This window comes from Toxorhynchites rutilus, chromosome 3, assembly GCF_029784135.1.
Source record: "Toxorhynchites rutilus septentrionalis strain SRP chromosome 3, ASM2978413v1, whole genome shotgun sequence".
NCBI classification, from domain to species: domain Eukaryota; kingdom Metazoa; phylum Arthropoda; class Insecta; order Diptera; family Culicidae; genus Toxorhynchites; species Toxorhynchites rutilus.
The window spans coordinates 290,873,126-290,945,214 of record NC_073746.1 but is presented as its reverse complement, the minus strand read 5'-3'; the positions used below and the strand labels follow the sequence as shown (position 1 = coordinate 290,945,214).

Genomic DNA, 72,089 nt, shown 5'->3' with positions numbered 1-72,089 from the left:
GAAATTAAATTAAATTAAACAGAGTTATAGCGTTTCAAAAATCACTCAAAATTTTCGATGTTGCATTTTGCTCCTCTATTTTTGACGTAGGACTACGTCTAACCGGAAGATATAGGGGGTGAAACGAAAATCTAGGCACTGAACAAGTAGGAAAAAAATGCAAGATTTGGAACGCTTATAACTCGAGCATTTCTCAATAGATCGCAAAGATTTTTGCATCAATTGATAGGAAATATATCTACGCATCTATCATAACGAATAACATTTCATTTTTCTTGAGATAAATAATTGAATAATTGTGAAATATCAAGCATTGTCAAAATGCACTATGTGCCCATTTTTGATTGGTCCATTTTGTGCTCCTCAAATCGCCCCGCTCCGCTGCCGTAACGATCATTCTCATTCAAACCGTACACCACATCGGTTCGCATCACCACACATCAACAAACCAACCCAAGCAGCCATGTCTGGTCATGGTAAAGGAGGAAAAGTGAAGGGAAAGGCAAAATCCCGCTCGAACCGTGTTGATCTGGAGTTCCTCGCGAGGGTAGCAGTGTACCAGTCCACCTAGCCGGCGTTATATAGTTTCGGCCGCCGAAGTGATCGAGCTGGCAAAGCTGCTCGCGACGATAAGAAAACCCGCATTCGGAACAGAACACATTCGGTTCGGTGGACATCAAGACAACAGGCAGTTGCAGCGAGTGGCGAGTGGCAAACGCAATCGCAAAACGGCATCAGGTAGCACAAGAAAAAAGTTTGTTCTTTATACAAACTGCTTTGGTGGCAAATCCAGAACAAGGCGGCATCGAGGGCGTTCGAAATGGTTTTTTTCAAAACCACGAGTACTAAGTTTTCTAAATTGGAACCATTCCATAAAACAAGGCGCTTTTCAGGGCCATTAAACCTTCCCAAAAAAAAGTTTAGGAAATACAGTGCAATGCTTTCTAAAACATTATCCAAAATAATAATAAAACACAAATTGATTTTTTCATAATTTGTTTGCCAGGATCTGATGAGTATGTGAATTTGGCAGTTGTTCTGAGCTTATTGATTTTCACCAATTCTTAAATTGTTTCCAGATTGAAAGTACAGTAATTTACAATTAGATGGACATTTAGCTAATTGGACGGACATGTAATGCGACATATTTAGTTGGACATTTTTGTAAACATAGAGTTCGGGGTCCAAATTATGACCCCACATTGAAAGTTGACACTGTACCACTGTCATCGCAAATGTTCAATTACAGGATAAAATTACCTCCAATCCGATACAGAGTGGTGGTAATGCGACGTGCCATTGAATGTAATTTACTGTAAAATATGTCACAAGCTGGATGGGAAGAAATTTTCCAACTGTGAAAGCTGTGCCGAGTGGCAAACGCAATAGCTAAACAGGAAGGTTTAACCGAACAAGATGGGAATATCGAGTGATAACAAAAACACAACACCAAAGGTTCTTTTCAGAACCATCAACATATTCATAAATAGTAAACAGTAAACTAATCCATGTTTCAGGTAGATAGGTAGGTATTCACGTAGGAGAAGAAAATAAAACAATATATTTAAAATATATATTTAACAAAAGCCTTTGTATAGTCCTACGTCACTCCGGTTATGTCCCCGACATTACTCACCCGTCTTTTATTTTTTGTCGAGTGTAGTTCTTCGCCCACTTCGGAATACGATCGGGCACAGGAAATGTCGGTTCACTTACACACTCGATTCACTTTTAGTCGTCAGCGCAATACGAAACTGCTGATCCGAAATATTTAGGTGATAGAGGATCATAAGAAATCTTCCACGCCTATGGTCAAATCTCAACAACGAAAGAATTATTGAACTTTACCTCGAGACCGGTTTTTACCTTAAACTGACTTTAATTCGAGAAGTACGCTGCTTATCACAATTCATTTGCTTCTATTTGAGGAAATTTTGCATAAAATTCTGTTGTGAAACATTCAAATTAGTGGAAGATAACAAGAATGATAACAGTGTGGTGTCAAGGAAGGAATTGTAGAGTAACCACTCTACAATTAATTTAGCTTTAATTTAGTTGATAGAACCAATCCAGTTTATCATGCACTTTAGGAAAATTACAGAAAACTCAATATTTTAAATTTGTTCTTTTCGCTACATCTAAGTTACTTGGTTTCATTAACTTAAATGTTCTACAACTGCATTCAACGTAAAATTTTTCAAATGAGCAACATAATTATTCTAAGAAGTGTACTTTCTAAATTTTAGTCAGTTTAAGACATAAAATTAGGCTCAAGAAAAGTTCAACAATGTCTTAGTGTCTAGTGATGCATGGACATCTCATGCAAATATAAATATTGATTCCTAGAAATTAAAATTTAATTTAATTAAATTAAATTAAAATACTTTATAAAACTGATTTCACACGCAATTCTGTAAGAGAAACTATACAGACATTATTAATGTATAGAAAATTATATTTGATGAAAAATAAATTACTCATATCATGAAATTTCAACTCATAATGGTTGAGATTTCATGATATGGATCGTTTAATTTTAATCAGTTTTGGACTATAAAGGTCTATGCATACCCCGTAACTACCAAAGTTTGATCATAGGAAATAGTTTGGTCTTTCACAGTTTACGTGAAATATTTTTATAATACAGATTTCACTGACGATCAATGATCAATGAAAAAATATATGAAAATTTGACCGGGCAGTTCTCTCATGTGGCTCAATCCGTTTTTCGATAAATAAGGAGTTTTGAAATTTATGAATATATGTTAATCAAATTCGTTTTGAATGTATAGGAGGTTGTATTTAAAAAAAAACCTGTCCACGTGGACCCAGTCTGTACCCCCTCCCCCCTCTCCTTGGACAAGCGTGCACATTTCCCTACCCCCTACCCCCCCTAAAGTTGTCCACGTGGTATCTGGACAGCCTCATGTTATAATTTACAATGCAGAACTTACTTCCAGAGCATATTTCAGTGGCTGAAAATGAGTGGACAGACAAATCACCGACAGTTTGAACGACTCGTTGAACCAATGAAAGCGAATTCAAACATTGCTCGAGGTATTTGAGGAGGCAGTTCAAATAGAATCCCGGTTAAGGAAAAGTGGTAGGAATTCATTGAGGAGCTTAATGCACTGCGACCATCAATGTGTCTTGGTTCAGAATGGCAGAAAGTAAGGGTTTCTTCTACGATCCATATACCTTCATAAGTAAATTTTAACATATTCTTTGAATTACTATCAACCGAATATCCTACCTAAAAATTGCTAATTCCTGCTAGCGTACATTAGTACGTGTTACTTTTGTCAGCAATTTTCTTTTTTATTGCTATACTGTACCGAACTTTCTATACCATATGCTAAACCTGAAATGCCTTGCAAAACAATAATGTTTTTTTAATTACAGATTTGGATTGACATGAGGTGAAAGGTAAAAAAACACTAGCACACAACAAGCGAGAATTTAGGGCCACAGGTGGTGGCCCAATACAACGCCGCTACAACAAGAAATCGACGCCAAAAGAGAATCACATGCAAGAAAAAATATTTTGTCAAGAAAGGTGGAATTCCATAGATTGCAGTTGTGAAAATACATGAAAAAGTTCATTTTCTAATAATTATATTTTTTGGAACGCGAATTGTTCCATGATGTCGTTTTTATTACCTATCCATGAATGCATTACGCCTATTAAGCTTCATTCGTTGAGGGAATACCAGTTTTCTCCAAAACATAACCATATTAACACTTTTGGAAATATAGATATTTATAATTGTCATAGCTGATGTTTCAAAAAAAGATTTGGCATCCTTTCTATAGTGCTTTGTGAAATATTTCAAACTCGTTTCAAAATATTTCAGCACGGCCACTGACATTCGAGCAGTAACGAATCGAGCGGTTTTCCTCGATTTCTATATCCCAGATTTTACTCGGTGTGATAGTGATAGTGATTGTATCGAATCCTCGATTCGATTTCTATAATAGGGCCCTATGACAGATTATCGCGCGATATCGCGCACCATTGTAAAGAGCTGTAGTAAAAAATATCGCGAGTAAGTATATCGCATGCGATTAAAAGCCTGCATTGTAAAGGAAGCATAAGCGGTTGTTTCTGTTGCAGTTGTTTTCCGGGGCGATTTTTTCGGGAATAATAAGGGTAGCCCTCGTATAAATTACAAAATATCGGATAAGCTGTGCATTATTTTCTGATCAGCATAGAGGTTCATTTCTTTCCTGAATTTATTCGCGAAGCCGTCAAAAGCTAACCATAAATTTTATTACGTTTCTTTTCAAACAAAGGATTTGGTTTAAATTACTCCGAAACTTAATTGCAGCTATGTACATCCAAAGTCCTAAACATTTGACGTTGCCGACCACGTGTACTGACGCATTCCAACATTGGAAGTATTGAGCTGGGCGGATAGTTATGTTCGATCTATCCGACCATACTCAATACTAGATAACTTTGTCGGATGCTGAGTACATCTGTCTGGCGTCCATGCTGTGTCGCTTGACCACATTGGTGACCTGACGTGCCATCGTGGACTTGGTGCTACGGTAATTAGTCGGCTGTGATGCTAGCAGATATGGCAGAGGTGGTCTGCTTGGTGGCAAAACTTCAGTGCACTGCATCCACGATGCCGTTTCGTTGATTGTGACCAGACTTTTCAGATGCATCCGTTGGCTTGTTTGCGAGTGTGAACCGTGATGGTTTGACAGAACTGGAAGACAAGTGGTTGCGCTGGATTGATTTGCCTGTTGGCTGGATAGTTCATTCTGTAAAAGATCATTCGCGATCAGCTTGGAAAAAACCTCCTTGTACTTGCGTTGATCGGAGACAGTGAGTAGCTTATTTCGGTTGAAATTGAGGTATATCTAAAAATAAACAAACTATGGAAATGTTTTTTTAAAATTATTTTGAGTAGCTAACGTTTTGCACCAAGCCACAGGTTCGGATGAGAAAATCTCTTTGCGCCAAGAGTGCCAGTCGTTCCCGTTCTTCATAGTCAGGTATATAGTCCGGACTGTAATCATCTTTCTTCGGGATAACCTTGGGTTTTCGTTTTTTCATCTGCTTCTTCGCTGTCGTCGGTGCCCCATCCTCGCCGGAACATAGTGGCTTTGAACCCGGCTGCCCTTTGGGATTGTTTTTGTTCAGCATTGCTTGATTGTGTTTGTATCGTTCCTCTAGTTCGATTCGTTGTTGTTTGGCACACTCTTCTCTCTTTTTACTCGCGGCAGTTTCATTGTATACCGAAGCTTGCGTTTGGGCTAGAAAGAGATGCGCGTACCGATCCGGATCCCCAGGGGCTGGTAGTATCCGTCGGAAACCCCCCAGATGTGTTTCCTCCCATGTGATCTGCTCAGCCCACGGTCCTGGACGTTCCTCCGAGTTTGGATCATCATCATCGCCATTCTTGCTGTCACTACTACTCTCCTTACTGTTTTCCTTGCACTTGGAATACTCTCTCAGTCTTTGGAGTAATCTGTTTTGGATACGTCGCTTGTCCTCGTCGAGCACACGTTTCTTGACTTCTCCGTTCAGGTTTAACATCACGAAAGTGTCGTGTATGAGAGCCTCTTTAATTTCCCTGTCAATGGCTTCATCTGTGTGAAATGAGGGAGAATGATTCACCTCCAAAATATACGGTTTCAGTCTGTGATCGATCAGAATGTCGAATCCCAAAATTTCGAAGCAAGCTTGAATGATATCATGCGTCGGGAAACTAGCCTGATACGTATGCCTTAACACTTGCCACGCGCTCAGGATAGTTTTGACAATTACATCATCAATATTGCTCCACAGCTCAGCAATATCGTACCCCTCCGAAGTTAGAATCCGATTCAGCGTGGCAAATCTTCGCTTACTGCCAGCTTCATCATCATTCGAGAAACAACGGCTATACTTGTTCACTGAGTAATTTGTGAGGTGCATGAAATTGTTGGAAGTATTAGTTATGCAAGGTTCCCGGTACTTATTCGTTGCGAACCGTGCTAAACCTTCCTTGTAAACGAATATCCTAAGCGGATCCGTTGAGGTGACCAAAGTGTATACACGTAGATCGAATTTGTAACCATCGATCAGCAGAGGCTGAAAAAGAAACGACTTATTCAAGTAACAGCACAAACATGACTAAACAACCAGTGTATTTACTCTGTGGATGTAAACCTGGCAAATCATTCTGTCCCTTGGGTTGATTTCCTTTAGGTTTTTCGTAAGAAATATACCTCTCCCTTGGGAGCCTTGATCGGGCTTCAGAATATACGTTTTGCTTCGGTGTGTCCTACTGTAGGCGATGGCCTCGCCCAGGCTAGAAAAAAAAAAGAAAAACGTTAATGCTTTTTATCCTCACGCATCGACGGGTCGTCTTAGCAACAAACTCAGCCGGAAACACCCAAGTTTTGGGGAAGATCTGGTACTCGGTTGGGAACATCTTCATCATTCGGCTCAGATTCCTCGCCAGTAAATCCTTCCGGCAGATTTCAAACATCCCGGGGAAGTGGTTGATTTTTTGGAAACGTCTCATGTCCCGACAGAAGTCCACTCCTACGAGCGAATCCGTCCAGCACACATTCCAGTGTTCGTTCTCCCCGACTAGCTTGTATCCCAGTCTTCTACAGATACGCGGTATGATGTCGTAGCGGCTGTTTAAAATGCAAATACTGATCGGTGGTCTGTAATGAGGGAAAACGAGACTAGAAGACGGCGCAAGCAACATCTGAACACATGCTTCTACTGCAAAATGTATGACGTTTGTGCGGAGAATTTTGATCGCACTCGATAATCAGCGCTTCCGTCGCGTATGAGCGGATATTTATCTTGTCACGATCAATATTCCAGCGAGAAATGGTTGACGATAAGGTGCGTGCAGTAGGGAAAAGGAGAAAAACATCTTACATTCTTCTTGATTTCTTGATTTTATGTACAACTTGCTCGTTTCTGGCGCGAGTTTTTCTATTGCGACTGCGGAAGAAATATCAACAAAATGAACGCACAGTAATATGTATGTTCGAGAAGAATTAAACAAACTAGTTCTAGTTTTCTACGGGATTCCACAGCAAAGACACACGATATAATAAGTTTCATTGACAGTATCAAATGAATTAAGAAATTATTTTGTGATTGTGTTGTTGCACTTTTTCCAAAGGTAGCTAGGCATTATCAGACTTTTTGCCAGTTTGATTTTATGTTGGCACTTGAAACACGAGAACTTGTGTTCACAGATTTTTCATTAACTGTATTAAATAGAATAACGTAATTACAGTAAATTTTGAAAATGTATTCGAAACTGAATTGATGATTCTGACAAAAATTCCCTGACCAGAACGGAAGTCGAACCCAAACCCCTTGTATGATAATGTGTGGGGTCCGATTCTGACTTTTGTTCTAGGCTAATAAAGAAAAAAAGTTAGTGCTCTCGGTATATCATGATAACAATTTTCACAAAATAACAACATTTGTTTTGGATGATCACCGTATCATTATCACAATGTACTACTCGACAGATTTCTCGTATTTTTTGGGGACGAGGTTCGATAAAAAACAGAGCTGAATGAATATTGTTCAGAAATTGTCTGGAGGAAAACGAACCGAGTTTGTTTTTGGCTATAGAAACACTTCCTTTCTACTACTGCGCGTATGCGTATCCTACCCTAACAAGCTTTTCGGGTTCCGGCATGCCGGCTGCCGCGGCAGTCTCTCCCTGAATAATGGAGACGAACAAAATGTTGGACAGAATAAAGTTTATTGAGGTGAACCTTCATCACGCCAAGGGAACAAGCAGCGTCCTATGTAGAAGGTTCATTTACGAAACTTTGGATGTGGCTCTTTTCAATTCAAGACCCTTTGTACTATAATTATAGGATTCGTGGAATATCTATGTAAGCTCCTCTATGACAGTACACAAACTGCACCAAGAGGAGCAATTCTTATACAGGATAACATTAGGTATGTACCGATCACAGAATTTTTTCTATATATATATATATATATATATATATATATATATATATATATATATATATATATATATATATATCTCACTTACAGCTTTTCTTGATATTGAGGGAGCATTTGATAATGAATCCCACAACTCTATAAATAAAGCTATGAAAAAGTGTAGTTTTGACATGTGCATCTCCAACTGGATACATGCCATGCTAACCAACCGATTAATAACAGCTATATTGGGAGGATCTACTCTAACAACGAAACCAACTTGAGGTTGCCCTCAAGGAGAAGTTCTGTCTCCATTGTTGTGGTCCCTAGTTGTTGACGATCTTCTTGATAACCTAGCTAATTTAGGATACGCAGTCACTTTAGTGAGAGGTAAATGTGAGTATACTACAGTGGTAGACATTCGTTTAGCCGCACCCTATTTTTCCTCAATATTTTTAAAAATAAGTCAATTCTTTGTACAATTTTGCTCATAAAAGACGATTATTGTTTATTTTAATCGAATTTATTCTAAAAAAAGTATAAATTCACTTTTTGTTTTGTAAGTAAATCAAATATGTGGAATCAGGGTGGACATTCGTTTAGCCGCATCCTAAAATTTCAATAAAAGAAAATTTGTGCGACAAATTTCGAGTCCAATCGGTAGCTAATATTAGGCTGTCAAAAAAGTCCTGCGGTATTTTTTTTTAAATTTTCATTTGTTCATAAAATTAGTTACAATCATCTGTTTTAATTCAAATATGCGCCGTTTTGTTCGATGACTTGTTCCCAACGAGATGCCAACTTCATAATACCCCTGTTACAGAAGCTCGCTTCCTTATTGGCAAAAAATTCGGATAGCCAATTTTCACAGGCCTCTTTTGTGGCTAACTTCTGACTACCTAGCTCGTTCGCCATGGACAAAAACAGGTGGTAGTCACTTGGTGCAAGTTCCGGACTATACGGCGGATGCAAAAGAACCTCCCATCCGAGCTCCCGGAGCTTCTGGCGCGTCACCAAAGAAGTGTGTGGCCTGGCGTTGTCCTGATGGAAGACAATGCGGCCTCTATTTATCAAAGATGGCCTCTTCTTCATGAGTGCTACCTTCAAGCGGTCCAGTTGTTGGCAATACAGGTTCGAATTGAGCGTTTGGCCATAGGGAAGCAGCTCATAATAGATTATTCCTTGACAATCCCACCAAACACACAGCAGAACCTTCCTGGTCGTTAATGAGGGCTTGGCCACCGTCTGAGCCGCTTCAGCGGGCTTCGACCACGACCGTTTGCGCTTCACGTTGTCGTAAGTGACCCACTTTTCATCGCCAGTCACCATCCGCTTCAGAAACGGGTCGATTTTGTTGCGATTCAGCAGCGATTCACATGCGTCGATACGGTCAAAGATGTTTTTTTGCGTCAACGTGTGTGGCACCCATACATCGAGCTTCTTTGTGAATCCAAGCTTCTTCAAATGGTTAATAACGGTTTGATGACTTATCCATAGCTCTTGGCCGATGCTACGGCTGCTACTATGCCGGTCTTTCTCGGCTAATTCAGCGATTTTGTCGCAATTTTCGACGACAGGCCTTCCGGAGCGTGGCGCATCTTCGACGACCTCTACACCAGAACGAAAACGTTGAAACTATCGTTGTGCGGTGGAAATGGAAACTGTATCGGGTCCATAAACTGCACAAATTTTATTGGCAGCTTGAGATGCATTTTTGCCTTTGTCATAGTAGTACTGTAAAATGTGTCGGATTTTCTCTTTATTTTGCTCCATATTTGCGACACTATAACTCACGAACGACTTAACCAAACAAAACACTGTCAAGGACTATATTATAGCGCAAAAATACCTTTCCAACAAGCTATAGTAGACCCGATACAATGAATACAACTAGAACTTCGCGCTTACAACGACACCTCGCGGAAATACCGCAGGACTTTGTTGACAGCCTGATATTTAGTATGTCCACCTCCATTTCGGATCACTTTGAAAACTCGCTTTTAAAGTGTTGCCATATTGATTATAGCCCAACATTCCTGAATTACTGCCTTGAGACTGGAAATGCTGTCAAATTGTCATCAGTTTGCATATACCATCTCGGCCAAGATTCTCCATAGGTTCTCTATGGGATTGCAATCGACTGCCAGCAGGTCATTCAAGAAGCGGAATGTCCTTCTCGGCAAATCATGCCTTCGATTGCTTGGAAACATGGATCTATGCATAATCCTGCTGAAAAAATGACATGCTCGGTAGCGGTATTCTCAATATGGCCAATCAAAACTTCATCCAGTAATTGAAGATACTTTTCGGAGTTCATTCGGGTGAAAATGAAACAAATGAGAAGCTTGCTGTGGTAGGAAACGGCTCCTACACTGTTAAACTTCCGCCCCCAAAGTTTAGCTTCGATCTCATGACATGCCGTTGACTTAAATTGTACCAATAGCAACTGTAACAGTCCAGACCATCCAAATTGAACTTTCTTCGCCCGAAAATACAACATTTCTCCATTCTAGTTTCCATTCCATGTATTGCCGGACGAAAATGAGATGGTTCTGCTTAAGGGTGGAGGTCAGTTTCGGCTTCCCTTGAGGTTTCTTCCACATGATGTTTGGTGACTCATTCAAGATGCGCGCAATATGACTCTTCGTTACTGGAACAACCGATTCTGCCTTAATGTATGAGCAGGACATCGTTTCCTGGTTACTTCGTGTCTTATTCGACCTTCAAGATGCAAAGTAACTTTGGTGTTCCCATTTGTTGGTCGTTTTATCCCATATTTCTGGCACTATTTAAAGAAATTCCGTACCACTTTCTCAGATAGACGAATTTTTGTTACGATCGAGCGATTAGAAAACTTTTGTTCACTGAATATCTTTATTCCGCCCCTCTTCCGTCAATAGAATACCTTTCGCCATTCCTTTAAATTCTACGTAAATCACTAATCTGACCAACTTCTTACGTTGCACATCTAAAATTTATCTTGTAAATTGAACATTCCCAAGTATTTTTTTCAAAAAACACAGATAAATGCTTGGTGATTATGCGAAAACTCGATTTTTATGCCCTGCGGCTAAACGTATGTCTCGAGAAAAAACGACGTTTGAATGTTTATATCCACCGATGCCGCTTTGTGTGTGTATGATTGTGACGCACGTCCTTTCAATAAAAGTGACTTAAATATACTATCACTACAGCAAATAAGTATCCCGATAAAAAAAACATTCCTAGTTGTTTTGTAAGTGTTTCAAGTTTTTTTTTCAAGTGCGGCTAAACGAATGTCTATCACTGTATTTCCAACAGAATGCAAACAGCCCTTAACTACACACTCAAATGGTGCAACTTGGAAGGACTTAGTGTTAATCCTTCAAAAACAGTCATAATTCCATTTACCAAAAAAAGAAAGTATAAGATTACACCTCTTAGATTGGGAGGTGTTATAATTGGAGCTTTCAAAACGAAGCAAATATTTAGGTGTCATGCTTGACCAAAAACTAAATTGGAACGACCAACTGGAGTATACAATATCTAAAGCCCAGACTGCGCTCTGAAGTTGTAGTAGTATATTCGGAAAAAAGTGGGGACTAAAACCGAGAATGATTCACTGGAATTACTCGGCAATTGTGAGACCCAGACTAACATATGCTTCGCTAGTGTGGTGGCCTAAAACTACACAAATATCAGCTCAGGAAAAGCTCGACAAACTACAACGTCTGGCATGCTTATCAAAAACTGAAGCAATGCTCAGCGCACCCTCCAAAGCCCTAGATGTTCTTTTATACCTTCTACCCTTGCACCAATATGTGCAACTTGAAGCGAAAAAAAGGTGATCTTAGGCTGAAACGTATACAACATTTTCTAGAAGGAGATTTCACAGGGCATTTACAAATCCTAAAAGATTAATAAGCATGAATGAAGGCTGGATGAAAACAAAGACTAACTTCAGTGTTCCCTTCAAAGTGATTGAATTCAATTGCAACGAATGGGAAGAAGGTGATCCCAAAACCCAGGATTGTGTTTTATACCGATGGATGAAAAATTGGTAAATTTACGGGAGCTGGGTTTACTGGACCAGGAATCGACATGTCAATTCCAATGGGACAGTGGCCTACAGTTTTTCAAGCAGAAATACGAGCTATTCTAACATGTACAAATATTTGTTTGGCTAGAAAATACAGGTATGCCAATATCTGTATCTTCTCAGATGGCCAAGCAGCTCTTAATATAGTAAAAGCATACACAGGTCAGTCAAAGCTAGTTTGGGAATGTATTCTATCCTTAAAACAACTAACTGTTACTAACGAAGTTAATCTACACTGGGTACCTGGTCACTGCGGTATAGAAGGTAATGAAAAAGCCGATCTCTTAGCAAGATTAGGATCTTCAGCTAAATTCGTCGGGCATGAGCCATTTTGTGGACTATCAACATCATGCATGAAATCTGAGCTCAAAACCTGGGAAATATCAATGGTTGAAGCCAACTGGAGGGCTCTATCAACACCAAGACAATCCAAACTATTCATTAAATTTGTAACAGAATAACACGTCACCTACTCTGCTTAAACAAGGCAGATTTGAGTACATTAACTGGACACTGTCCGAGCAGGTATCACCTCAAAAAACCGGAAACTGACAGATGATAACTGTCGTTTCTGAAATTTCGAAGTTGAAACTTCGGAACATTTACTGTGTCAATGCAGTACACTAATTCAGCGAAGACTGCGAATTCTTGGAAAGGGCATTCTTATGCCTAACAAGATTTGGTCTGCTGAACCAAAAAAGGTAAGGAACTTCATAAAAGAAGTCATACCTACATGGGGGGATATGCAAAGTTCTGGTGCGACTATCACTTATTCCCTGAGTGATGGAACGATCTGACACTGCATACATAGTAAACCATACTAGTACAGCATTTGTATAATATATGTACTGCGTTTCACAACTATAGAACCACTCATTTTTCCTAAGTTTCCAGAGATATGTAAGAAGTCGGCTGAATTGAAGTATATAGTGTAGGTTATAAAAACTATATTCATCTAAAAGACTGACCATTTGAACTTTATTGTCGTGTTCAGGCACGAAACATTGAAAAAAAAACTGAAATTTCATTGTTTCATAACTATAGAACCAGATGGAAAAACTTCCACCCCTTTACAAAATTAACGTCAATTTCACATGAATTACAATAAGTTTCTAATTCGTAGGTTATCTTTAGTTCTCGATCAGTTCAAATAACCCATTCGGGATGGTTTCGACCAAGCTGCGCCATGTTGTAGTGTGTCTCGCGTTCTACACAGAGGATACTCTCGTTTAAGCGCTTCAAATCACTCATACTGTTTGTAAGCTGCATCTACTATTCGTACGATCACTCCTCATAAGTTCTTGGCATGGTTTTCATTTGGTAAACAAGCTGACCAGTCCAGAATCTGAAGCCCCTATTCATTAAACCATGCCATGAGTTTCCGGATTTTACTAATTGATGCAAAATAACCCAATTATCACATTGTTCTTGATATAAAAACAGCAGTAAATGAGTCTGAAGTACTCCATTGCACTTCTGACTGTTTGAGAAAATTCTCCCCAAACTATAAAAATCACATCTACAAAGCTGCCGATCCAAAAACTAATGTGGAAGCTAATGCCATGGATTTCACTGTTTCAAGAAAACTTCTCTGATAAAACGAAATCCAACTTGAATAGAATTTTTTCATACTGGAAGGCATTACGGAACATGTAATTTTTCAACTCGTAACTTTGCAGGCGACAGTTTGATGGTTTGAGGGAAATATTTTCAAATCGGCCTAGTACAGATAACTTTTCATTAACACCAGTGTACTGTCAGAAGTGCAATGAAGAACTTCAGAATCATTTACTTCTGTTTTTGCATCAAAAATACCGTGATAATTGGGTTATTTGGCATCAATTCATAACTCCTTGGAAGTCAAGGCATGGTTTGATGAATAAAGGTTTCAGATTCTGGACTGGTCAGCTTGTTTACCAGATCAAAACTCTATCGAGAACTTATGAGGAGTGATCGTACGAATAGTAGATGCAGCTTACAAACAGTATGAGTGATTTGAAGAGCTTTAACGAGCAGTATCCTCTGTGTAGAACGAGTTACACACTACAAGATGGAGCAGCTTGGTCGAAACCATCCCGAATGGGTTATTTGAACTGATCGAGAACTGAAGATGACCTACGAATTAGAAACTTATTGTAAGTCATGTGAAATTGATGTTAATTATGTAAAGGGATGAGAGTTTTTCCATCTGGTTCTATAGTTATGAAACAATGGAATTTTAATTTTTTGAATGTTTCGTGCCTGAACGCGACAATAAAGTTCAGATGGTCAGTTTTTTAAATGAAGATGGTTATTATATCTTACACTATATACTTCAATTCAACCGACTTCTTACATATCTCTAGAAACTCAAAAAAAAGAGTGGTTCTAGAGTTGTGAAACGCAGTGTATTAGGGTGGTTTTTTTGATCCTCGCAAATTTTCCAAGAGGAGAGTACAGAAAATTTGGAAAATAGAAATTTTTTTCCGATGCCAAATGATTTAAAAATGAAACGTCGAGATCTGGTATCATCTCGAAAAAAGAATATTGGCCGAAAATCGATCTTTTGGGACTTGAGACGCAATGAAGGTATGGAAAAAAAATAATTATCGAATTAAAAAAAAAGAGTGGGTTATATCTATGAGATAACCGCAAGGTTCACGTGGAACTACCTTAGCTTAGCAATCATTCGTTTGTATTGATTAAATTCTTGATTGAATGAAACAGTTTCCAAATTCAATTGAGTTCAATATATTTGCTCTGTGAGTGAAAAAAATGAACAAATGCCGTGTAAAGTCAATTCATTTATTGTGATTGATTGTTCTTCGTTACAAGTAAATTTAATGACGGACCTTTTACGTTTGGTATGATGACTAGAACAAAATATATGTACGGAAGAATTATCAAACGTTTAATGAACCAGCCTAAGGCTGAAAATCTTTCCAATAAAGACAAAAAAAATTATCAAACGATTATTTTATTTTACATTTCCCTCTGAAGTTTACATCCCAAAAGTGTACATACTTCTCGAATCTCGAATTTGCTTGAAACTGGGAAGTTCATTCGCTTCTAGTGGCTGCACGATTTTCCCAGGTTCCTATGTTTAGAAGATCATGTTAGGACAGACATATTCCACTCTGCACAAAGGCAAGCGAGGACAAAAGTACTCGCAGTTTGCATTTATTTGCAGAGCCGATTTCCCCAGAAACCTCGGTTTTGAAGTCTGTGTTAGGGAAACACATTTCAATCGGAACAAAAATACCCCCGATTTGTATGAATTCGCAATGCCGATTTCCCCACGCTTCATGGATTTGAAGTCTGTGTTAGGGAAACACATTCCAGTCGGAACAAAAATACCCCCGACTTGCATGAATTTGAAATACCGATTTCTCCAGGCACCTTGGTTTAGAAATCTCTATTAGGGAACACATTTCGGTAGGAACAAAAGCTCCCCTTACTTTCGTGTGTTCTTTTTCTTCTTTTTGGCTTCAAGAGGGTTTAAACTTTTCAGTTCACTCGCCTCTAGGCTCTTTCGTGTGTTTGCAATGCCGATTTCACTGCTTGGTTTTAAAGTCTGTGTTAGGGAACATTTTTCGATGAGAACAAAAGTCCCCCTACTTTCAAGTATTTGCAATGCCGATTTCCCCAAGGCTGCTTGGTTTTGATGGCTGTGTTAGGGAAACCGTAAATCGGGCCAATCAAAACGATGCAGTTAGGGCGTTTAGATAACGCCTAATATTTTACAGTTATTCAATTGTTTATCTAATGAAAAACAACATTTTGTTAGTTGCGATAGATGCGTAGAAATATTCCCTATCAAATGATGCAAACATCTCTCCTATCCAGTACGAAATATTCGAGCTATAAGCATTCGAAATCTTTAATTTTTTCCTGCATGTTCTATGTTTAGGTTTTCATTTTACCCTCCATATATTCCGGTTAGACGTAGTCCCACGTCAAAAACCGACCATGTACAATTTGTTTATTGGCCCAAAAAATTACCTGTGCAAAATTTCAGGACATGATTTGGGGGTGCTTCAAAGCACTCAAAGTTTTGATTTTTTGTTCCTCGAAAATCTTCCAAGGAATCGGAAATGGTTAATGCATGCTTATTTGCAATGTGTCTCTCGATTCGCTCTCTCATATTGCTCTTATATTGCTATGGTATGTATATATTAGGGTGGCAGGGAAAATGGTCATGTCAAATTTCAGAAACCGACCATGTACATTTTGTTTATTGGCCCAAAAAAAATGACCTGTGCAATGTTTCAGCTAAATTGGACATGATTTAGGGGTGCTTTAAAGCGCTCAAAGTTTTGATTTTTTGGTACTAGAAAATCTTCCAAAGAGGAAGTAAAGGAAATTTGGAAAATCGTTCTTTTTCGATGCCAATTGACTTAAAAATGCATAAAACGTCAAGATCTGGTGTCATCTCGAAAAAAACTTTTTTGGCCGAAAATTGACCTTCTGGGCCACTATAACATGGGGCAGCTTGGTCGAAACCATGCCCAATGGGTTATTTGAACTGATTGAGAATTAAAGATGACTTATGAACTAAACACTTATTGTAATTCGTTCCATCTGGTTCTATAGTTATGAAACACTGGAATTTTAGTTGTTTGAATTATTCGCGCCTGAACACAACAATAAAGTTCAAATGGCCATTCTTCTAAATGAAGATAGATATTGTATTCTACACTATATACTTCAATTCAACCGACTTCTAACATATCTCTGGAAACTCAGAAAAAATGAGTGGTTCTATAGTTTTTAAACGCAATGTATCTTTTTGGATGGACCTCACGTTCCAGTGGAACTTTTGGCTTCTCAACGTAGTATTACTTGTTTAATTTTTATTAGTAGTACTTGATTGAGATTTCTATGCCGAATAACACGTCTTGTATGTACTCTGGAGTGGTAAGCTCTAGAATACGCATGACCACTGTGCAAGTCGGATAATTTTTTTGACGAAAATCCCCCGGCCAGAACAGGAATCGAACCCGAACCCCCGGCATGATGATGAGGGACGCTCAACAAAACGCAGTGTATGAAGTTTTGGAAAGCATTCGGAAAGTAGGAAAATTGGAAAGCCATTTTTTAGTAAATCTTGTACATCTATATAAATAAAAATGATTTGGTGTCCGTTCCTCACGATTCAACTAAAGAACGGAGCAACGGAATCAAACAGTCAGTATAAGGTTCGTAGCATTGCGTTACTGTATGGTCTATTTTCAAAGAAATTGTTATATTTTGTTAACTCAGAAAGACCTACGTTCAATAACATTACATTTATCGAAGAGTCATGCCAACCGAAATGTGCTATTCTCACATTTCAATTTTAGAAGTAGGACTACGTTTTCCAGTAATGTGATGTGCCAAATCAGAAAACAGATAACGTTTTTACAAAATAATGTTAGCATTAATAACTATTGTTGCTGCGAATTAATTTAAGTTATTTTTTAAAATAGGCACTTTTCAAGGCTGAAAACGAATGAACTGCAAAAGTTTAAAGCCTCTGTAATCCAAAATTCTCTGTCTCTTTCTCTCTTTTATATCTCTCAATCTTGTCCCTCCCAATGAGCATTAATACTTCAAATCCAAGGTGGAATTCGATTAACACGTTAACCCTCGACCGAGCGGGGGTCTAAGAATGCATTTACTGTCTGGCCCCACGTTGGTCCCTGTGGACTAACAGAGATCTTTTCTAAAAATGATTTACTACCGTTCCTTATTTGTACTAAATAGTTCATTTTTAAGTTTTCTGTGATGTTTGTTCTCGCCGATAATAACTTCGTAGTCCTACGTTAACAACGCGCTCGTGTCCGATCGATCGATTACGATTTATGATTTACAATTTACGATTTACGATTTGGTACTGAGGTACACGAGTGTACTTAAGCTTGCCACTTAGAATACTAGGTGTACAAGTTTAAAACCGATGTTTTAGGAAAACGCGTTTATTGCATTGAACTGGAAAACTACTTTATTGAGAATTTTGAAAACCGAAAAATCACCTAAGGAAGGAGAACATGAAATCGGGGTTTTTTTTAAAAAATTACGTAAGACTACATCTGACCGGAATATAATGGGGGTAAAATGAAAATCTGAACACTGAGTATGTAAGAAAAAATGAAGGATTTCGAATGCTTATAACTTGAGCATTTTTTAATGTATCATTAAGATGATTGCAGAAACGCCGATGTCAACGTTTAATGATGTTTCATCCGTTGTATTCCTGTATCATATCACTCCTATCCGATCGATAAATTTCTACTTAGTCGCGGCAATACATACACATACTCTTTACAGATACACGGGCCGAAGGTTGTGCAGTCCACTGATCATTCACCAAGAGCTGAGGATTGTACCGCTCATGACAACTCTACACTGGGCGCTGAAGCAAAATCTGGTGGCCAAAAGACGCGAAAGTTGTATAACAAAGTTTTTACGAAGAACGAAGGATGCATGCTGATGGATGACGAATCGTACGTAAAGATGGATTTTGGACAGCTTCCAGGCCTAAAATTCTATATGGCCATTACCAAAGGAGATGTTCAATTAGCCAGAAACTTCATGAATTGGCAAGGGATTGACAGTTGTGAACAGAAAACCAAGGTTCTCATCACAAACAAGACAATGGACTCGTATAGGGAAGAAACGCAGGCTAACAAAGGTCCGGTGAAGTCTTGGACAGATTTGGCAAGCCACCACTACAGTCGAGAGGTTCTTCAGAAGTGACAATGAGAAATAGTGTAACGAATGATTGTGAAGAAAGTGCAAAAAACTAACAAACAACTGTAAACTTTCCTGCAGTATAGAGTTTATTTTTCAAAGTGAGATATCGAGGGTAAGCAAGGGTTAAGAAGAATTTCGATTGTATCTTTGGAAACTCATGTTTCCCAAAACATAGATGCAGTTTCTTGCAGTTCAATATACTTTTTAATCGGTCGAATGTTTCACAAAAAAGTACTTTCCGAGGTTTGTTTTACTTAAATTAAAACAGACAGAAAAGTAGATAAATTTTTGTGACACGGGTAAGACGAACAGGTTTGTAATATACAAAACCAAAGATGCCAAACTTCCTGATTTTCCTGAATTCCACATTTCGCAAATTAACTCCCGCTTATAGACGCGATAAATTTGGTAGGAGTAGAATAAACAGACTCCTTACTAACGTTTGCATAAAAAAATAGACAAAAAATGCCGTTTATCAAAGATTTTTCACGCACTGACGAAACAACCCATGAAGCATCAATAACAGTAACCCATGAGTCAGCAGAAAAAATTTGACAGCTCTATCAATCGAACTCTAACCTTGATGGCGAAAACAGTGAAGCTACTCCGTTCAGAAGTGTACGCGTTCAAAGAACGGAACCCCGCCGCGTCGAAAACGGACATCGAGTGGCACTTCGTGGACGCCGGATGCGACCGTTCCGGCATCAACAACATCTTGGCACTATTGGACAACAATCAGCACATCGAGAGAAAGCCCGGTTCCGGATGGCCGACGACCCTGAGCGACAAGAAGCTCCAAAGGATGCTGAAGAGGAAGTTCGAGGGAAAACTGATTACATCGCTGCGCTTAGCTGGGAGGTCGGTGCAACTGTCCAAACAGTGAAAAGGTACCTGGCGAACATGGACATACATGTCAGGATGCGGAAGTCCCGTCCACTGGTCTAGGAACTACAGGCAATGACGCAGCGGCAGCGGTTGAATAAGATGGTCAAGTCGATTTTCCCGGCGAATCGCGACGTGGCGGTGGTGAAGGACGACGAGACCTATCTCACTCTGGATGGCAACGACTGGCAGGGCACTTCGTGTTTTCCTTCCCCCGCGAAAGAAATGAGTTTCGAAGTGAAGTTTATTTCACACACCAAGTTCCCCAAGAAGGTGCTGCTGTGGCTGACAATCAGCGAGAAGGGGATGTCAAAGCCGCTCTTCTTTAGCTCCGGACTAACCGTGAACGGGGAAATTTATAGTATGAAGTGCCTGCCGGAAGTTGCGGTGTTCTTGTCGGATCTGGCGTCGGCCCACTGCTCGGAGCGATCGTTAGAGAAGATGGAGCGGCTGAACATCGATGTGGTACCGAAGTCGACAAACCCGCCCAACGTCAACCAGCTGCGTTCCGTCGATAATTTCGGGTAAACCTGAAACGTAAGAACTACTCCAACAAAACTGAGAAGGAATTGATGAATAAAACGAAGAAAGAACTCAAAAACATGTCTACACGCATATTTTCGTTCACCATGACGAATGTTCCGGTTAACTACCACTCATAACCACTCATACCACTCATAATTTTCGATTTTTGTTCCTCTTTTCCACTCTTGACCAGTCGACACTGTTATAGAGAGGTTCAAATATTGAAGAATAGCATGTAGGCGAGGTTCTCATTAACAGAACTTTGATTTTCAAAATGTAACTACACAAATCAATCGTATGTCCTTTTTTCCCGCACAGTTGTTCTTACTCGCACTTTCCGTAATTCCCCTAGCGGAGACGAAAGGATCGACTAGCTCGCGTGGTTTAAAATTGACTTTTTCTGTGAGAACGAGAAATTGTGATTTCTGAAGACGTTCATTCAATCTATTCTACAGTGTGTTTTTTAGAAGCATGGAACTTCAAATTGAAATTGAAAATATGGTGCTGATTGCCATTAATTTGTCCTTATTCGTAAGGCCTATGGCTACCTTGGCCGGCTTGAATTTCTCTGATGTACGATTAGGTATGTTTTCGGACAAATGCCTACAAAATTTGCATGTGTTTTCAGGTGTCAGTCTGTTCATGATAAAATTGCAAGTCAAACTAAACACAAAACCAGTGACAGCTATCAAAATGGCGCACATATCAAAAAGTGTTGGCAATTTAAAGCTCTATAACTCTAGAAAAACACCCATTTCAAGAAACGACGAGAAACAACATAATTTAAGATTATTCATTTGAGGTGAAAATTCCTCATATGACACATGTCTCTCGTAGTTACCGACTGTTGTGTTCAAATCAAGCACTTCGTCTGGTTTTACATATTTGAATGTCAATGCTTCCGCATTGGATAAAATTGGGAGACTGTATTGCAATCACTCATCGTTTTCTAAATGCATACTAACTGTTTAAAATACAACTCATCTCCAAATTATAATCCACATTACGATTCCTCCGACATATTTTAGCAGAGATTTTAATACTTAGATATGTGCTTGTTTCCGTTCAATAATAATGTTTTGTGTACTCTAATAGTCTACTGTGAAGTGGTTAGATTGAAATTGTTTTCTAATAAACCTTTGATCGAGGATCCGGGTTGTCCGATAAAATCTAATTTTTCCGTTTGAAAATTCCCTATGTAATAACGAATATATACGAACAAAAGACACACCACACATTATTCGAAGAACATATACGTTGCAGAATATGAACGTTCATTAAGCAGAGGCAAGAATATTATAGCTGAATATTTGATAAAATAAAAAAGGGTAACTTTTCACACAGCGACACATCACAGTTGCACTCGTAGAACACCTTCACACAACGTAATACTCACTTATGATCCCGTTTTGCTTCTTCGCCCAGTTCAGTGTTACCACTGCAGAAGCTCTTGGAATTTTTCCCCCCGTCACAAAACACTGCATACGATCTTTGGTTAACCTTGAGTAATCCCTGCTGTTTGCTGCTCCCGACGCACTCCACGGGACTCTTCGACGAGAATGACGTCTCCGTGGTGTCCATCTCCGACTCGGACTCGGAACTCGAGCTAGATCCATCTGTCGAGCCGGAACTGGTCGTACCCTCGTCACTGGACTCATCTTCACTCGATGATTTTCGCTTCGCTAACTTTGCTGATTTTACGGAAATATCTCTGCGAGGTAGCATTGTTCCACAGCACACAATTTTCCCACCTGCTTTCGTCGGTTAAACTGGAGTAATCGAAAACACTTCAAATATTTCTGCTCTAGTGTAGCATCATATTTGACATTGACATTTTTCCGTCACACAACATTTGCATCGCTTGGGTATATTGAAGAAACATCGTTCTCGAAAGTAGGCTATGAACACTGAACACATATATTTTTGCTACTTTATCCACATGCTAGTTTCCTATTGCAATAATCCTATTTGGGAGCAGAAACGCCAACCGAACTGGGCTGAACCGAACCGAACCACCGTCTGGAAGTGACTGAACTTCGTCGGCCGCGGGTTAAAAATACGAACAGGCCTCCTAATTTTGTTTATGGATACGGGTTTTTATTTATTTATTATGGAGCAGTGCTGCAAATTTAAATGCCGCCAAAAGGATTCATAAAACATAACTTGGAGCTGATTGTGTATATTGGTGTGCTGAAAGGATTTGAGCAAGTTACGCGAACACTATCACACTAAGAACTCGTTTGATAAGAGACGTTAGACTTTTGGCATGGTAGCTACGTTGGCTCACCTTCCACAATTTGTACATGACATAGACGGGAAACCTCTACAACCAGCTAGTGGTATTGGATATCCCATGCTAGCTCCTTCAGCAAATTTATCGGCATTTAACATACTGCTATGGATTTTGGTTGGGGAATCATGACAACGAATCAATGGGTGAACATCCCCATGAACCTTTCAGAAGTTCGCTATCTTGTTGTGAATGGTTGCGAAATAGTTTTTCCAATGGAGAAGTTAGGAATGTTTTCGCCAAATATATTCATCATAGAAGAGATGGTACAACTAACGCACTTCAACTGTTGAATATCAATAAGAACCCCAGCAGCAGTTATGTTTATGTTCATTAAATAGTATCATAGTATCGTACCCACTGTTCTCCTCACCCATTGCCACCCACTGAACGATCATGCTTACCAGTGTTAGGTTTCCACTTCCATTCCATCCCGTTTGATTTTCTTCAGCTTAACCAACTTCGAATAGGGAAAGTTTTGTTTTAGCAACGGATACACCTCGCCGTGGTAAAGCAATTATGAAATAATATTCATATTTTTGCAGTCTTCGATACACTGGCACACTAGTGGAAAGACTGAAATAGCAACAACTGAACTAAAAATAGGTTTATGTTCGATGAACGGAAGGATTTCGTTGCAGTAATTGTTTGTCAACTTTTTCTTGTGATTTTGCTCACCCACAAATAACATGCAATGACAAAGTTTTGCACGAAGGTCGTATTAAACGAATTACTAAGTTGTTTTTACCTATTTATAGTATGAAGTATGAACTTTTTTGGTTCTTGTGGTTGTGTAGTTTGTGGCACACCTAATTCTACGTTGAGACGGAAAAGTTCCTCTAGGAACGACAGTATCATCAAAGAAAAAGAAACTTCATCTATTTTCTAAACGAAATATATAAGACGATTGCAAGATTGGCATTCTGAAAATTTTGATGGTGTAAAATCAAGAGAAAATAATAGAACCAAAGCCACGTATTTTCTTGGAACTGAAAATTGAAAATTGATTAAATTATTCGAATTGAACTTTTTGGGTAGTAATTGGGTTTTTTGTGAACATAACGACAATTTTCCTATGGTGTAGAAGTAATTTATTGGATTTCTGTAACTGTTTTAGTTAAATACTTTTCTCAATTTTTCTAGCAGCTGCATGATAAATCATAACACACCCTAGACCAAGCTTTTCTCGGCATGTCAATCGCAATAATACATCCTAACCGAGCTAGTGTTTGGGTGTAATAACAACTTAGTATGAGGTCTCCTAATTTTTTTGAGGACAAGCGGACGTTTTCTTTTGATCGATGATGTTCTTGTTCGTTTATACAAAAATTTTCAAATTCAATTTGCCCAGTTGACGATTGTAAAAAGATGCAAAGAACGAAGAAATGTCACTGGAGCGCTCTGCAATTCCCCAGTTTTTCCAATATATTTTCTATCTTATATTGACAACATTCTCATCTTTCGACAGTGGAGAAGAAGTATATGTTGGATTTCTCTGTTTTGGAAGCCGCTAAAGCAAGAAATGAGGTCATCTAGATGGGGGACTTTAATATTCCAAGAATCTCGGCTTCCTTTATCCGGACATGGGCTACTCGACCATCTAACCCAACGCTTTTATGCTAGATAACTACAGCTTAGCCACTCTCGCAAGTTGTTCACGTTACCAACCACAATGACCGTAGCCTGGATCTCTGCCTTTTGAGTGCGCAGGACTCAGGCCCATTCTTATGTGAGGCTCCTCTTGTGCAACTAACCCCTCATCATCCACCACTGCTGGTTACCGTTGGCACAAAACTGTTTATGGATTTCGATATTTATTTTCATTTTTTATTAGACTTTAAGGAAAAAATACAAGAAAAAATATTTGTCTGTAAACGCTGACTGGAATAGACTTTAGATATGTGCCGAAGAAGAGCCACCATACGTTTCGTAACCCATAGCGAAAAAAAGTTGATGGGTCTGAGCCTAGGGGCACTGATGGGATCTTGACATAGGACTGTGATTGTGTGTAGTAATTGCATTTAAATTGAGTTTTTTATTGTTCAAAATCTGTTTTTTTCTCTTTTGATACATCAAATGGATGCCCCGGAAAAACCGTTTCCTGTATGTACTTGTATCCTTTAAACTGGTTGGATGGTACAATGTGGTAGAATTCGGTATCACATTCTGTTTAAAAATGTACATATAAAAAAAAAGTCATCACTACCCTTTACTTCTGTTTATTCAATCATGCAGATGAAGACAAGAGTCATCATTTATCATTTTTGAATACAAGTCTAAATAGTTAAGACCTACATAAATATAAGCCTAAGTCAAATCAATCTATGACTTCAAAAATATACTATAGATAAATATAGCATTTTCTCCTTCGTTATCACGTTGTTCGGAACATTGTTTGTAATAACTTTATAGCCCGGTAAGATCGCGACTACTCAAGCTGTCATAATCTGATATACGTTATTATACCCTTTCGATCTTCTAAATCAGCAGCCATTTAAATTCATTAATTGCATTTTAAATAACCAAACAACATGCTCGCTATTCTGATATCCTGGAACACAATTGCATAAATTTTTAGTAGCATGACCTACATGATAAAAATGTGAATTGAGCACGAACTGGTTGGGCAACATACAATACAATAACTGATAAATGCCTATTATCGGTAAATGGAGAATAACTCATTCTACGCATCAACTCACATTGTGAGCTAACGCCCGAATCTAGACAAACATATTTCTCGGTGCGTTTGGGAGGAAAGCGAGTGTTTAGTGCAATCGCAAGAAAATATATCCATTTAAACTGTTAAATTGTTAACTTTTTTCTTTTTTCTATCCATTGTTGTAAAAATACTGGATAAATTTCCTGTCTAATGATATATAACACAACATATGTCGTAATAACCATTTTGAGTGATATGCGTTTGAAAACTCTTAATAAATCGTTACATTTTTCGCAGAGTAACTCCCTTATATAGAAATCAAAGACATAGTCCTATGGTAAAGAAACCATAAAGAGAGCTAAATTGAGAATGTTCACCGCACACAAATTCTCCAATGTCAATATGCGAGAATAATCCACTAATATATCCGTGTTGTGAAGCAATGTTTCTTGTAATATCAAAGTCAAAGGAATATCAAAGGAAACTCAAATCTTGTTCCAAACAGTTTTGGGAATTTTTCGTGCACCATGAAGCTGATCAGCCATCGTTTATAACGTTCAACGGAAGCGTGACCTCTACTCAACATAATGTCTACAATTTCTAAAAAAAAATAGCTAGTGTTATCACATATAAAAGTTTGAGTTTCTTATATCGTTTATGGATTGAGCACTGGGGATTCTCCCATGCTTGGTTTTCATCTAAATTTATTTCATTTAAAGAGTTCTGCAGAGTTCTAAACAAGTGGTAATCGGAACGTAAATGTGGGGGCATTGTTTGACCGAAGCTAAATATCTTTTTGGCAGATAACATTTGATCAAGTGTACGGAAGGTACTGATCTAAATGTGACCGTCGATGAAACATGGATCTACTGGTACACACCAGAAACCAAGGAACAGTCGATACAATGGACTTCACCCGGTGAACGTGCTCCGAAGAATGCGAAGACTGTCCTATCGGCCGGAAAGGATATGGCCACCGTTTTCTTGGATTCACAAGGTGTGATCTACATCGACTACCTGGAAAAGGGCAAAACAGTCACAGGGCTCCACTATGCCGAATTATTGGGCTGATTCGACGCCGAATTGCAGAAAAAACGGCCCCATTTGGCGAAGAAAAAAGTGCTCTTCTGCCATGACAATGCACCGGCTCACTCGCTGGGTAGAAATTTGAGTCGAAGGTAGAGGTCATCGCCGCCAAGGAGGCCTACTATGCAAACCTCGAGAAAACGTATTTTTCAGATGGATCATAGAAGTTGAATCATCGCTGGGTCAAGTGTATCGAGCTAAAAGGAGACTATGTTGAGAAATAAATCGTCAATTTTCCAAATTTTTTGTTTATTTTGTAGGCTAACTACTTATCGGACTGCCCTCGTATTTGACACAAAACACAACAAGTAAATTTTCAGCTCATGTTTGCCCCAAATCTTTGTTGGACCTGTTCCTCGAATCATGTAATGTGTGTTAATACGTTAAATAAGGGGCTCAGAATGGAAGGGGTGTAAGTGACATCATTGATTTCTGTACATCGACTCTCTCTTTTGGCCATAACTACCCACATTCCGTTTTGCCTGCCAAGATCGGGTCGATGAAATGTCAACAATCGACCTCAAATGCTGCCACTTTGCAATCGAGTTATCGACCTTTCATATGCATTCATCGAACAACTTGACGCCACTTTTTCGCCAACATGTGCAAGGCGTCGACCTGCTTGCAGCGCTGCTTCCAGCACTGCTTGCTGCTTGTTTGTATTGGTTTGTTATTGAATATGAAAAGGAAATACATTGATCGATTTTAAGCATTTTATTGAAAAAAAATAATAAAAATCCATGTATAATAAAAATAAGGTATATAATGGAATCGGTGCATCCGGGTTGTCTGGATTGACGATTCAAATCCGACTGAGTACATTGATGAATACCTCTTTGCCCTCGATGACACAGATATGTGGCTGAGGAGGATTCTTCAATGTGCGTGAAGCACGGGATCTCCGATGGGGAAAATTGCCCGAAATACTATGGCCAGGTCCTGCTGCTGTTGCTGTTGATGCTGTTCCCCGGAATAGCACCCTGGACTTAAAGGATACTGCTGCCGGAAAGCTGATGCTGTTGGCTGGTGTGACAGAAGTGGAAATAAGCAATGTGGTGATGAGGGAAATCATCTTTCTCATTCGCCGATTGATTGAGTCGGATGTATTCATAGCTGAAACAAAATAAAATGATTAGTAAGTGAAAAGCAGAAATGAATTCCCTACTCACCAGTTGTATGATCCGGATGAAAATGCGAACATTAAAATATCATGCGATTACGTTCGCTTACCTCGCCTATTTTCATTCTACTATACAACGGAATCAGTGCATTCGGGTTCCTCCGGGTGGTAATTCAGCTGAGCAAGTTGATAAATACCTCCTTGTCGTTGAGTTTTCGTGTCTGAAGAGGATTTTTGAATGTGCGCGAAGCACGGAACCTCTAATGGGGAAAGTTCTTCGCAATACCATACCATGGTCAAATTCTGCTGCTGCTGTTAATGCTGTTCCCCGGCATTGCCAACAGGGGTTGGAGGTTACTGCAGCAGGAAAACGGATGTTGTTGGCTGCTGTGATAGAAGTGGAAATCCGCACTGTGGTGATGGGAGAAATCATCTTTCTCACTTACCGATTGATGGAAGCAAACGAGTCGAATGTATTCATAGCTGATAAGACAAGATAAAATAATTAATAATTAAAAAGCCGAAATATATTCCATACTCACCAGTTGTATGATCCATTTGTTTTTGTTTGAGATGACAGTTTAGCGGAGTGGAAAAAAGAACCACCAGTGACGCCATTTAGTTTGTTTAATTATTCAGTATTTTCGACTAACGAACTATTCGCGTTGACGATATTGGGGAAGAGGCATGACAGTATGGATTTGCAGAAGGAATGAATACACTTTTAAAATGAAAATTATGAATGAACATGATTTTTCCTTAATCAAATTAGTACTCTATGTAAGTGAAAATCACCATTGCCTACAAGTGGTGAAAAAACGTCATAAAAAAATATGTTTTGAGATAATTTTATATTATAATGACAAGTTTTTTTGAGAATATCTGAACGTCTATAGAAAATAATTCAAATTAGGGTCATGACAACGTACTTTAAGTAAGAAAAATTATGCCAAGAAAAAAATTTCGTACAAATTTTAGCAATTATAAACTGATTCGGGCCGACTAATATGATAGAGAATAGTTTGCCTCATACAAACTAATGCCGTATCCAGATGTCGATACCTAATCGTCGTCATCGTGAATAGGTAACAGCGCTACGGTCGTTGTTAGGTCGATGTTTTTTTCGTCGATTGGATTGTGGGTAGCTGCAAACACATTCTCAGCTGTATTTGACAGTGTGAAAGATAGGTTAGAATCTCAACTATCGGATTCTATAGCAAACTCAAATTTTGTGAGTAAAGAGATTGAACAAATGCCATGTTTCATGCATTGTGATAGATTATGTTCTTTTTATATATCCCATTTATTTATTTATCAGGTTCATTAGCATTTTATCTGTAACAGAGCCGGGTTTTTATCGTGTACATGTACATATGTTTATGTTTCTATAAATTGTAAATTACACAGTAGAAGTAGTAACCATTTAGGCGTGTTAGATTTTCTGTTCCATTACATTATGGTAAATTACACTGTAGTAGCCATTTAGGCGTAAGCGTATTCTATCTGTTCTTCCATTGTTCGGCAGACCGGACAGCGGAGACAGTTGATATTGATCATTGTTGGGTTATTTATAGAAAAGCAGCCCGATGTTTCTTGCAGAGCAGAGCAGTTGTATGGATGAATCGATCTTTGTTCCACCGTGGATCGATCTCCATAGCTGATGATGGTTGCGTGGACGTAGTTATTCTATAACAAACACAAAGTTGTTCAATTGAGGGCCCTGAGTTTGAACTCACGATCGATCGCTTAGTAAGCGAACGCGTAACCAAGTGGCTACGAAGACCCCCAGATTATGTTCTTCATTACAAGTAAATTTAATGACAGTCCTTTTACGTTTGGTGTATATTTAGATAAAATATGTGAACAGAAGAATTATCAAACGATTATTTTATTTTTCATTTCCCTCTGAAGTTTGCATTTCTCAAGTGTACGTACTTCTCCAACCGCGAATTTGCTTGATTTGATGAACTTCAGGCACAGTTTCGATTTTGACATGTACGTCAAACGCATATTGTTTAATCAATAGGCGTCATCGCAACAATTGGTTATCGACATTTTGCCTAATCATCAAATGGTATACGTAGAAATTCAGTGAGCAGAAGATATGAAGGCATATTCTTCAATACAATTTTGGATAACCGAGCCAAAGCGTTGTGTTCGTATCCGCTTTTGTAATCTGTGTTAGGAAAACACTTTCCGGAGTGCATAAAAACATACGGGTGCAGAAGTACCCCCGCCTTGCATGAATCAACAATATTTTAGTCTGCACAAAGTCAAGCGAGTACAAAACTACTCGCAGTTTGCATTTATTTGCAAAGTCCATTTCCCCAGACACCTTGGTTTTGAAGTCTGTGTTAGGGAAACACATTTCAGTCGGATCAAAAATACCCCCGACTTTCATGTATTTGCAATGCCGATTTCTCCAACACTGCTTGGTCTGTGTTAGGGAACACATTTCGGTGAGAACAAAAGTCCCCTTACTTCCATGTGTTTGCAATGCCGATTTTCCCAAGGCTGCTTGATTATGATGGCTGTGTTCGGGAAACCGTAAATCGGGCCAATCAAAACGAGGCAGTTAGGGCATTTAGATAACGCTCAACATTTTACAGTTATTTAATTGTATATCTAATGAAAAATAACATTTTATTAATTGCGATAGATGCGTAGAAATATTCTCTATCAATTAATGTAAACATCATTCCGATCCAGTCAGAAATGTTCGAGTTATAAGTATTCGGAATCTTTAATTTTTTCCTGCATGTTCTGTGTTTAGGTTTCCATTTTACCCCCCCATATTCTCCGGTTAGACGTAGTCCCACGTCAAAACTTGATGAAAAGAAATCGATCAAATCACTTACACTCCTTTCCTTCTGAGCACCTCAAATAGTTAAGGCGATTCTTTTTCATGTTCGATGTTTGACTGTGTTTTCCATTGTTGATAATTAAAGAGTGACGAACAAAGTAGTATTTGTACCAAATTTTATCTGTCAAAAAGTATTGAATATTTGTGTGCAATGTACAGTGTACAGCCACATTAACGTTTTCGTTTAATTGTCCGCCAGTTGGCTTACACTCGTGACAGACATTGTCTATTACATTCCATTATACTCATAGAACCACTGTCAATTTTGACTTTGCAAACACTATTGCCAAAGATTTTCGCTTTTATCATCAATTATAACACGTATGAAGAAAAGATTCGTTCAAATGTTTTTTTTTTTTGCTGCAGAGATAAGAGCCGCAGTGTTCGTCCGAGTTGTTTTCGATAACTACTAGTTATGTAGGCGCGGAGTACACCTCAAATATGCTTAAGGGTTTTTCGCTTCGGATCGTCAGTTCCAAGTACTATTTTTCATAGTGCGTTACGCCAGTCCAACGTCCAATTTGAATGGTGGATCCATCGAAGCGGGTGATGACGCTCAAATCATCAACCCGATTTTCGGAAGCTTTTTGACGTTGTACAAAACAGTCGGCTACTTGCAACGTCTGACCCATCCGGACAAAATGCTATTAATTCAGGAAGCTGCTGTACAGATTGGGGTTGTGCTCCTGAATCGGTAAATAGAAGAAAATTGGCACGAACAGGATCTCCGAAGGCTCAAGTGGGTCGTATGGAACCTTACCTTGGAGGTGACATAATTGGCTATCTCGACAACACGGACGAATTCCTAACACAGGCAAAAAAATCCAGTTCAATAAAATGTTGAGAAGTGAACAAAATAGTGAATGACCTTTCTTTAGACTCCTCGACCTTTTTATTTGAACTTCTAGGAAAAATATTGTGATATGGTTTTGACGAAATAGCGAACTTTACTCCAAATTTTCTCATTATAGTTTTGACACTTTTTTGTCAAAATGGTTGTAGAGTGATTTGGACATATTCACCCATCTGGTAGTAGGAGATGTTAAAAAAAGGGCAAAAATCGAAGACGAGCCAAAACACTTGCCACGTTCTCCGATCACTTTAATCTCGTTCACTACTGTTGTTACATTGCCAGTTGCACAAGCTTGAATTTCAGCGTTGCGCAAGTAAAATTTCCAAACTGGCTTGGATGCCATTTTGAGAACTGAAGAGCAAACGTAAAAATCAAGATAGAATATTTATTTTACACGCAGCCACAAAACAAGGGGCGTTGAAGTTTTCCTAATGCACACTCAGAAAAATACGTCAAATTTAGGTTCACCAAATTTTGATCGTTCCACCCTTTTCACTAACTTCACGGAATCGTGATATACAGCACATTAAACAAATCTTGGAAAATTCGATTGGCGATCTAACGCAAAACGTAAACGATCGGTTGTTTCTGAGCTAAGAAAATGATGGTAATGTAAGAAAAAGCTCAAAAATAAATCACGTATATTTTACTTCCGGGCATTCCAAGATAGTCCTCACATGCAGAAACCATGCATTTTTCAACTTATTCAGCCATTGTCAATATTTATACAGTTTTCACAACTGAACGGAGTATGAAAATAACATGAGGGACTCAAAATGAAAGGCGTGTAAGTTTTTTTTTTGTTTTTTTTAAAGGTCCCGCCTCCTTCCCCTACAGAGATTTGAGCAAGACGAGTTATCTAAAAGATTTTTTTTATTAAATCGTTTATTTTTATAGGCTCAGTTACATAAGTTTAAAGGAGCCAAACTCTTAACTATATTTCTACTAGCATATATTAACATGTTTCCTTAATTCTATGGTTAATAAAATAGGAAACCGATTACTCGCGGTCGACTTATCTAAAACATAATTTAGTTGTTTTTTTCAGCATTGAAATCAGTTAGGCAAACAAAAAAACAACGAACTGATTTTATTTACAGATACATTTACAGATATAAGTTCAAAAAATTGCAATGTCAAATGGCAAGCCAATACTCAGTCATGTCCGCCACAGAGCCGATACGGTCCCGACGAGGCCCTTGCAGCCAAGTGGTCCACAAGAGCATAAGCCCAACCGCCAGCCTTGTATTGGATTGACTATGAATATCCTCACCCAGAGAAATCGAGAAAATTTCCATAACGAAAAATTTCCTGACCGGCAGAAAACTTTCAATTTAATATCCTTTATATCTGTGTTACGCGCGCTTATGTAGACTACTTTTTTTTAACTAATATAATATAAAAACAACACAATAAAAAATTACATCATCGATTTCTCTACATTGACTCTCTGTTTTGGCCATAACTTAGCTGCAAACTCATTCCCATCTGTATTTGACAATGTGGAACCTCATCTATCGGATTCTATAGCAAACTCAAATTGGAACGTTTTTGAAGCAGAGTTATTAACGAAAGGAAAAGTTGATGAAGAGAGAATCGATCATGTCACTTCCATTCATTTCCTTTTAAGCTCCTCATATATAACATGTGAGGATTCAGTTTGCTATAGAAACCGATAGAAGAGGTTCTAACCTATTGTCCAAATTGTCAAATACAGCTAGGAATGTGTTTGAAGCTATGTCATGATTAAAAGAGAAAGCCGATGAAGAGAAAATCAATCATGTCACACCCCTTCATTTTGAGCCCCTCATATCAAATTGTGCAGAATTAAATTTCTTCCACACTCATCGCAATCAAATATTTTTTTATGATTATAACATTGTAATTTATGGAAAGAACTACAAATCATCTACAAACTCATATTGCAAAATTTAGAACCTTCATCACTTCCACCGCAGCGCCGCCTTGGTGTAGATTTGTACGTTAGATCGCCAATTGGAATGCGGATCATCAAAATTCACTCGCAACGTTATTATGCTCCAGAAAATAAATATGGAGAACTATCCTTTCTAGTATTACAATTTCTTTCTTATCCTGGTTCTGATTGATTTGTCTCTATAGTAAAAAACTTCGTCTGTTGAGAAATCATAAACTTATTGTGTTATTTACTATCATTTCAGTAAGCCCATGTATTCATGTTTAAGGATCATCCAGTCTAATTATGGAACACCATAAATCAAACTTTTCCCATTCGATGGACTCCCAACTACAGCTGATAATATAACTAAACAGAGCATAGAGCAGGCAGAATAAAATGTATGTCAAACTTAAATTAAGTTCCCTGCGATACCTAGCATGGAAAACGCTACTACACATTTTCCATGTTGCGTCATAACCGCACCACGACCGGAATAAGTTCTGGCAGCGTGAAGGTATTGAAAAAGCCAATCTGAATCAGGTGAGGGGGGTTTGTTGAATCACCATGACATATGTACTGGAGGTCATATTAAATAGTTATCAAACACGAAGCGCAACGATCTTCGAACACCCACCCCCGCTCTATGGTTGCCGTTCGCGGCGTCATCGTTCAAGAAAAAGTGTGTGTGTGTGTGTAGTTCTGCGTTATCGGACCGGCACTAAGAATGATTGTCTGATTAATATGTGTGTTTGTGTGGAGTTAACAACGGATGACCTTTCACCGCGCTCAATTATATGTTTGGCGAATCGGTTGGTAAAAGCTAGCAAATCAGACACAGCAATTTTTCCACTTGTACGAGCAAATTGAGCTGGAATATTTCTAAGTTTTACCGGCTAGTTTCCGGATAAAATAAAAAAGCATACTGTGGCATAACTGTATGCTTGCGTATTTATGTTTTCACTTTAATTAGTGAAACACGGTGAAGTTGTTATAGTAACATGGCTAGCGAATTTTATCGATGACTTCAGTTGCGATGGAGGGTAAGTTCTGCTGCTGGTTATACCACATTTTATAAATTACTGGCGCAGTAGAAGTGTTCAGAGTATCTGAGCGAGAAAATGAGCGACCATTTTCATTTATTATGGGTGGGTGAATCATGATATTTATTCCAATGATAGAATTAATCACTCTAAGTCAACAAAATATAAGTTCTCCGATTTATTGCGTTGCATATAGTTATCAAGAACTAAGATGTTGTTCCCATCCCTTTATTGCCAAACAAGAACCAGATAGTCGATTTTCAGAAGTTTTCTTGAGGCAACATAATTCGCCATAGACAGGAACAGGATTCCTCCTCCTATTCCTCCTCTATTAGTCAAGGTTGAGTGTTTGCTTCCGTCAGACGAACCAACATGTACAACTTGTCCGAATTGAGAGTTTGAAAGTAGGGGAACATCTCATATAGATGGTTTCCTATCAATTTCACAAAAACACCTTCCCGGCCATCAAAGGATGACTCTGTCATAAAGTGAGACTCCAAGAAAGATCCCTTCAAGGCCTCGAAAAACTCGAGAACCTATGGGAGATCGCGAAAAGGTCGATGTACACGGAGAAGTCAAAAAAAAAGCAGCAACTGTAAGATAGGATCCAAGCTTGTTGGTACGCCATCCCGGTCACCACGTGCCAGAAGCTGGTGGAATCCATGCCGAACTGGGTGCGTGAAGTGATGCGTAACAAAGGTTACATGACCAAGTACTAACCCTAGCAGCTTTTCACGGTATGAATTTTCTTGTTCTTATTTTTTTCACCCTGAATTTAAAAATTGGTTTCGGTTTCGGTCACAGACCGAAAGTTGAACTTCTCTGTAATATTGCTATTGTATATTTTTTAGGCTTTATTGATATTTATTTGAAGAAGAGGGTATAATTGAATGAAAAAACTCCATAAAATATGTTTTCTTAATCTTCATTCAGTTTTAATAGTCATCTAATTCAGCTTCCTCAAAACAGAGTAATTTTTGATACTCCAACACAAATAACGAAATTCGAATTTTTTCCTGTTATTAATTGAAAGTAAGCAACTGAATATAATTCATGAAAGTATAAAGAGCTATGAAACAACATAAAAACGTGTTTATCGATTTAGATTTCATTAGTGTAAGAATCAGAACATACCATAACTGCATGCTCGAGACAAACATATTTTTTACATTCCATACAGTCGTAGCGTGTTTCTTGGGTCTTTTTTCGGAGAGAAGAATGTATACCGATCTTCTAGATAGATACCAGATGATAAAGGTTCTGGAATTTCATGTTTTCATATTTCTAATATTCTTTGTTTCTGTGTTCTTGGTTAACACAAACTGAATGCCTGTTTTTGATGGGGCATAGAAGATAATATAAAAGGATTTTCTTTCTTTCTGCGACTTGTTTCCTCGTTGATATTGTTCGGCTCATATATTGGGTTGGGGAAAAAGAAATGTCGTATATTGTCAATATGTGGCAACACTTAAATATATCTTGTGTTGTACTTATCGCATCGGGTCATACTATATGGCTATTTAAAGACGACACTCTGTGCTACAAGTGTCGTTTTGACAGTGTTGTGATTGTCCTTTTCAGTCTCAAGTTATAGACCATAAAACCGTTTGGAACCATTCGCAGAAGATTGGATTCCAAAAAAAGCTGGATGTATGGGTGCCACACGAGTTGACGCAAAAAAACTTTTGACTGATCAAATCAACGTCTCAAAAGAGGCTTGCGAAAACTGGCTGTCTGAGTTTTGACGTAGAACTACGTCTTTCATTAAGGGTGCCAAATCAGAAAACAGGTCACGTTTTTATGATTTTCATTTGTTCTGTCCATTTGTGTGCTTTCCCGAACAGAGCTATCAATAACGAGCAACTTATCGACGACCAACGGAGGGGAAATCGTAGGATTTAAAGTCTCCGTGAACAAAGGAAAAGTAGAAGAATAAAGGGGAATACATGCCTACAGTATAAACAGTGGATCTCGCTGAGGCAAACTTTCATTCGGCATCGGACTGTTGAGCAATCCAGTTCACTTTGCTTTCGCTGCGCTTCGATCTGAGATTGGACCCCACCAGTGGTAATCCAACTTGGAAATCGTCGTTTGATTTTTCTGTTCGTTTTTCGCGTTATTCGTATCGTGTGTTCTTCTTTCCGCGTCATAAATTGGACGCTTCGCGTAGTGTGTGATGAGCAAGAAGAAGAAAAAGACGGGTGGGTAATGTCGGGGACATAACCGGAGTGACGTAGGACTATACAAAGGAGACAGCGTTTGTTAAATATGTATTTTAAATATATTGTTTTATTTTCTTCTCCTACGTGAATATCTACCTATCTACCTGAAAAATGGATTAGTTTACTGTTTTCTCTTTATGAATATGTTGATGGTTCTGAAAAGAACCTTTGGTGTTGTGTTTTTGTTATCACTCGATATTCCCATCTTGTTCGGTTAAACCTTCCTGTTTAGTTATTGCGTTTGCCACTCGCCACAGCTTTCACAGTTGGAAAATTTCTTCCCATCCAGCTTGTGACATGTTGTTCAGTAAATTACATTTAATGCGACGTGCTGGAGAAACACTTTGCCACTCACTGAAACTAATTGTTACCTTGATGAGCGCCGAACCGAAGCTGCTCTGTTCTTGATACGGGTTTTCTGATTGTCGTGAGCAGCTTTGCAAGCCAACTCGAGCACTCCGACGGCCGAAACTCTATAATCGCTGTTAGGTATACTGGTGCTCCGGCACCAATCCGTTCGGCCTAGTTACCCTTGCGGAGCAATCAGTGAATGCGACCAACAGAGAACTGGAGACCTGCACGGTTCGAATGAGACTTTGCCTTTCCCTTAACTTGTCCTCCTTTGTTACGTCCACGATGCCGATACCGTACAACCACACGGGTTTACGGTTTGAAAGAAAATAAGATATTTTTTTGGGGTCCGCGTGTTTTATACTCTAGCGGTACACACTCACAGGATAGAGACAAATCGGCAGACTCAGCCAGAGGGGCGAGTCCAACGAGACGAACGAATGAGCGTTAAAAGGGAGCGATGGCAAAAAAATACATCATACTGATTTTAACCTCCGACCGAGTAGGTCACGTTTTTTTCAGCTCGGCAGTTTGGCGTTTTGGACAGCGGACTAGGACGTCTCCCCCTGGCGATTCCGAAGGAGTTAACTTTAATTATTTTTAAGTGGCAGCAGAAGGAGAAGCAGATAGCAACGGCTAGTTTCGACCGTTGGGAGCGGGCGCTTGCCGGCAAACCGGAAAAGCGCGCGCTTTTGCGGCGTCACCGACGCCACGCCCCCTTTTTCCTTTGGGCAGTGGTGCCAGTTTCTCTTCTAGTATCGTAGTGATTTTTAACATAAACAAAAAACCAAAAAGAAAACACGCATTACGGACGGTGAAGTGACTGAAGGAAAACAAATTCAAAAGTTTATTCCCCTAAATTGTTCGCGATTATTGGTGGTTTTTGTAAGAGCTCTATAAAAAAAAAGTGACAGTGTTTTTCTAGATAATATCCCAAAGTGAAAAGCCCTCATAAGTGTTCTCTCCTTTAAATAATAAATCGATCTGTCGGCTATACCTAGGGGGTAGCCGACAACAGCATGGCTTCCAGTAGCTCCGGGCCTCCGGGAGGCCGGGCTACAAATTTGTACGAGGGTAAACCTACCCAACGTACTGCTCCAAGGTGGGCCGACCCACTGAACGGCAACCTTCAGATCCTGTTACTTCGTGCCACAGGAGAGAACGCGATCCCGACTAACCCGTTCGTCGTGAGTAAGACGATCGCCAACGCTGTAGGAACGAAATACTACACAGCGCGACCGCAACGGGACGACAAAAAGAGGACGCAGTATATCCTTACGGCCAAGGACGAGGATATAATCGGTAAGCTCCTTTTAATCAACAAATTGATCGATGAAACCCCTATCGAAGTAATTTACCACCCTACTCTAAATCAACGTAAATGCGTTGTTACTTGCCGTGATGTAATTGACATCAAGGAATCCGAACTGGTGACAGAGCTTTCCGATCAAGGTGTGATCGATGTCAAGCGAATCACCAGGAAGGAGAATAACATTGTTATCCCAACCGCTACTCTCATTTTGACAATTCGTGGAACTGTTGTTCCCGATTTTATTAACTTCGGATTTATTCGGGCTGGGACTAGAAATTTCTATCCCAACCCAATGCAATGTTTCAAATGCTATAAATTTGGACATACGAGCAAGCGATGCAAACGCGAGAACCCGCTTTGCCGAAATTGTGGACAGGAACATCCAGAACAAAAGGATGGAATTAAAACCTGCAATGCTTCAGCATTTTGCTTGAATTGCCAAGGGGACCATTCCTCTTCGAATAGGAAATGCCCCGTATGGCAAACTGAGAACAACATCACAAAAATAAGAATCGACTATGGTATCTCCTACAAAGAGGCGAAAGAAAGATACAACGGTCAAAATAATGGACCAACTTTTGCAAGTGTTCTGCAAGACAGACTCTCCAACTTGCAAAAGCCAACACCCAGCTGCAATTGCAAATGTAACTGCGCCTCGGCCGCTTCGGCCTCTTCTAGCCGCGAAAGCACACCCCCAATTGACACTACAATCGATACCTCAATGACAGAGTCGACAACTGATAGCTCAACAACTGAATCCGAAAACGAATCAGTCATTTCAATGGACACTTCTGATGTTCCAAACAAAAATAAAAATAAACGGAAAATGGCGAAAGGATCATCTTCTGATTCAGATCAAAAATCTGAAGATGAAATCCAAAATAACAAGGACAAGAAAAGAACAAAAAACGAACAAAGAACTACACCACCAACAAATAACAACACAACACCAACAAAAAACAACAACAACACACATCAAACAAAAAACAACAATAACAACAACAGCAACGCACACTCAACAAAAAACAACACAAACACAACAAACACTCCAAAGACTTCTACACCAAACAAAAACAACACCAATACCTCAAAGAAAGCTTCTCTTTCCAAGGGTAAAGGACCATCGAACTAATTCTCTTTGAATAGTTCAAACATACACACAATTAAGACTTAGGAATTAGAGTTAAAAACACCAACACATTCACTCCAACACAGAAATTCGGGATACAATGGAACATCAGAAGTATCCGACGAAATATTCTAGAACTGAAAATGCTTATTTCAAACTCTAATCCCACAGTCATAGCCCTTCAAGAAACTATGACTCCAAACAACTTCGATAAACACTTCATCTCAAAATATATCACATATTTCAAAGAGGGTCCCAACCCCTCAAAAAACGGAGTTGCAATCGCAATCAAAGATGGGACTCCACATGATCTTCTTCCCATTACCACTGATCTTCAGGCAGTGGTAGTGCGCATTAAACACCCCTTTCCAATCACCGTCGTTAGCATCTACATCACTAATGATTCCGATCCGAACACTCTACGCGGCCAACTGGACCGTCTGTTCGCCCAACTTCCCGCCCCAATCATGCTTATGGGTGATTTCAACGCCCACTCATACGCCTGGGGAGGTGCATACCTCGATCGAAAAGGATCCATCATGGAGGATTTCATATCCGACCATTCTCTTCTCCTTCTTAACAACGGCCAACACACCAGAATCCATTATTCTGGTACTACTTCAGCCATCGATCTCACTATAGTATCAGACAAACTATCTTCAAAACTTTCTTGGAACATCCACGATGATACTTGCGGAAGCGATCATTTTCCAATCTTCACTTCCTTCGGCCAAACTTCTCCAGAGTTTTCAACAAGGCCAAGATGGAAATTTGAATACGCTGACTGGGCTGGCTATCAGTTTGACATTGAAAACCGCCTCTCCGCTAAACGAGATTGGACAGCCAAGGAATTCTCCAAAGTTGTCCTAGAAGTTGCAATGGTGCACATCCCCAGAACCAGTGGCATCCCTGGCAGGAAATGTGTCCCATGGTGGTCGCCTGAGCTGAAGGCAGCGATCAAAGGTCGACGTAAGGCCCTACGCAAATTAAGAAAGGCCCATCCGGACAGCCCACTGAGACCCACTCTGCTTGCAGAGTTCCAAAGGGCTCGCAAAGAAGCTAAGACTGCTATCAACACAGCCAAGCACAACAGTTGGGTTAAATTCGTCAGCGAAATTAATCCCAACGCGTCAACAAAGGATTTATGGAGTAAGATTGGCAGGCTTCATGGAAAGAAAAGAAGCAAAGAATATAATCTTCTAATTAACGGTCAATACACCAATGACCGGAAAATCATCGCCGAGGCGTTTGGAGATTTCTTTGCTTCCGCCTCCTCCAATCAAAACTACGACCAAACCTTTCTAACCCACAAAACGGAATGCGAAAGAATTCCCATCGATTTTCATACCGATGTGGAATTTGACTTCAACAAAAACCTCTCCCTCAAAGAGCTCGATTGGGTACTGAACAAAGTCAAACAAGGATCCACAGGACCTGATGACATTAGCTACCCTATGCTTAAGAATCTACCCCATCTCGGGAAAAAAGCACTTCTGAAGCTCCTCAACAAAGTCTGGGACAGTGGAACCCTCCCCAGTTGCTGGAAAGAGGGTCTAATGATCTGTATCCCGAAACCAGACATGAACAACCATCTTCTTGACAATTTCCGCCCCATCACTCTCCTAAGTTGTGTTGGGAAAGTCTTGGAAAAAATGGTCAATCGACGCTTAACGACTTTTCTAGAGTCAAATAAGCTGATTGATCCCAGACAATTCGCCTTCCGTGCGGGAAAAGGTACAGAAGATTGCCTTGTAGCAATCGAAAAAATCCTAGACGACGCAACTGAAAAATTACACCACATTGATATTGTTTCCCTGGATTTATCCAAGGCCTTCGATCGGGCATGGAGGTACCCAGTGCTGAAAAGCCTTTTCGACTGGGGGATTCGTGGGAGATTAGGTCTCTTCGTTAAAAGTTTTCTAGAAAACCGGTCTTTCAAAACCGTTATTAACAACCACCAATCTTCTCTAAAAATCCCAGAAAACGGCTTCCCACAAGGCTCAGCACTTTCACCAACCCTCTTCAACATTGCCATGCAATCTCTATTCGAGATTATCCCGGACCATATAAAGGTCATAGTCTATGCAGATGACATCACTCTTATCTCTACGAGCTGCTTCGGCTTAATTCAGAGAAAGAGGCTTCAAAAAACCTTAGACTCCATCCAAAACTGGGCTCTAAAAACAGGTTTTAAAATTTCCCCGGAGAAATCCAAACACATACATATCGGAAAAGCTCTCAGAAGGAGAACCTATCTTCAGCTCAACAAAATCCCGATCCCTACAATGAGGACATTGAAAATACTAGGGGTTACTTTCGACAAGAAACTCAACTTCCTATCACATTCCCAAAAGACCAAAATAGCCACCAGAAAGAAATTGAACATCATCAAGTCTATCGCAGGCAACCTAGCCTCTGGTCATAGAAAGACGTTGCTAAATGTTGTAAATGTTTGGTTGGTCCCACAAATCCTTTACGGAATAGGCACCTTCAGCCGTGGAGGGGACAGGGTGTTAAACACCATTCAACCAATTTACAATAAAGCAATTAGGCTCGCAATTGGCGCTTTTCCCACCAGTCCCACTCTTGCTGTAATGGCAGAAAGTGGGCAACTTCCCTTCACCCACCTGGTAACAAAAGCCATCACCAATAAAGCCATCCGTCACTTGTCACTCCCCGAAAGCGACCACAATGTCCCATTAATACATAGAGCCAAAACATGGTTCAAAAATCTCACGAACAAAGATCTTCCCGATATATGTGAACGTTCATCTGCGACGGGAAGAAATTGGAACGTCAAACCGCCGAACATTAACCTTGAACTTCTCAAGACAGTTCGAGCGGGAGACCCTTCTCCAAAAGTCAAAGCCTGCTTCAATAACCTCGTTGCATCCAATTTTCAAATCAACCACCAGGTATACACAGATGGTTCAGTCAGTGCCGATGGAGTTGGATGTGGAATCTTTGAGAGTAGATACACTGGTAGCTTTTCTCTTCCACCGCAATGCTCCATCTTCAGTGCGGAAGCTTTCGCCCTTTTAATAGCTACCCAAGAATGCACCCATGAGTTTCTTCCTACCACAATATTCTCAGACTCAGCTAGCTGTCTCCACGATCTTCTGAGTGGAAACAGCAAACACCCATGGATTAAGCAAACAGAAGAGGCTGCTTCAAATAAAAACATCTCCTTCTGCTGGGTTCCTGGTCACTCAGGAATCCGTGGAAACACAGCCGCCGACATACTGGCCGGCAAGGGCAGCAAAATAGATCCCCCAGACATGCCCTGTCCTCCATCTGACATTGTCCGCTGGGTAAAACAGCAAGTCCGTGAAAGCTGGGACATAGGCTGGATAAACAGCCGTCCCACTCATCTTCATAAAATTAAAAATTCCACTCTCCCTTGGGATGACCGCCTCAATAGTAGGGAAAGGCAAGTCCTTACCCGTCTTCGAATTGGGCACACTAACTTCACCCACTCACACTTGTTCTGCAGAGCCGAAAAACCCCAATGTGCTTGCAACGAAGCTCCGGTTTCCGTTAGCCATCTTTTACTTGAATGTCAACATACCAAAGATGCTCGAGTCCGACACAACATAGGTCAGAGTCTCCGAGATATCCTCAGTAGAGACGAGACCCAAGAAACCAATTTAATTGCGTTTCTGAAAGAAACCGACTTCTTTGGTAAAATCTAAACCGAAATACTAAATACCTTGGAAAGTGCTTATTAAAGTTCGCCACTTCACAGTCATGTATGCGTGTTTATGTGTGTATACACATGTATGTACGGGTCGGAAGGAAGGTATTCATACATGTATATACACGCATTCAATAATATTAAATAACAAATAATATAATATATACTTTCATACCCACATCTATCTTCTATCCATTACATTATACTTTAATCAACTTCCTATTCCTACAGCCACACTCACCAAGGAGGATAAATTCATTAAATAAACCTCTCCATTTTTCAGCTATACTATATGCCATTAAATTCAAAACCACTATATTTTATTATCTATTCAAACTGTATTTCATTTCATTTCACCCCACCCCACACCCACTCCTCCCCTCTTTCCTTCCCATACCACTCCCACCCCCTCCCACTCCACTAATCCCACCCAAATCCTTTCCACTCCTTTCCTTCCTATCCTCCTGAGGAGGGCCGTTTTGTTTTTTGGCTTTGGAACACGCCTTTCACTGGGTCACTTGTGCTTCGTTACTGCTTTGGTCCTCGGATCAGTAAATTTTTACTTTTCTTTACAGCATATATTAAATATCTTATGAAGCATAGGATCCCTTCCTACCTTCTTCTTTAACCGAGAGTCGAGCGGACAGGTCTGATGAGTGATTTTGTTGGTTTCCCTTTCGCCAGTCCCCTCTGGGCTGGTTTTATTGTGGCTCTTCACTGGGCTAGAGGCGAATGAACTGCAAAGTTTAAAGCCTCTTAAAAACAAAGAAAGAAGAAGAAAAATACATTCATTACGATTTGTTCGCTCGTTGGATTCACATGCAGGCTAAAAAGGGTCCTTTTCAGGATCACAAAATTATCTTCAATCTAAAGAGTTTATTGTTTTGTTATCACTCGATATCCCCATCTTGTTCGGCTAAACCTTTCTGTTTAGCGATTGCATTTGCTACTCGCCACAGCTTTCACAGTTGGAACATTTCTTCCCATCCAGCTTGTGACATATTTTACAGTAAATTACATTCAATGGCACGTCGCATTACCACCACTCAGTATCGGATTTGTGGTGACTGTAATTGAACATTTGCGATGACAGTGGTACAGTGTCGACTTTCAATGTGGGGTCATAATTTGGACCCCGAACTCTATGTTTACAAAAATGTCCAAATAAATATGTCGCATTACAGGTCCGTCCAATTAGCTAAATGTCGAGATAAGTGTAAATTACTGTACTTTCAATCTAGGAGCAATTTAAGAATTGGTGAAAATCATTAAGCTCAGAACAACTGCCAAATTCACATACTCATCATATCCTGGCAAACAAATTATGAAAAAATCAATTTGTGTTTTATTATTATTTTGGATATTGTTTTAGAAAGCATTGAACTGTATTTCCTAAACTCTTTTTTGGAAGGTTTAATGGCCCTGAAAAGCGCCTTGTTTTATGGAATGGTTCCAATTTAGAAAACTTAGTACTCGTGGTTTTGAAAAAAAACATTTCGAACGCCCTCGATGCCGCCTTGTTCTGGATTTGCCACCAAAGCAGTTTGTATAAAGAACAAACTTTTTTCTTCTGCTACCTGATGCCGTTTTGCGATTGCGTTTGCCACTCGCCACTCGCTGCAACTGCCTGTTGTCTTGATGTCCACCGAACCGAATGTGTTCTGTTCTGAATGCGGGTTTTCTTATCGTCGCGAGCAGCTTTGCCAGCTAACTCGATCACTTCGGCGGCCGAAACTATATAACGCCGGCTAGGTGGACTGGTGCACTGGTACTAACCTAAGACAAGACCAGACAACTGGCTTCTTACTCTTCTTCGTCGTCCAAAAACGAAGCCATGACATGAAGATGCCAGAGCTGCCAAATATTATAAAATATCGGATTTTTCAAATTTCTATTTTAATGAATCGTAACATTTGGTTGGTGCGAATTCAATGATTATTGCATATTTTCAAATAGACAATCTCAAAAATATGCTTTAAAAGGATAAAATAAGTCTTTTAAATACCCATATCTATAATATAATCGTTTCCAAAACAAATTTGGGATTTTTTTTTAGCAAATAAATCTAATCTGACAACCGTTACAGCGTTATGCAGATTCTCATTGTCTGAACCAAAACATTCTATCTTATTATATGAGCAGGAATACAACCAAAACAACGTTAGGAAGCCATTTTATTCATACAAAACGTAATTCAAAAATAAAAATGAAGTGTAAAGCCTTAAATTGTGAGCGAAGGACGGATACTCATCCTGAGTATAAATTTTATCGGTTCCCTCAAGACAAAAATATTCGGAAAGAATGGATTCGATTTTGCGTGAACAGTGAATTAGAAATTCCATTCTTTGAAATCAAATCAAGCACAAGAATATGTAGCGTAAGTATTAAAAACTAATTCTAAAACATATCCTAATACTAGTATATATACAGGCTCATTTTGTTGATGGGAAATACAATGAAAATGGAGTTACGAAAATTCCGACCTTAGCTGCATCCGCGAATGAGGAATGGGAAGAGATACAAAGTATTGAGAACAATTATGATTTGGTTGACGTATATGAAGGAGATAAACAACTACAGGAAGAAATATTTCGTTTGAAACATCAAATTTCCAAGCTGAAAAGGTAGTGTGTCAAAAAATATGTTATTTTCTAATATTTTATATTGATGTAACCGTTAATAGAATTGTAAAACAATGGAAGAAAAAATGCGGATATCTGACCTCGAGAATTCGTGGAAAACAACCCTTGAAGAAGCTTTTCAGAGAAGATCAAATTAAGCTATTAACAGGAGAGGTTAAAAAAGTGAAACGTTGGTCCAATGAAACGATTACGGAAAATTTACAAATTCGGTTTGCATGTCAAGGTGGATACGACAAGCTTATTCAAAAAGGCTTCCCGTTCCCATCCACGAGGACTCTACTACGCCAAATTGAAGGAGTTCGTTTCAGTCCTGGTATGTAATTATAATCATATGTCTCATCGCATGTTAATATATGAAATGATATTTTGTAGGTATTCTTGAAGATATATTCGAGCTGCTACAACATAAAGTCTCCACAATGTCGGTTGAAGAAAAGGACTGCGGATTGGTTCTAGACGAAATGAGCATAGACGAGGCAAATGAGTTTTGCCAAAATACGAAGCAGTTTGTTGGAACAATAACGCTTCCTATGTCCCAAACTTTAGCCTGTAAAGCTTTGGTATTCATGCTAGTTGGAATCGCAGCGCGCTGGAAACAGGTGGTTGCTTTCGAGTACACCGGCAACTCTATACAAAAAGAGTTTTTGAAAAATGCTGTATTGTCTGCAGTTTCAAGAGCAGAGGGAATCAGTTTGCGTGTCCATTTTATAACAACAGATTCCGGGTCCGAAAACCAGCGCATGTGGAAGGATTTGGGGATCGATATTCGTCACAAAAATGAGACATTAAATGCTGCGATACCTCATCCAAACGCTGAGAACAGAATGCTAGAGATCATACCCGATCCCGTACACGTATTTAAAAATACAGTACATGGCTGGTTGAACAATGTCTACCTGAAAGTTCCGGATTGGTATGTTCGTGAAAAAAGCTAACATCCAATATTGTTCATCGAGACCATTTAACCACAATCGTGAACTCCGAAATAAACAACACGTTGCGGCTTTGTCACAGACTAACGGCCTCGGATGTGTGCTTTGACAACAGAACATCTTCAATAGATAAAATGAAAGTATGCAACGCAACAAAATATTGCAACAGGACGGTGGCTGCAGCATTGAAGTTTCATGCGGAAATACGAGAATTACCGGAGCTTCTTACTACCGCATGCTTCATAGAAGACTTTGCTCGATGGTTCGAGCTTATCAATAATAGGGCAGAAGAAAAAGTATTTTGTTTGAATGATCCTATGAAATATGACGAGGATATCGCTCATCTGAAGACCATGGTGCGGTTAATGTATGATCTCCAAGTAGGACACGGACATTGGAAACCATGGCAAACAAGTGTAATCGTTTCCACGAATGCAATTGTGAGGTTGACAGATCGGCTTTTGCATGAAGGACACCCACAAATATTTACATCGCGGTTCGTCCAAGATTGTCTGGAGAGTCTTTTCTCATTGATTCGTGCAAAGCAACGACGCCCAACTCCATTGCAATTCAGCAATAACTTGAAAATTGTGACTCTTTCGCAATACATGACCGTAGTACCGAATGCTTCGTATACAGCCGATACACAACAACATCTTATTGGATTGATAGATTTGCTATCAAAGCGGCGTGAAGAATGTTCAGCCCAGAAATTGATGGACAATGAAGCAGCATCGACATCATATCGAATTTCAGCTTCATCTAATTCTAGTGATAATGTGGATGATATGAATATTGAATTCGACTATGAGTACACCGTCGATGAAGCGAAAACTTTTCTCGACAGAACAGAACAAAATTCGTTGTTCTATATAGCTGGTTTCATCATCAAAAAAATTATTCAGCGGGAAAGAACATGTCAGCAGTGTAACAAGAGATTGGTAGTCAGCAAAACACAACCTAGATTGTATCAACCGTCTCTTTTTTCATATTTGCGAGCTACAGCTTCTAACTCTCCCATCTGCATAGTGAATGATGAGACTTTTAATTTCTTCTTAGCAATGGAAATTCTATTCCGAAATATGAAATCGCATTTGGAACCTAACGAAGCTGATTTGCCGAAGAAAATGGCAGGAGAAATGTATGTTTTGCCATCCACTTTATTCCATTGTGAAAAAACAAGGAATGACATTATAAAAAAATTTATATCTTTTCGTTTAAAAAGCGGAGAAAACAAAAAAACAAGGAAACGAAAATTTGATAGCAGGAGCATGGCATGGTAGAAATAAAATATATTAGTATCAGAAACCAAATAGATTATTATTAAACTAAACTTATGTCCATTTCCATTTTAGTGTTGTCCGAAAACTCATTTTTTCCACTTTTTCCCAAAAATGACTTTTTCAAAAAATCATAACTTTTGAACCTCTGAACCGATTCAGATGATCAATAAATCTAATTGAAGCCAATGAGGTAGATTTTTAATAGAAAAAATATTGAAAAAAGTATTGAACTTGGAAAGAGGGTTCTAGAGAGGTGTTTTTTTCGTTTTAGAGTCATTATTTTGTAAATTTAACATGTTTTAAGTCTTCGTTCAATATTCTTATGTGACTAGACTAGACCTATGCGACTAGAATCCTATCTTTCCGGTAAGTGTGATATTTTTTCAAAAAAGATTGGCTTATTGGCTTCAATTTAATATGTCGATCATCTCAATCAGTTCAGTAGTTCAAATGTAATAAATTTTTGCAAAAAATTATTTTTGGATAAGAGTGGAAAAATGATTTTACGGACGACCGGTTAACTTTGAAAAGTCACTCAAAAACACAAAAAAGCCTATCTGATATCGAGATATGTTATGTAATAAATCCTCAGCTTTCAAGAAAAAACATAAAATATAAAAACATAAAAACAAAAAACATAAAAATAACAAAAAACAACTACAATCAATAGTTACGAAAACAAAATTCGATTTCTTGGCAAGCCTAATATTTTTCCAAAAAAGATTAATTGGCTTCAATTTGATATATCGATCATCTAAATCGGTTCAGTGATTCAAAAGTTATGAATTTTTAAAAAAGGCACTTTTAGGAAAAAGTTGAAAAAAATTATTTTTCGGACCACCCTAAAATAAGAAAAGGTCACCCTAACAAAAAAATAAAAAATACGGGTCTAATATTTTGCAATAAAGAAAGAAACTACCACTTTTCATGGAAATCTGAGGAGCACTATATCGGTTTGACATGAAATGGATGTATATATATATATATATATATATATATATATATATATATATATATATATATATATATATATATATATATATATATAAATTTTTCAATTCAATCAAAATATAGTAACAAAATAATTAGGTAAAACGTGTATACAATTCCTTCACATTTCCTCTAAACTAAGTGTCGTAATATCAATTAAATTCATTTTTTTTCTAAATTCAATACAAACCCAACGTAATTTATTTTTATTGGCAACACTGGAAAAATCGACTTTGTTTACAAAATTTATCGAAATCGACCAATCAGAAATCAGAACGACTGACAGAAATTTGGTCCGTATCTGACAGAAATTTGGTCCGTAAAAGACCCCCTATTGTCTGATCTTATCTTAGGTACTAACGCGCTCGGCCTAGCTACCCTTGCGGGGAACTCCAGATCAACACGGTTCGAGCGGGATTTTGCCTTTCCCTTCACTTTTCCTCCTTTACCATGTCCAGACATGGCTGCTTGGGTTGGTTTGTTGATGTGTTGTGATGCGAACCGATGTGGTGTACGGTTTGTATGAGAATGATCGTTACGGCAGCGGAGCGGGGATTTTTAAGCTGACTGGCTGGCTCGAGAATGACGCATGCGTGAGACGGCGACCAATGTTTCGTTAATTTTTTTCTTTTTCCTTTCCAATCGTGCTTCATTCTATTTCGCTGCTGCTCTGGTTGCCCGTTTTGGTCGGTACGATTTGAGGAGCACAAAATGGACCAATCAAAAATGGGCACATAGTGCATTTTGACAACGCTTGATATTTCACAATTATTCAATTATTTATCTCATGAAAAATGAAATGTTATTCGTTATGATAGATGCGTAGATATATTTCCTATCAATTGATGCAAAAACCTTTGCGATCTATTGAGAAATGCTCGAGTTATAAGCGTTTCAAATCTTGCATTTTTTCCTACTTGTTCAGTGCCTAGAATTCCATTTCACCCCCTATATCTTCCGGTTAGACGTAGTCCTACGTCAAAAGGCAGGCTCGAGCCCTGCAAAAAACGAACGCATTGAACGAATTGAAACGCATTGAAAAAACGAACGAATGAAATTTCGAGGCAAGCGTCATCTAATGATGCACGCGATGTTGGTGCAGTGAAAAGCGCACGCACTGAACCGCGCCTTCGTGATTGTGACACCGCATCGAACAACATCGAAGTAGGCGATTTCGGTCGAAAATGTAAACGCTGTTACCCAGGCAGCAACCAAAAGCTTCCCCCGCTGGTGGTGAAGGCGGTCGTTCTTGACAAACTCATCAGCGAATTCGCATCGATGGGTGTTACAGCAGAGTACAAGCTGTGTGGTATAATTCAGTCTTTTTCCAAGCAGTTAACATTGTTTGTACCACTGAGCCTGTAAAAATGAACGAATTAATAAAAAAAACCTTGTTTGTTTTCCGTCATCATAAAGGCTTCGTTGGTGCCTTTGAGAATGCATCAATGCATTAAACTGACGTTATGGCGAATCAGGCTTAAAGGTTGTTAAAATTATTTGGGGAACACCAAGCATCTTGAATGTCTTACTGGAATGTTATAAGTTATTTGGGTTTGCGTGCCAGTCGCAAAACCGTTTTCAACTAGCATCTGCGCTAATATTGATCATAATGAAGCACTGCTACTGTTTTCGAGGTTGTTATTAACAAAAAGAGTTTATTTCGCTTGTTCAGTCACAAATAAAGTAGATGTCGTTCTGGAATTTTGTATGTGATTAGGTTTCGCTTGCCAGTGGCAAAACTTCCTCCACTAAGGGTGACAGCTGCTCTTCTCTCGAACATGAGAAATTAGTGCAACTTTTTTCGAGACCAGTAATATTAACAGAAGCGTTTCTTTTGAGTATAGCGCAAAATGATGAGAAGTGTTTATATTCCTAGTAGTTTAAAGCCACCAATGTATGGCTCTGTATGCATGCTATGGCGAACGCTGGTTTGGCGCTTGGTTTACGTTGTACGAACGATGCCTAGAGGTGCGATTCCTTTTAGGCAATACTATTTTAGAGATTATTCTACTAGGCAGTTGTTTCTAAAATTTCACAGCATTATAGAATAATATCCGAAGGTATAAATAAGCGACTTACATAAAATAACAGCGTAGTTCTACGTCAACTCTGCGGTCGTATCTTGGACACAACCACCTATAATTTTTTGATAAAAAAAATGAAAAAAATACAAAACACTCTAATTTTTTTTTCAATTTCTGATATGTTATTTATTTTACATACAGGATGATGCTAGGTTAGCTTACTTTTTAATTTCGAACGCGTTTCAGATATACAAAGCCCGAAACTACACCCAAACTAGCGTTGCTAGGAAGCATTTCATTTTCGGCAGAAACCATGTCTTTTCATGCCTTGTACCGTCAAATGAGCAAATAATGTCATCTGTCCTCCAACGCTTCAAAATGTTTGTATGTATGGAAGCAAACATCTTTTTCATTTTTCTTTTTCATCTTTTTTCTAGATTGCACCCAAAAACAGGTCCATACGCCATCAACGGGGATCGAACCAAGGCCGGCTGGAATGCAAGACTGTTTTACACGATCACGCTATCTATACATAGCTGATGATGCTGTTGCGCAGAAGCGTGATAATATTACATCTCATTAGAAATTGAAGTTGGAAAGTGTTTTCTAATTTTACTCTTAGAAAACTCTTTCCAGCATAAAGGAGATCTATATCCATTTCGGTCTGGGCCGTGTACATATGTGGCAAAGTAATGCGTGCTTATTTGAAAAGTGTCGATTGTTTCGCTCGCTCCTATTAATCTCACATTGCCGTGCCATATATATTATACAAATGCTTACCAGTATTTGAGAGTCATGACATTTTCTGTTATTTTTACGCTCATTTGTCATGTAATAAATCGGGATGACAAAACATGGGCTAAAATCAATTTTGGGTGAATAAATGTTCGATGACTAAAAATAATTCTATAAAAGTTAAATCATATACGTAGAATGATTTGTTCATCAAATATATTTGTCGATCACGCACTGAAATATATTCCAACATCCTACGCGTGGAACGAAATATAAGCTACAATATGCCGCGGCTTGGTCGAAGATAGTTTTCATATCCTACAGTGTATACATCATTCCAATCAAGCTCTTACATATTAGAGGCGAATGAACTGAAAAGTTTAAAGCCTCTTTAATTCAACATCATCATCATCTTACATATCTCTTGAAACTCAAAGGAATTGAGTGGTTCTTGAGTAATGAAACATACAGTACTGCAGATAAAATTGTAATTTGTGTAGCCTCCAGCGTATATACGAAATTTAAAACTAAATATGGGAGATAATTTAGTGAAAAATCTAAGCATAAAAAATACCGCGACTACTGCGTAAGCTAAAGCTAATAAATGTCATTTGATGATTTGAATTGAGTGGAATTGATCTATCGTGTTTTGGCTAACATTAAGATATTATTAAAATATTGAAAAATATTAAATATTGACCTTTATTAAAAACGTCAACTTTCTATCTCCTATAGTTTCTGAAATATATTGTTATTTTGCATAGAGCCTGGAATCCTGTTTTACTCGTAATATTTTTGTTGTTCTAATTTTTCATTCGAAAGCATTTAACACTTCTACAGCGAAAACTTTTTTCTAACAACAACTTTTTTCGTGTTTTCTCTGAAAAAAATATAACTAATCCTGATTTTGTTGAAAGTCAAGATAGCGATATAGTAGGAATGAAATTCGACTATTCTTTCCAGTTGATTTTATCAACACAACATTCGCTGTTTCAGCGTTTCAGTTTACGAACCCAATGCGAACATGGCACAACCACTACATAGTGCCGACCGTTTCGTTTAACGGTTATGCGGGCGTTTATGTTCTTGTGTATTATGGGGTATAATGGTATACGGAGATGATGTTCATCTCAACCAAAACATGTAGCTCTCTTCGAACGGCTTGACGAGTGCTCGAACTGCAGCGAAAGGTTAGTTTCCTCACGACTGCTGCAGGAGACAGGCGCTGTTATAGGTGACCCGGGAACGGGTGATATTGGCAGAAAGTACGGCATTGGGGCGACAGGGTTCTGCAGGTATGTTTTTAAAAACAAGACAATAAACAGTGTGCTTTCGCGGAGAAAAAACCATCCAAATATTCTACAGTGAATTCATAGTTTTTGCGCCGTTAGTCATCAATTAAGATTGGTAATGTACAGAGATGTGCGGGCTATGTATAACAAACCTGCCGATAATTAATATTCACTAAGCGTTCGAATCCGAATACTATCATCGTCAAGGTTAGTGGTTTTGACGAAAATAAAAATAAGCTATATTTTTGCAATGGATCACAGAGAGCAGATCACGATGGATGCCATCATAACAAAAATCCCCTTTGAATGTTTGCGACATCGAGGGGGTTTACAACGCAACCGGGTTATGGAATTGTCATGTCAAGGTTTGCCTTTGAAGATGCTTTGTACGTATCAACTCATGTATGTCGTACCATCGTAGTACCTGTCGGGTCGGAACTCGTTCATTCGGGTGAAATACATTTCAACACTTCTTCACGCTTGAAATGCGTGTTATCAAAAAGAAAACGATTCTGCTGTGAACAATCATCCACCGTTTGCCGGTTGTCCAATGAAGCGAAACCTGTTGGGCCCCTCACTTGCGTTGCCACGTTCGTTATGGAGAGACGTGTATTCATTCGTACAACAGCTGCTTCGGAGGGTACACAAGTAAACAAAATTGAAAAAAAAACACCCAAACAACACGAACAGCACTAACGGTGTCTGGATCTTACGTTAAGGTCAGAATTTCTTTGTACACATGTATGAATAATCGAGCTGGGGGAATAACATTGATAATAAAAAGGGCAAATGACAATACAAATAATTTCAGGAAAACAGTGACGAATTTATTCGCAATATGAGCAATATTATTTTATTCAAGTCTGGTCACGCTAGAACGATCAGTTATGATTCGCAACACAACGTAGTGTCTTCCATGAGTCACACTGCTTGCTTCATCAAAAACTCTTTATACAACCTACAGTTCTGTCTCTTTTACTACATTCGATTCTTTGTTTTTAAGAGGCTTTAATCTTTGCAGTTCATTCACCTCTAAGTCTTTTACTACAAAATTGAGAAAATGGAATATAGTACAGAAAATGACGAAACGAAAACAGAAAATTATCACCCTTTTTCTTGTTTTCGAACGATGACAAGACGTTCGAAAATATGCCTCATTCCTATTCTTGGTTTCATACGATTCGTACGTTTCGAAGCAAATCTATCCATTCGTGGAAGCGATCTGGGTAGTGGTAACATCCATATCTCTCACGCAAAGATCACGAGTTGAATGCCCACTCCCGACATTCTTCCAAAAATGGAAGTAAAAGTGACGAACCAGCCGAAATGTGTTGAAAGTCACTATAATAGAGAAATAGTAAATAATAATAATTTCGAGCATCGTTCGTTCGATCGAATTGTCCTATCCTTGTTTTCGCACGAACGTGTTATCTCGTCTGTCAGTCAAGCGCTATTATTGAGTTGTGAATCAGATCAATTTTATGTGTTTATGTTGTTTATGTTTCCGGAGGAAATTGTTTGCTCGTCGAGGATTAAATGAATTGCTAATCGTTGGTGTTGAACAGGTGAACGATGATGGCTTCAGTGTTATTAACCTGTCCACAATCATCATCGCCCAGTTTCGAACCATACAAATTAATCGTTTAGTTGAACTTTTTATTTCTGAAAAAAATAATACGTTAAAATTGGTGATGACTACTCAGTGGAATATCGACACACTGAAATTTAAACTGCATAGACCGCAGTGTGTGATGAGCAAGAAGAAGAGGAAGGCTGGCTCGAGCACTGCAAAAAGCGAACGCATTGCCAGGGGCAGTCAAATTTCGAGGCAAGCGTCATCTAGTGAAGCACGCGATGTTGATGTAGTGAAAAGCGCTCGCATCGAACCGAGCCTTCGCGAGTGTGATACCACATCGAACAACAGCGAAGTAGGCGACTTCGGCACGTCGGTCTAAAATGTAAACGCCGTTACCCAGACAGCAACCAAAATCAAGCTCCTCCCGCTGGTGGTGAAGGCGGTCGCTCTTGACTAACTCATCAGCGAATTCGCATCGATCGGTGGTACAGCAGAGAACAAGCTGTGTGGCATAATTCAGTCTTTTTCCAAGCAGTTAACATTGTTTTTCGTCATCATAAGGGCTTCGTTGGTGCCTTTGACATTGCATGAATGCATTAAACTGACTTTATGGCGAAGCAGACATCAAGGTTGTGCGCCAATAAATCATTTGGCGCCAATAAATCAAAACCAAGCATCTTGAATGTCGTACTTGAATGTTATAAGTTATTTGGGCCAGTCGCAAAACTGCCTTCAACTAGGATTGTGCTCATCTTGATCATAATAAAGCAATGCTACTGTTTTCGAGGTTGTTGATATTAACAAAAAAAGATTTATTTCGCTTGTTTAGACAACAAGAAAGTAAATGTCGTTCTGCAATGTTGTATGTGATTCGGTTTCGCTTGCCAGTAGAAAAACTTCCTTCCTGGCAGCTGCGCTTATCTCGAATATGAGAAAGTAATGCAACTTTTTTTCGAGGCCAGTAATATAAACAGAATCATTCCTTTTGAGAATAACGCAAAATGATGAGAAGTGATAATATTCCTAGTAGTTTCAAGCCACCAATATATGGCTCTGTATGCGTGCTATGGCAAACGCTTGTTTGGCGCTTGGTTTACATTGTACGAACCTGGTGCCTGGAGGTGCAATTCCACTGAGACAATGCTAAATAACATGTAGCATGATATTTGATACTTGCATGTGTTGTCATTGTTGTTGTTTCCTCGTGGTGCCAAAGATATATTGATGTAGTTATGGGATGTGAAATAATGGTGATGGTGCAACATGTATATAACCGACTGTAGCCGAGTCTATGTCAATTGCGGAAAAGGCCACCGAAATAGCGTCCGGCGTAAATTTTCAATGCATTGACATGAAATTAATTGCTACATATGATTAGCTAGTGTATTGTTCTGCGAGGGCAAGAATGAATCATCAATCAATTATTGTCAACTGATTCTACAATGAAAAAACATTTAAGAGATTGTTCTACTAAGCAGTTGTATCTAAAATTTCACAGCACTATAGAATAATATCCGAAGGTATAAACAAGCGACTTATATAAAATAATAGCGTAGTTCTACGTCAACAATGCGGTTGTATCTTGGACACAACCTCCTATATTTTTTTAAAAAAGAACTGCCTTCTGGTGTACTAATCAGAAACATTCGGTACTTACGTATTAACGTCACCACAGCAGAAGTGCAATAAAGAGTAATCTTGTTGTTAATTTTGCTCCATTAATTTAATCTTGGAAACGGCGACATTTTTGTTTACTGCGTTTTGACAATTCAACTTCGCAAGATAGGTTTGAAATTTCGAAACACATCACCAACAGTGTTTACATCCGAAAGTGTATTCGTTCGGCCGGGTTCAAACGAATACCTTCTCCGAACGTGTTCGAATCAGAGCATTCGAACAAAAGCAGATACGACCGTAAAGGTGGCCGTACACTGTTTGTCCGGAGGTCAAATATTTGGCACTTTTTGAAAAAAATCAAAACACCTGTCGTGTTTTGTGTCGAATGATCAAATTTTATCTGTTTAAAAAGTGTCAAATGTTTGGCCTCGGCCAAACAATGTATGAGCATTCTAAGGGTATATATGTGATGTGCGTGCGGATGTATTTTTCACGGCTTCGATATTCAACATTTTGAGTGGTTTAATTTTCCCTTAACTAAACTGACCAGACGTTCCGCGTTGCGCGGGACAGTCCCGCATTTCAACAAAATGTCCCGCGTAGGATTACGTCCCGCATATGGAAAAAGGAACGAAAATGTCCGGCGATATCAATATATATCAATATTACAATTTGATCATGTTGATTTTCTTAAATGGATGAACCTCAAAATAAAACTTTTATTTGTCAGACTGTTCAAGAGCGCTTCCAATGCATTCAACAATTAATACGTTGAGCTGGTTTTATCGCACCGACAGTGGACTTTTTGTTTAGAGAGTGTCAACAGGAAACGACAGCAACAAAATCGGAAAATTGATTTTTATAAAGATTGGATTTTTATAAAGATTTATAAAGATTTTTATAAAATTCCCCTATTGATCCGCAGGGACCAACGTGAGTCAAATGAAAATTTCATCTTTGGTCCTCTAGCTCGGTCAGGGCTTAACGTGTTAAATAAGCCGGAAGATCTAGTGTATGCTGGACAGGAAGAGGCAGGGTTGTTTGATGAAGTATCGCAAATGAAGCAAATGTTGGCCGGAACCTCAATCATGGCTAATGAAAAGATGTATGTCGACATGTTCCGTGGTTTTGGTAGTCAGCTATCTCTCCATTCTGGCCATTCGCTTAAAAGTTTTCTACAGACCGCAGCTGGGATATGTTGGGAATGTTGGCGGTCTACGCGACAATGTTTATCTCCAGCCGATCCATTATCCATTCTCCAGTGATCTTTTGGCATAATGAGCTGATCCCCGTTTCGGCATAAAGATCACATCACCTTCACAAGTTTCGGCAAGCACTTCGTACTCGTTCCCCGTTCACCATATGACTCGAAAGAAGAGCGGCTTGGACATTCCCTTCTCGTCTGTCAGAGAAGGATCTTCTTCGAGAACTTGGCGTGGATGATATATTCGACGTCATCGCTTACCTGGCGTACATAAAGTACCCGGTCCCTGGTCATTCGTTGAATTCTAGCATCAAGCACGTCTCGTCTTCCATCATGAGCACGAAAAGAAGTTTCTCACTTCTTTCGCCGGAAATGGATTGAAATTTTCGAGTTGTTGAATTCGAATCGTGCTTGCCAGGCTTTAATGCTCTAACTGAGCGAGTGATTTTCAGGCGTAAACAAAATCTAAACCACCGAAAAATCACAACTGAAACTTAGAACTACTTAGAAAGAAATAATACAGATCAGGTTTAATAGCAAGGACACATGTTAAGTGTTTCACGAATAAATGAGACTCGCTAAACTATGGTTTATTTTCACATAACTTTACCTTAACCCAGACACTAACACCTAACAATATTGAAGCTCCTACCAGGGAAAATTTTTGCGATTTGTTTCGAAAGCAATTCACCGGTGTTTCAGACAGTGAGGTCTCGATAGTGATCAAGTCTTTGCAATCAATACAGTGACATGCGTTCGTTTAGACGCAGGGAATTCAAAAGCGACTACCTCATTTCTCCCAGTGTTACAAATCTCATGTATTGTGTATGTATTAGTGTCATGGCTAGTAGAAGAAACACGCATTGTACCACTATTTTTATACTGTCGGTCTGGAGTAAACTCAAATTTTCTAAAATTTGAAACTTTTGTATTGTATTCGTTTAGACGCAGTCAGTGTATTTACATATAACTGCCCACAAATCAAAATTTTTGAACATTTGCGTTCACATAAGTACAAAAAGTAGGTTGTTTCTTTGTTTATAGTGAATAATCCGTCGACATTATCCTTTTCGTTTAGGCATGGGCAAAGCAAAAGGTTTGTACGATGTCGAAAGGGGTCAAACTGCAGGTTTTGGTGGGTGTGGGTCATTCCAATCGTCAAATATCTCGGTAAATCCACCGGCAAGAGAAAGCTGTGCGATCCTGCTTGAAAATATCCACAAGTAGGGGATTAAGACCCGTACTAAGGGAAATACCAAATTGACCGCTAGACAAAAAGGTCAAATCCGTCATGAAGCGACCAAAAAACACCTGAGTTGTCCGCAGATAATAGGTAAACTTCGTCTCCCAATGCACAGAACAACCGTAAGTCGAGTTTTGAACACAATATCGAACGTCAAATGGACGAAACCCAAGCCGAAACCAAAACTTATGACAAAGCACACGAAAAATCGCCTAAAGTTCGCACAGAACTATATGTCCTGGATTAACCAGTGGTGTCAGAGAATTTTTTTCTGATGAGTAAAAAAATAACCTCGATGGCCCTGACTGTTACAGTCAATACTGTCGGATTTGTCGATTTGTCGGAATTAAATGTTACTCGATCCAAGCGATCCAAGGTGCAGGAACAATCCTGGTATGGGGAGGATTTTCTGATGACGAGAAGCTTCCTATCTGCTGGATCACCACCAAAATGCATTCCAGCAACTACTGCGAGCTTTTGGAAGACGTTTTGGTTCCATACTTGGAGGATCATATGGATGAACATGTATTCCAGCAAGACAACGCCTCTTTTCATGTTCTCCGACAAACCAAGGCCTGATTTTCTGAAGAAGACATCACCGTACTTGATTGGCCAGCATGTAGTCCTGATTGCAATCCAATTGAAAACCTCTGGGGTATTTTGGCTGCAAGAGTTTACGCCAATGAACGCCAGTTCAACACAGTAAACGACTTTAAATCATGCATACGTTCATGCTGGCAACAAATCTCTGTAAATACTCTCCATTACCTTGTCAATTAAATGCCCAGAAGAGTATATGAAATTATTAAGAATAAGGGAGGAGCTACAAAGTATTAGCCAACTGATTGACCCAGAAAATTTGAGCTTTTTTACAATGCCGACTTGAGGTGCGTCTAAACGAATGCATCAGCTTATTTTTAGTTTTTCGCATTTTTTATTCTATAAGGTGAACTTTTTTTTTGAAGAAATGATGCTCTTGACATTCTGCAAGAAAAACCTATGAAAAACATGGTGCGTCTAAATGAACGCATGTCTCTGTAGCAATGTAGTCTGTCATCTTTAGAAGCCTACTCCGCGATCAAAATATTGTACAAAATCAGAGGAAGAATCTTTGAAAAATCTACGAATACTGGACCCGACAGTATCCCATTCGTTTCGCCGCTCCGTCCTTGGTGGAGCTTTTTCGATTGATAGGAAAACGAATTTAAAAAAAAGGATGTATGAAGAAAACATCATACATCGCTTGTTCACTTGAATTGTGATAGCAAATCGATGCAATATATATATATATATATATATATATATATATATATATACATATATATATATATATATATATATATATATATATATATATATATATATATATATATATATATATATATATATATATATCTATTTCTCTGACAGGTTTGACGAAACAAAACACAGCTTCGCAGTAGCTAAACTTCAACGTCTTGGTTTCAATGGTCCTTTCCAAAACTCTCTATGGTCTTATCTCACCAATCGTGTTATTCCAGTAAAAATTGGAGACTCTGTATCTTTTCCTTTTCATGTAACATCTGGTGTTCCGCAAGGGAGTCATCTCGACCCATATATCTTTTGCTATATCTAAATGAAATTGATTTCTGTTTAAAGTGCCTCATAATTTCCTATGCAGACAACTTCCTGTTGTTCTTTCGTGTAAATTCCACTGGGGATGCGTATTTTCTACGAGAGCAGCTGAATATTTTTGCTGAATGCTGTGCAACCAGTTAAACTATCTTGAATCCATCCAAGTGTACGGTTATTTCATTCTCTCGAAAGCGCTCATTGATTAGCTATGGATATAGTAAGCTGCAAGATGAAATTTTGAGACGTGTTGACATCAAACCCGGAACATTCACCTTTACATGTGATATGAGGAATGACGCTGAAGGTCTATCACAGACTTCATGCTAGGACACAGACTTCTCTATATTCTTGCCTATAACAATAGTGCTGCAATTTCATGGCGCAATTACAATTTAATTTAAAAAAAATTAAATTTATTTAAAAATAAATTAAATTGCACTTATTTTACTCTTGCAGTATCGGCACCTTAAACACCATTCACAATTTCAGCGGCCTGGCTTGCGTTTTCGCCTTTATAAAAGAAAAAGAGTACAATGTACCGAATTTTCTCTTTGTTGACCTCCGTTGTTAACACCCTGTAACTCACAACTGAATGGAACAAACAAAAAACAGTAAAGAAATTATTTTTAGTGTGAAATATCATCTTTACAACGAGCCTAAAATTGAAGTTGTATGATCGATATTACGCGAGATATGGAACACTAAAATCGAGAAAATAATGGATTTCCCCCAAACTAATATTTCTAGCAGATATTTATAAAATTGGTGAATTATTTCCTGACACACCGGATCACAGATCGATGTTCTACATTTGAATTCCAACGGAAATTTCAGGATTGGAATGAATTAGAAAACTATTGGGTATTGGAAAAAAAAAGTTTGACAAACGATTTTCATTTCAACGATCGTTCTAATTCAAAGTAATATCCAGTTTTTATAACGTTTATCACAAAAAGCATCAAAATATCTAAACAGTATGACTAAAACGCATTATATAAAAAAATATAAATCGGATTCATTCAGATTTTTTATCGAACATTGCTCAAATCGACTCGCGGATTATTCGTAGTTTTACAATATGTTGAACCAGTTATGTTTTGTTTTGTTGTTCTTTCACCGTATCAATTCTCCTGGGGCTCGACTTTTGGAACTTTCTATGATTTCGACAAGCAGTGATGTCGTATTTCTGAAAGCGCCCTATGCAAAATGATTCACGATTTCATTGAAATATTGAAGACGTGGTATGAGTTTCCAGTTTTGTTTTAAAATCATAAAAAACTGAAAGTCAGTAGTAGCATCAATATCAACAAAAATGCCATCTGTAAGAACATTGAATATGTTGCTTCTAAGAACTAAGGCAACCGAATAAGCGTATAACGAGTTGTAGTTTTCACAATCAAATTTATTATACTATTAATAAAATTTCCGAAGAAAATCTAAGATTTTCAACAACGTCTCCATGTGTCTAAACACCGTTCATAGGTGAAACCGTTTGTTTGGTATATAGTGTTCGCGAGTCGAGTCGCACATTGGAACCGCAGCTTCTACATGTGTGTTTCCGTACGCCCATCTTCAGTTTGTTCTAAGCCACTCGATCGCGAGCTGCATGTGCCTCGTTACCGTGGTGAGTCAGATCGCAAGAAAGTAATTTTTCGAATTTATTTTTATACACATCTCGTGTTGCACTCGTCCTGCATTGTGTTGTTGGGTAATCAGTGACGAAGCATGCAACTATGGTTTGCGCGGGGGCTATTCCAGCACTCCAGAAAGTGATCAATCCACAAGGAAAGATGTGTTTATACAGTGTGAAAAGCAGTCCTGGCTGACCTCAGTGTTAATGTTTCTCGTGTTTTTGGTGATTTCTGTTGTATTTCAGTATATTTCGCTGTGATGGATTTGAGAATATATACAGCCTCTCCAAATAGGCTTAAGGCTGATATCAGTTGGGGACCTTCAATATTCAGGAATATCGTAAACTGGTTTGAAAATCTACGCAATGGGATGCCGTGTTCTACTATTTTGATACGCGAGACTAAAGAAACGTTTCGACTAACGTGACCGTGGGTGAACATAAAAACAAGCACATATGTCTATATCCGTATTGAGCGCCAGTATACGTGTCCGTAAAATTCACCCGAAGTAAATACGGACGCTTGTAGCATGTGAGCTGATTTGTGAATGTCGGTGATTGCCGGCGTCTGGTTGACGGAATGATGGGAGGCGAAAGCAATGCGATCTGATTAATTTAATTAGGCATTTGGTAGTTTGCCTAATGTTTCATTTGAATGCCTAATTTTGATTACAAACTGATCATGAATAGAGCATGTGTTGCGGATTTTTTGTTTTATTTCCATATATCAAGTAAACACATTCTTTACGATTCTTTTGCAAAATAACAACTGTAATGTACGCAAAACTTAGCATGTTAACGAATGTTTAGTGTATTGTTCGAGAAATTCTCAGTCTTCATAATAGAATCTTAATAGAATTTGATCGAATCGATAGAGTTCATTGTAATGATGTGCAATTAACTTATTCTACACATTAATTATCGAAGTGTGAGCCAAACCATATGAGCATTATTTTACTCCAATCAAAGCACATGATAGGTACTAGTTGTTATTAATTTAAAATTTCATTCTAGTGATGTAGAGCCTAACAAATAAGAGTGTTTATTATTTTCAATGCGTACTGAAAAATGCATTTAAAATTTGTAATCAACGAAATGCATTCGTTGAACACATGCTTGAAGCTCTAGTCATCTAGAATTCGTAAACAAATGAATCGAAGTCTTCGTTAAAAAAGAATAAAATAAGTAAAAAAAAAACTTTTTAAGTTAAATGGTTTAATTGCTCTTTCATTAGTCTAGGGCATTGATAAGACTAAAATAAAATCGTGGGACATATGATGAAGACGCTAGTTCTTCCTTTCTTTCTCCTTCTTGGGAATCACGTGTGGCGAAGAGTACTGAAATTCCTACAGATTCGATATTTCTCTATCATCAACATTACCATTGCTAGCTCGATTGACTCAGGTTTGCTCGTCAACGAATCTTCTGTTATGATGATCCTCTGAGTCTTACTTTTGCGGTCATCGTCTGAGTACTCTACCCACTATCAAACTCGCGCTTTAATACTTCTCATTTTGGTACTTCTCATCAACGCTCTATTAGCTCCGAGTTCTGATTTAATAGGTCATCGTCTCGATACTCATCGCAGACTCGCTCTGTCTTCTGGTCGAGGGGATGGCAATTTACGATGGTAATGCGATCTAACCAAACATCGCTATCCTTCGAAATTTCATTCATTCCATTTCCAACACATTGAGTAATTTCTTCTTGTGCCTGAATTGAAATTCTGACACAAGGATTTCCTCAGTAAATAGATGTTGTTGTGAGGACTGCAACTGACCTACGGACAGCGCTAAATCATCTCAATGGTGGAAGGTATTTTTGTGGAACCAGATTGTATTATACTGGTGTCATTGTTACTATACAACCATCATTGATAGGTTAAAAGTCGCTAGTTGTGGATAATGGAAATCCAACGTGCCCCACGAATTTATTTTAGTCTTGTCAATGCCCTAAACTAGTGCAGGAGAGGTGTGATAACTGCTCACTGCTACTTGCCTAATTATTTTCTAGCTTTTAGTACATCGTTATGTTTAATCCCAATTAAACCGTTTAACTTAATTTTTTTTTTACTTATTTTATTTTCTAGTTTTTAGTACATTATCTGCTTCATAAGAATATTTCTTTACAATATAACTATTGTACTGTATTCTATCAGTCAAATAACTTCATTTGATATCGATATCGAGTGGATTGCAGAAAATACATAGTGTGTTCTCTAAGTCAATAAATAACTGAGTTCTACTAGTGAAGCCCTTTCGTTTTATACCCATATTGATAGAGTTTTGAAAAAAAATATGTGGCGCCATTTTGTGGTGGCGACCATTTTGGATTTGTATTTTTCATAAATAACCGTATTCTACTATTCAAGCCCTTTCATTTGATACCCATATTAATGAGGTTTTGAGAAAATATATAGTCCGCCATTTTGTAGTGGCAGCCATCTTGGATTTATGTTTTTCATAAATAACTGAGTTCTATTAGTGAAGCCCTTTCATTTGATACCCATATTGATGGGGTTTTGGAAAACCCATATCGATGAAGTTTTGAGAAAATATGTGATCCGCCATTTTGTAACGGCCGCCATCTTGGATTTTCAAGATCATGAAATACGCAGTTTTATAATGACTACAGAGATAAAGGTGTGTTCCAAATTTTAGATCAATCGGTCAACAGAAAGGGAGTCAAATTTCTATTAATGTGGGTCAGCGCTACAGACAAACATGTTACAAACATACAAACAGATTAAAGGGCAAGCTAAATAAAACCGTTTAAAAAAGACGGGCGGGTAAAGTCATAACCGCCAGACGTAGGACTACATGTCAATTTTAATAACTTATGTAACATCCGAGTAGTTTTTCAGTATCTCTTATCATAGTTATATCTCCAACGCTCCCAAAGAAATAATCCACAAATTATACTAAACTAAACTAAAAATCCACAACTAAAGCAATCGCAATGGCATGATTTTTTGTTAGTTTAAAAAACAGAGAATATCACAGCAACGTCGAAATATTTTTTTTTTTTCAAATAAAGCAAATAATTTTTTGTACTTCTCAGCTTAGCGTTTTTCGTGCACTTCGACAGTTCCTATTGGAGAGCTTACCATGGCTTTCCGAAGCATCCAATTGTGTATTGTGTGGCAAGGAAAGCGCAATAATACGCTTGTTGCTCTAGGGCTGTCGAACGAATTTCAAATCCGAAAAAACGTTAGGGGCTGTCCACATACCACGTGGACAGAAAAAACACACTTGTAAAAAAATGTGTTGCTAGCACATAGAATACGTATTCAATAATAGAAAGTTGATTTCGGCTCACAGCTTTACTTCAGAAGTGTGCTTATTCCATCTGAGAATCTTAAAGGTTCCTGAGGGATTGGCAGTAGCAACAACAATCCTATAAGTGGATTTTATATTGTGTCATAATATGAGCCATCAGTGGCGAACTTTTCGAGTTTATGAAGCGCACAAAAACAAAATTTTATATGTATAGATTTTTTTTATCAATTAAAAATAATTTCAAGAAAAGAAAAGATGGAATAGAGACCATGCACTGATATCTTAAGATCTTCATTTGATAAAAGATTGAGGAGTAAAGGGTCGAAATTTCTAAGAGAGTTCGGAACGCCTGTACTTTCGATATAAATCATGACATGAAGACAAAAAATTCAACATTTTCAAACTACAAATTTCTGGTTTATGGATATCATACGTACATATTTTAATTTAATATGTATATGTGTTGTAGACAAAAGACATTGCAAGAAAAGATAAAAAGATAAAAGAAAAAATATTTCATGAAATAATGAACGCACCGCAAATCGATGGTCAAATCTGCCCACTGCAAACTTGAAAATATTCTATACAAGGTCCAGTTGTTGCTTTGACGAATGCATTATTTTATAACATAGTTATACCGTTTAAAAAATCATTCAAAATTTTCGATGTCGCATTTTGCTCCTCTATTTTTTTTTGTCGACTGTAGTTTTTTGAAGAACTCCGGAGTACGATTGGTCACAGAAAGTGTCGATTCATTTACACATTCGCTTCACTTTAAGTCATCAGCGCAATGTGAAACCTTTTCCGCAATAGTTCCGGGAATTTTCAGAGAGTACTGATAGCGTATTAGGAATATTTTCAATGTATATTTTTTAATTTTTCAACTGCTTTTATTGACCATTCTTCATTGAGTGTCTAGATGGCTTTCAAAATGGTCGCGGGGAAAAACTACCACCCCTATTCTGTATTTTGATCGACTTGATAAAATTCCATTCTGTATGCCGTTCAAGTTGTTTTTGCGTTTCGTTCAATCTGCTTCTCTTCGAACATTAAATGGGCAAAAAATAGTTAATGCAAAATTATATATCGAACGACATAATGGTTTCGAACGGAATGCAGAATCGGTGTATACATCAGAAAACTTACGACTCATTATTTTTTTTACTAACCTTCCCCGAAAAATTATTTGTATTACTCTCCTCCGCTAAAATCCTTATCAAAACATCACTTATCAAATTCGAACAGTTTACTAAAGAACAATTCAACGCCAAATTAATCAGTCGCAGGCCCGATCCTCCCCTTTTTTAAAAAAAATTGTACAGTTTTGGTGTGAAATCTCCTGCCTGATTGGAATAAGTTTTTGAGAAATCAATTAATTTAATAGAAAGTTAATTGATTCTTCAAAAACATGAAGAAATGTTTAACCCATTTCAGGCCAAGCGTTCGAAAAATCGAACAGCATCTTTGATGACTTTTCATGGCTTTGGAAAGCTACGTTATGGTAAGGGTTTGGCATCGAATTATAGCTCAATTTATTAGCTATCACTTACCATCAATTTCATTCGATTTTGTATAACTTTATTGGACAATAAATTCGGATTTAAGCAACTATGTGCGAAAAGTACATGTGAGGTTATGTACTAAAATAATAATAAAACCTTCTAATAAAAAACAAAACCTTCTAAAATGCAAAAATATTTAAACTTTTTTACAGTATTAATTTGATAAAAGAACACACATTGTGATATTGAAAAAAAAAAAACCCATTGGATTGAATTTCCTATAGGATCATAAGTGTAGGTTTTAGCCATTGTTTTTGTTTGGCGATTTTTCGGTTTTTTGTCATTTTCCGGAAAAATGGAAGGACGGAAAAAATAATTCTTGAAGATTTGGGTTTCTGTAACGCCAATAATCAAAATTACACCAATGGAGTTCGTTAAAAAATATATTTTACAGCTTGGTCGTTAATGGGTTAAACTGCTGAGAAAAAATTCTTATAAATTGAATAGAATATCGAAAACTATTATATCTGTTTGAAATATTGTTATATACAAGTTGTTAGATAACTGATCCGAAATATTTCAGGTGATCGAGGATCGTATTTGATGAAAAAATCTTCCACGCTTATGGTCAAATCTCATCTACGAAAGAATTATTGAACTTTTCCTTGAGACCGTTTTGTTTGCCTTAAACTGTCTTTAATTCAAAAATTACGCTGCTTAGCACGATTCATTTGCTTTCATTTGAGAAAATTGTGCATAAATTATGTTGTGAATCATTTAAATTTTTGCAAGATAAAAAGAAGGATAACAGTGTAGTGTCAAGGAAAGAATTGTAGAGTGGTTGGACAGCTTCAATTTTAGAAACAATCCAGTTTATCGTGCATTTTAGGAAATTCCAGTTTATCATGCATATGAACATATATAAGCACAAAAATTTAAGTTTCATCTTTACCTCTAAAAGTTACTTGGTTCCATTAATTCAAATGTTTTACAACTGCATTCTACGTAAATTTTTTTTTAGTTTTTAAATGAGTAACATAATTATTCTAAGTAGCGTACTTTCTAAATTAGAGTCAGTTCATTACATAAAATTCGGCTCAAGAAAAGTTCAACAACTCTAGTTGAGAATAGACCATATGCGTAGAATTTTTTCATCAAATATGATCCTCTATCACCTCCTGAAATATTCCGAATCAGCTACCTAATTCCACGTATATTTTTATCAAAACACAGGTGGTTGTATTTTAAAAAAATATTCTTCCTGTCCACGTGGACTCGATCAATACCCCCTCCCCCCTCTCCGTGGACAAGCGTTGACATTGTTGACAAAAAACAAAAGCCGCTCGGGGTCTAATCTGGAGAATACGGTAGATGGGGCAACAGTTCGTAGTGTAATTCGACCAATTTGGCCGTGGCGACGGCGGAATTTTCATTTTTGACGTAGGACTACGTCTTTCGTTAAGGGTGCCAAATCAGAAAACAGGTCACGTTTTTATGAAATAAAGTTAACGTTAATAACTATTTTTGCCGTGAATGGATTTTGACGATTTACATACTAAACGAAGAGGAAATAACGTAAGATTTGTTTGATATGTTATACATTAGAATCCCCTGGTTTGTAAATGGTTAAAATTCATGAAAACTTTAAGCGGTTCTATTTTCCCCTGCATTTGTTCTGTCCATTTGTGTGCTTTCCCGAACAGAGCTGTCAATAACGAGCAACTTATCGACGACCAACGGAGGGGAAATCGTAGGATTCAAAGTCTCCGTGAACAATGGAATAGTAGAAGAATGAAGGGGAATAAATGCCTAGAGTATAAACAGTGGATCTCGCTGAGGCAAACTTCCATTCGGCATCGGACTGTTGAGCAATCCAGTTCACTTTGCTTTCGCTGCGCTTCGATCTAAGATTGGACCCCACCAGTGATGAACAAGAAGAAGAGGAAGGCAGGCTCGAACCCTGCAAAAAACGAACGCTTTGCCAGGGACAATAAAATTTCGAGACAAGCGTCATCTAATGATGCACGCGATGGCGGTTTCGGCGCGACGGTCGAAAATGTAAACGCAGTTACCCAGGCAGGAACCAAAATCAAGCTCTCCCCGCTGGTGGCGAAGGCGGTCGCTCTTGACAAACTCATCAGCGAATTCGCATCGATGGGTGTTACATCAGAGTACAAGCTGTGTGGCATTATGCCGTCTTTTTCCAAGCAGTTAACATTGTTTGTTTTCCGTCATCATAAGGGCTTCGTTGGCGCCTTTGAGAATGCATCAATGCATTAAACTGACGTTATGGCGAAGCAGGTGTTAAGGTTGTGTGCCAAAAAAATTATTTGAGGAATACCAAGCATCTTGAATGTCTTACTGGAATATTATAAGTTATTTGGATTCGCGTGCCAGTCGCAAAACTGCCTTCAACTAGGATTGCATTTGCGCTAATATTGATCATAATGAAGCATTGCTACTATTTTCGAAGTTGTTATTAACGAAAAGAGTTTATTTCGCTTGTTTAGTCACCAATAAAGTAAATGTCGTTCTGGAATTTTGTATGTGATTAGGTTTCGCTTGCCAGTAACAAAACTTCCTCCACTAAGGGTGACAGCTGCGCTTCTCTCAAGCATGAGGAAGTAATGCAACTTTTCTCAAGGCCAGTAATATTAACAGAAGCGTTTCTTTTGAGAATAGCGCAAAATGATGGGAAGTGTTTATATTTCTGGTAGTTTCAAGCCACCAATGTATGGCTCTGTATGCATGCTATGGCGAACGCTTGTTTGGCGCTTTGTTTATGTTGTACGAACGATGCCTAGAGGTGCGATTTCTTTGAGGCAATACTAAATAACATGTAGCATGATATTTGATACTTGCAACGGTTATCATTGTTGAAAAGTTGTTGTTGTTTCCATGCGGTGCCAAAGATATGTTGATGCAGTTATAAGATGTGGAATAATGGTGCTGGTGCAACATGTATATAATCGACTGTAGCCGAGTCTATGTAAATTGCGAAAAAGGCCACCGGAATAGCGTTCGAGGTAAATTTCCAATGCATTGACATGAAATAAATTGCGACATACGATCAGCTAGTGTATTGTTTTGCGAGGGCAAGAATGAATCATCAATCAATTATCGTCAACTGATTCTACAATGAAAAAGCCGTTCCAGAGATTATTCTACTAAGCAGTTGTTTCTAATTTCACAGCATTATAGAATAATATCCGAAGGTAAAAACAAGCGACTTATAAAAAATAACAGCGTAGTTCTACGTCACAATGTGGTCGTATCTTGGACACAACCTCCTATAATTTTTTTAATACGCGGACACGCCCGCTTCCACAAACGGTAAAAACAAAACTACGAGTCCGATTCGGTTGAAATTTTGACAGTAGCCGTTTACGAGAATGTACTACACGATAAGTAATCTCTCTTGCGATACTGACACTATCGGGCGATGAGTTCTGATCGGACCGCCTTCGTATGTCTATCGCAGTGCCGCCCGTGGTGATAATTGAAAACATGAGATTTCTTAACGACTATTTGAACTCTTTATTGAAGGGGGTTCATAGAATGTAATTGTGCGCTTTCCTTAGACACAATTGAATTAGTAATGCCAAATATATGACCATCAACACCATCTAGTGACAAATGATCGCGAATAGTTTTGAATGACCCAATAAAGTATTTGTCCTGCAAAAGTAATGCTTTAGTTGATAAGCTATTAAATGCGCCACTCGTATACTTATGCTATACTTTGCGCTTTGCGCTTAGTAAACAGATGCTGTATCTCAAGGTAACTGTATTATTACGCACAAGCAAACATCATCTGCCACAAGTTAGATAAGCATTACAGTGCGTCACTGACCCGATTTTTCTGTGGAAGGAAACGGCGCATTTTTTTATCATTCATATCTACTTTCTTTATAGATTTCACCCGTTCGTGTCCTTATCTGTGGTTGGCGAATCTAGCCCCCGAACGGTGAACAAATGATAACTTACGGTTTATCACCCAGGACACCGTTCTAGAGAGAGTGTACTCGATCCAGGAACATAAGCAGCGCCACGTGAACTATTCTCGAATCAACGTAACGATGAATCTCTCCGGTATAAGCGATGTGTATCAGCATGGGCTTCAGCAGAATCCGATTGATGTTCTTGCCCCAGAAAGCACGGTCAGCATTGGAAAGAACCAAGCCAAACTGTTAGCCATTGTTGCGCTGGGAATCGGAAGCTTCGTAGCAGGGATATTACCACTGTTTATTGCCCAGCGTAATAGAGATAGATTTCCAGGTCTGATCTCCTTTCTGCTGTGCTTTGGAGCAGGTGTACTGCTCGCCACCGCCTTAGTTCACATGCTGCCCGAAGTGCGTGATGCCCTGAAAGAGTACGCCGAAATTGTATTTTGTCTCGGATTTTTCCTCATTTATACCGTTGATGAGTGCAGCCATTTGTGTGGCCTCAGTGGACATGGGCATGGACATGAGCATGAGAGGAAGGCGTCTGCAGTTAGACGACTAAGTCGAGACTCGACCGGTGGAGATATTGACGGTGGTAGAAGTTACGGTACCAGCGAAGAAACAACGCTGCTCACTAAAAGGTATGTCGTAATTTCAGTTGTGATGTTTGAACATAAATAAATACTATCATTTTTTCGCAGTGAAAGTAGTATCCAAATACCACAGCGAACCTCGGAATGTGAGGTTGGACCGAGCGCACAAGTAATGGGAACGGGCTCCAACGAGAGTCTGCCACAAGTGACGATGGCATCAGTAAAACCGGCCGAGCAAGTGACTGGCGTATTCAGTCTACTATTGGCTCTAGTCGTCCATTCGTTACTTGAAGGTCTAGCCATAGGCGTCCAGAGTACCGCACCCGGGGTACTTCTTCTTTTGGGCGCTGTTAGTGCACACAAATACGTTGTGGCATTCTGTCTTGGAGTCGAGATCTGCTCTAACGGCAGTCGAAATCAGTACTCCCATATTGTGCAAATTTTGATCTTCTCTGTTGGATCTGTGGCCGGAATAGCAGTGGGAATGGTGCTAGATGATGTGGGTGAAACGTTCAACATGGTGATACCGGTGTTACAAGGCATCGCCGGTGGAACCCTGTTGTACGTCACAGTCAGTGAAGTTCTTCCGCGGGAGCGTTCGAAACGTGGTGACAACTATACGCGACAATTAGGCCTTCTGCAGCTAATTGCAGTTATCTTAGGGTTTACGGTGATGTCTACTTTAAGTCTTATTATATCGGAAAAGTAACGTACTGAACGAGATCCATTTTGGATGATATATACATATTTTTTTTAGTAAAAAAGAAAACTTATTCGAGAAAAACGAACAAATGTAGAAAGTGTGCCAATTTATTGGTAACCATAAATTTTGGAAAAAAAAAACAAATACTGTAGTTTTTCAAGTCCGAAACATATCTGACTGCAATATATGAGGAAATGCGTAATACGAAGGTACTTGATGGTAATTGATGATAAACGATTTGCGTATAGGAAAGACGGGACGATTGCGATGTAATGTATATTGAATAGAGTTCACAAACCATACAAAAGCGTATTGAGTTTCGTTAACAAACAAAATACAGTAGAATTTCAAGATGACTACAGGTTTGTTTTGACATATTGGCTCACCTGGTAGTACACTTCTATGCGCCTTATGTCGGGTTTATACACTTTCAGCTACTCGGTGCGAGTTAAGTGCGATTCAGATACAACATCCACGTCACGTTCACGTTCCGTCCCGTCACGTTGCGTCAATTATTCTTCCAAGCAGTTCTTATGCAAACATTCACATACATCGGCAACGGGAACTTCGACTTCCCGTTGCTGGTGTATGTGAATGCTTCAATAGAAATTCCAT

At 38.6% G+C, this 72,089-nt stretch overlaps 2 protein-coding genes and 1 long non-coding RNA gene across 5 annotated transcripts; 1 reads left to right on the top strand and 2 right to left on the bottom strand.

The window, feature by feature from the left end:
* Window positions 1-4,248: 4,248 nt before the first annotated feature.
* Window positions 4,249-22,052, bottom strand: LOC129777430 (tubulin polyglutamylase TTLL13-like). 2 transcript variants are annotated; one of them, XM_055783685.1, is made up of 6 exons: window positions 21,529-22,052; window positions 6,893-6,958; window positions 6,376-6,669; window positions 6,149-6,305; window positions 4,925-6,085; window positions 4,249-4,869 (listed from the first exon to the last, which is right to left on the bottom strand). In XM_055783685.1, exons 1-6 carry the CDS (start codon window positions 21,855-21,857, stop codon window positions 4,450-4,452), a joined length of 2,427 nt encoding a protein of 808 aa, XP_055639660.1. In that variant the 5' UTR covers window positions 21,858-22,052; the 3' UTR covers window positions 4,249-4,449. The 2 variants fall into 2 exon arrangements, with proteins under 2 accessions (XP_055639660.1, XP_055639661.1); XM_055783686.1 differs by lacking the exon at window positions 6,893-6,958.
* A 4,837-nt stretch (window positions 22,053-26,889) lies between these two features.
* Window positions 26,890-28,180, bottom strand: LOC129778330 (uncharacterized). Its single transcript, XR_008743420.1, has 3 exons — window positions 27,833-28,180; window positions 27,340-27,773; window positions 26,890-27,283 (listed from the first exon to the last, which is right to left on the bottom strand). It is a non-coding gene; the product is annotated as an uncharacterized LOC129778330 (long non-coding RNA).
* A 24,249-nt stretch (window positions 28,181-52,429) lies between these two features.
* Window positions 52,430-71,525, top strand: LOC129777788 (zinc transporter ZIP1). 2 transcript variants are annotated; one of them, XM_055784272.1, is made up of 3 exons: window positions 52,430-52,573; window positions 70,150-70,819; window positions 70,880-71,525. In XM_055784272.1, exons 2-3 carry the CDS (start codon window positions 70,314-70,316, stop codon window positions 71,478-71,480), a joined length of 1,107 nt encoding a protein of 368 aa, XP_055640247.1. In that variant the 5' UTR covers window positions 52,430-52,573; window positions 70,150-70,313; the 3' UTR covers window positions 71,481-71,525. The 2 variants fall into 2 exon arrangements, with proteins under 2 accessions (XP_055640247.1, XP_055640248.1); XM_055784273.1 differs by lacking the exon at window positions 52,430-52,573 and adding an exon at window positions 61,315-61,448.
* Window positions 71,526-72,089: the final 564 nt, after the last annotated feature.

Excerpts from the sequence above, each read along its gene's own strand:
- LOC129777430 (XM_055783685.1), bottom strand. The coding sequence starts at position 21,857 with ATGCTACCTCGCAGAGATATTTCCGTAAAATCAGCAAAGTTAGCGAAG. Across the intron at positions 6,086-6,148 it reads GCCAGGTTTACATCCACAGA|CCTCTGCTGATCGATGGTTA; the intron begins GTAAATACACTG and ends TTTCTTTTTCAG. Across the intron at positions 4,870-4,924 it reads CCTGTGGCTTGGTGCAAAAC|ATATACCTCAATTTCAACCG; the intron begins GTTAGCTACTCA and ends GTTTATTTTTAG.
- LOC129777788 (XM_055784272.1), top strand. The coding sequence starts at position 70,314 with ATGAATCTCTCCGGTATAAGCGATGTGTATCAGCATGGGCTTCAGCAG. Across the intron at positions 70,820-70,879 it reads ACAACGCTGCTCACTAAAAG|TGAAAGTAGTATCCAAATAC; the intron begins GTATGTCGTAAT and ends ATTTTTTCGCAG.